The sequence below is a fragment of the Furipterus horrens genome, unplaced genomic scaffold (assembly GCF_987537825.1).
Source record: "Furipterus horrens unplaced genomic scaffold, mFurHor1.1.pri manual_scaffold_13, whole genome shotgun sequence".
NCBI classification, from domain to species: Eukaryota; Metazoa; Chordata; class Mammalia; order Chiroptera; family Furipteridae; genus Furipterus; species Furipterus horrens.
Window position 1 is genome coordinate 29,418,475 of NW_028327183.1, and position 70,064 is coordinate 29,488,538.

A 70,064-nucleotide genomic window follows, 5' to 3' on the forward strand; every position below is an offset into this window, starting at 1 on the left:
CCGATCTAGGCGTCACCCTCTAGCGGCAACCTAGGTTGCATCCAGAGCCCAGACCCTTCCTATACTCCCCTCTCCCTTGGAGCGCCCGAGCAGCAGCGGTGTCCCAGACTGGGCATTCCCTCCACAGTCCAAGGGGGGCGTCGGGCCCGAGGCGCGCGCGGACCTGGCTTCCAGAAGGCGCCCCTCCACGAGCGCGAGGCCCGGATGCCCCCAGGGGCCCCGAGGACCCCAGCCTCACTATTCAGACACGCGCGGGAGAAGGCTGGATCTGCTCCCACCAGGTGAGAAAAGGGCACTCACTCGCTGACCCCACCTCCCAAGACCTTTGCCCAGCCTGAGGGTTTTGGGATTAGCAGCCCCAGCGTCTGTCGACCGACGGCCGCCCAGGAGCGCACCTCCTTGCCAGGGATGGACGAGGTAAAATAAACGCCGCGTTCACGCAAGCAGAACCCGTCATTAGCCCAAACCGCGGTTTCAATAATCGATTGCTTCGTCGCAATTACGAGAGCAGCAGTAACCAGCCGGGTTTGCCCGGAACCCTCAAGCTGCCGCCGCCGCAGGGGCCTCCTCGGTGGACGCTGAGCCACATCACAGCCAGGGCGGAGTCGGGGCACCCAGAGCCCCCCGGGGGCCCGGCCTCTCGGAAAGAAACCCGTCCTGTGCTTCCTGCGAATGTCAGATGCACCGCCTCGGCCGAACGCCAGCCCCTCGCCAATTCTTTTCTGGGAGGCGACAGAAAGTGCTTGAGTCAGACTCGAAAAACTGGAGTAAGTCTCTCTCGGCTGCTCTTTGAGAGACGGAAGAGAGAAGTGAGGGGCAGGTAGAGGAGGTGAAGGGCAGCTGCCTTGAAGCGAAATCCCTCGGAAAAGGCTGTTTTGCAAAATCGCGGAGAAAAACGTGGGGGCGGTGGTGAAGGGAGTGTTGGGACACTTATTACTGGTCTCTTCAAAAAAGCGAATTTGATTCCTAATTGAGTTAGTTTTCATGGCGAATTAAATGGGTCTTAACCTTAATTGCGGGAGAGGGTGACCCCGTGGAAGCTTTCGCAGCTGCCATGTGCACCTAACTCCTTCTCAAACCTGAACAGCAAAAAGGAGGGTGGGAGGAGAAACAAGATAAAAGGATCGACTTTGACCTTGAGACTATAACAGAACTCTTGAAATATTTTGAGGTTTATGCTTCTTAAAATAGCAGGTATTCTACATCTTCCCGTGTCAGGGATAGAATTTTGCAGGTAATTCATTGCTAATTATTAAGAAAAATACCCAGGATAAGAATTAACAGGTACTGGGGTAGAGAAAGTGAAGTACATATATGAAAATGAAGTGTCCCAAGGAAACGACTTTTTAAAACGAACCCATGAAAAAAAAAATAAAACGAACCCATGCTAGGATCTGTGTGTAATCAACTTGTTAGAAGTTTTGGTGTATCTCTAGCATTGAGAAAGTATTTTTTGAAATAAAAGGACTAGATAGTTTGAGTGGCAGCTTTATGTTTTCACCTCTATTTGATTTTTAAATTCCTCAGGGCAGAAAGCTGTTTATTGGTAACAAGGTGAACATTGGGTAAGAGGCAAAAATAATCAAAGTAAAACGGGACAGAGTAGGAGTTTACTAAGCACGAGGTGCGAGGTGCGGAAGCTGGGTCAGGGGCTCTGTGACTGCCCCAGGTAGAGACTTAGTGCCTGGGCGGGCAGGCGCCCCACTCCAAAGAATCGCCATGGAGACCCGCTCCTGGGGGACAGTGACCTGCTCCAATGCCTGCATTGCTACTAGTCATCCTGCCCAAATTTCATGTCACAAAAAAAGCAGCAAAGATTTTCCCTCAACACCCTGGGTGGGGGACAGTCTAGGGATGGAATGAGATCCCACCCCACTTGGAAACCTGTTTCCAGAGTTCAGGCCACCACCCACCTTCCCTGGCATTTCTCAGAAACTTGTCAGTTGGGGAGTAGTGCCAGGAAGCAGGGGTGCAAGCTGGTGGGGCCTCCGCAGAGGCCTGGAATTCTGTCCACTCCACCCCCACCCCATGAGGTTATAGGGCAGGACTCATTACAGGTGGGAGGCTGTTATTGTCTTATTATTCGTGGTGGAAAGCTGGGGGGTGCATTAAGCATAGCCTCTGAGTTTGGGGGGTGACAGTCTCCCATCTTCTTCCTGGATTGTCAATGGCAGCCCAGAGCCAGAAACATATGTGTACCCTTGAGAGGAGAGGGGCAAGTGTCTTACAAAGGGTCCCGCATCTATGAGCCCTCACTGTGTGCCCTGCTCTCTTCTCTGTGAAACGGGCTCAGTAAGGGCTGCTCCTTAGCGCAGCTCTGGCACCTCGTCGGAGTTCGGTGGTTCTCTAACAAGAATGCTGTTCTTGGTTAGTCTTCACGCAGCCCCAGGGCAGAGGTGCCTATATTTTCACCGTCACGCAAAGGAGAAAGGGAGCTAAGAGGAGCTGCCCAGAGGTCACAGAGAAGATAGGGCAGGCGGAGGATTCTAACCCAGGTGTTTGACAGGTTGGGCTCTGTTGACGCAAGCACCAAGCCCAGCTGGTAGGGGCAGGCAGGGCGCACCTGAGACTTCATCACCCTTCCCTGCGTCAGAAAGTCCGCTGCGAGTCATCAGATGGCCCAAGGAGGCTCCCCTCCAACCCGACACTCCGATGCCTGAAGTCAGTGCCAGCCAGGTGTTTGAGCTGCTTTGGGGGGGGGGGGGGGGGAGATTCACTGATGGCAAAAAACAGAATCTACAGGGAATAGGACTTGTCCAAGTCCACAGGCTGGTCCCTACAGCTTTCCAGGACTGCTTGAAGGGCATGAGAAGGCTCATCCCCCAGCATCCCAAACTCCAGTGAGGAAACACCCCCAATTATAACAGCCAGGCCAACAATTGCTCATTTGTGTAATCCTCTTGCCTATCCAGAAGGAGATGCTGCCACTGTTCTTGCTCTGCCAGTGAGGCAACCAAGGCACAGAGGAAGGTAAGGCCACCAGGCCAGGCTCACACCGCAGGGGCTCCAAGTCTCAGTCAGGCGGGTCCCAGCCTCCTAACCACTCCTTGGTTTGTTCATTTGTTTTTTTATTTAACAATTCTGCCGTGGTCCACGTTAATGGTGCCCCCTCACCTAATCCCCCCCACCAGACCCTGCACAGATTACTCCTGACATTTCTCCTCTGGATGGGTACTGAATTTATCCATTCTCATTTTAAGATAAGGAAATTAAGGCACCTAGAAGTTAAATCACTTGCTCTTCTCGTTCCACCCTGCCCCTGGCCTGCTAGCGCTTTACTCCTAAGTACTGAGAGGTAATGGAGGAGGGCTGCCACCTTCCTGACTCTCCCGGGAAAGCCCCACACAGGGCTACATGGGAGCAGGTCTCGGACCCACACGCAGAGAAACTTCAGTGTCAGTGCAGCCCCTGTCTGCTCGGGTGCCTGGAGCCCAAAGAGGAGTGTGTCTCCGTCCTTTTTTCTCTTTTTATCCCTCTCTTCCTCTCTTTCTTTCTCTCTGTCTCTCACCCTGTCTCTCTGCCTCCTTCTCTTCCTCTCCTTCTCTCTGGGTCTCCCTTGCCCTCTCTCTCCATCCCTCTTGCACACACTCCTCACTCCAGTCTGAAGCTCCCTGCTGACCCCATCAACAACCGATAGTTTTCTAGGTGCCGTCCCCACCCCCAAGCAGCAGAGCAAGGGGCTAACTGTCTATCCCTGTGACATCTCTGTCTATCTCCAGCCCCCACCTCCGTCCCCAGCTTTCCTCTCCTTCAGTTCCTGTTTTTCTCACCTCAGCATGCAAACTTCAGACCCCTCATGGTCTGTGTGTGCCTGTCTCTCTCAAGGCCTCACTCTGTGTCTTTGACTCTAGTGTCTTGGGGTTCTGATGACCAAATATTGCATCTGTCTCTGGTGAGGGGGTAGGTGTCCTTGTCTCCCAGCCATCAGTACTCTCTGTTCTCTGCACAGGGCAGGCTGCTCAGCATCCCATCCAGCTCTGACTTCCCAGGAGCTGCATCGCCCTCACGCATGTCACATGCACACAACTGGCTCTCCAATAACTCGTGCAGGACACAGGTCCAACAAAGCTGTGCAAGGCCAGCATATCCAAGTGCAGATTCTTCCAGGGGCTTCTGGGGCAACCCGGTTGGGACAAAGCACCCAAACAAGACCTGAGGGGAGGCATGGGAGAGCATGTCACCTCCATTTTCTCAGCAAGCCCATGGGGGGGGGCACCTTTTGGCAGGCAAATCCCCTTCCTCCTTTCCTGAGTCCATCAGGGGCTGAGTGGACTTTGTTTTCTTGATTAAAAATATCACTTGCTTTCATCATTTCCAATGCTCTCTAAATGGGAATAGACAGAGCAGCACCAGCTCTAAAGGGAGGCTGACAGGCGGCCTTTGCGTGCACACACTGGCAGGTTTCTGGGGGCAAATTGCTGCTTTTGATTAGGAAACAAATCCGAGCGTGTCTCCCTTCACCTCCCTGCTTTGCGTGGCCCTCCTTTCATGATCTCACTCAGTTCTATCTCCCTCTCCCCACGGGTTGTGTGTGTGTGTGTCCATCTTTATTTTTCTCTCTCCCTCAAATCAGAGAAATAGAAAAGACCCGGCCCCTGAAGTTTCATCTATATTCTCCTTTTTTTTTTTTTGAAACTCAGGCAGAATTCATTTTCATCTTCTCTCTCTACACTGTTCTCCCCAGCCCACGCCCATCTTAGACGGAATTATTTCCATGGGGAGTCCCACCCCGGGGGGAAGCCTTGAGCAACCGTCTCATTCTCTCTGCTACAGCTTTTGGGCACCACTCTCTCAGAAACAAAACCTGGCACCCTCACACACTGGAAGGAACATCCTCTTGCCATCTTTCTGAGCACAGCCCTCCAGGCAGTGGGGATAAAAATATCGGAGCTTGTCGCTGTGGGAAGGAGGGCTGCAGACCGGCCAGACATCCAGAGTGGAATGGGAGTGCCAGGGCACTCCATGTCCCAAGCGGTCTATGTTTCTTAGAGCAGCGTGCATGGCTAATGCCAGAAAACTCCCAAAAATCTTGCAGGGGAAGAAGGCTGTAAATTCCTGGGCTGCAATGTTGTCAAATATTTCATTGAAGAACGTCATGGAAAATTCGTGCTTTGGGGTAAAGGGCCAAGTGAGGGGGCAAGCTCAGGGCTGCAGCAGCGCAAGAGCTTTTTTTTTTCCTTGACCAAAATATGAACCTCTCCCTAATGTACAGCTGACAGGGTGATGAACTGCCAGGGTCTGGTGCAAGGATAACCCCCTCCCCTGCTTCTCCCCAAATGTGGCCCCAGTGGTCCAAACAGGTGGGGTTTCTGAGCCCCACATGTGTCCAGGGATGTGTGGCAGGACTTTGCATGCCAGAGGATGATCCCTCTCTCTCCTTCTCACATTGGGGTACTCCCAATGAAGATTAGGGGGGCCTAGAGTCCAGCTTCCTACTGATAACAGGACTGCCTTGGTTTGGAGTTTAGTTGGACAGCAATGGGCACAAATGGGTACAGCACCCCAAAATGTAGGTGTGGGGATTGGATCAGGAGCTTTCCCTCTGGCCCCGGAACACCCAGGCATTAGGCTCCTCAGGACGCACAACTCTAGTCTTCATATCTTCTCTGTGCTGGCTGCACAGAGAGGGATACAGTGTCTCATGCTCACAGCCTCTCGAAGACCCACATTGAAGCACATTGTCTCTGCATGTCCCTAGCACGTGGATAGGTGCGCACTCTTCCCAGCATGACAGAGTGCTCCAGTGCTACAGAAGTCAAGCAGGAGAGTCACTTGGCTTCCCTGGGACCTGAGATCAAAACAGTACCTGCCTCACAGGGATTTGGTCAGCGTGGCATGAACTAGTGATTACCTTGAGGGGCCTTAGAAGAGCACACAGTCAAGGCCTCAATAACCATTAGCTGTGTGGTTTTTGCATTTGTATGATTGCACATTAGATTGCATGCAAACCTGACAGCCTTCCATACTCTGCTGTAAACACATTGCCTGAAGCAGAGCTTCCCAGTGTAGATCCCTCTCCTTGTGAAATGCTGTATTGTCAGCACAGTTCCCATGATGTTCTGTGACCATAGACATCAAACTGTACATATTTTACAATGTTCATATAAATCCAATACCTCATGTATGCTGTAACCTATTATATCATACATACATCCTACGATCATTTATATAATTCAATATTCTATGGTCCTCAGAGCCTACAATATTCTGTGTCTGGAATACATTACATTGTACATACCCTCAGATGATACCACGTGTGTAACTTGCTGTAAGAACACATATTATAAAGATCTGTGTGCAGAACACCTTATATTGCACTCAGATATTCTGCACACATAATATGTTATATTGTTCACATCTTAAAATATTAATTACACATGAAGACACCACACTACCTACATCCCGTAATGTTCAGTGTGGGAAACACATCATACTTGCACACCTCATGCTATTCTGTGCACAGCCCTTACACTGAACACCCACCTGACACTATCATGCCCGCCAGATGTTACTGGGCGCCTCTCTAGTTCCATAGTTCTTCTCCTCTGCAAATTGGCATATGTGATATGTGTGCATATTCAGAGTTTGCAGAGAAATGTCCCATTTCTTTTGTGCACAGATCATTTTATGATGGGGGGAGGAGGAATGCCCTCTCTCCCCCTGACCTTGACATTTCTCTCCACACTCCCCTGTCCCTAGGTTGCATTTTCATGTATAAATGTCCCAGCCCAGCCCCTCCAGCCTCCTCCCAGCCCCCAGGCCAGGCGGCTTCCCTTTCTGCTCCACGCCTGCCTCAGGTCTGGGAACCAGCACACACTACCTTGGGTCGCCGTTGGATGTCCTCTGGAAGGGGTTGGAGCGAGCAAGGCAAGGGAGGTGCTGGCCTGGCGCTAATGCAGAGCAGGGGTGGCTGCAGGCTAGGTGGCTGTCCTCACAGTGGGTGGTCGGCGGCTGCCTCTGCTGCTCCCCCCACCCCCCCAGGCCAGCCCGGGCACAATCCGAGCTGGATCTGGTTCCCTGCTCGGGTTACGGCGCGCTCTCTGCCCGGGCGGCTTCACTTAAGCAATTAGCCAGTAAAAATACCTTGGGCTTGGGGAGTGGGAGACAAGGCAGGCGTGTCTGTTTTTACACCCCAACCCCCATTTGGGGATTCCTGGGGCTGGCACTGGGGCACATATTTAATTTGGGATACGAGGGGAGTTCTTTATGGAACTTGAAGCTAAGAGCAAAAAGCCACCACATCCCAGTCTGCATTTTCTCCAACTGCCCCTCAAGCTGATTTTGTTTGTTTGCCTGTTTGGATAGCATAAGTCTTTCTCTGCACAGTCTTGTCCAATGTTCGCAACAGCCCTAAGAAAAAGGTGCAAATATTCATCCCACTTTTTAGACGAAGAAACTAATTTACAGTATAGTGGTTGTATCTAATAATACTGTATCACACCCTTGAATGTTGCTAACAGAGTAAACGTTAAATGTTCTCACCACATACACACACACACACACACACACGCAAAAGTTAACTATGTGGAGAAATGGAGGTGGCAACTAACTTTGTTGTGGTATTTTGCCATATATAAATGTATTATTAAATCAAGACATCATATACCTTAAACTTCAACAATGTTATCTTTCAATTCTATATTAATAAAACTGGGGGTGAGGGAATGAACCAACAACAACCCCACCACCACCACCAAATGAAACTGAGGCACAAACAGTTTCTGCAACACCCCTACATGGTAGAGGCTGGATTCAAACCCGGATAACACCAATTGCAAATCTGCAGGCAGAAAGTCTCTGCCCTGTCCAATGCTGAGCCCCCACCCTGTGGCAGGGGCTTAACCCCTGATCCTGTAGTCAGACCTGGGTTTGTATCCTGGCTCTGGTGAGCCCCATCTGTAAAAGGAGGGATAATATTGACCTGGTTGGGGCTTCTGTGAAGATTAAACAAGTATCTTTGGGGCATTTAACCAGGGTCTTAGGTTCATGGTGATGGTGGGTTCAAGGTGTTTGGTGAAACCTTGAAAATTACTCTAGAAATGTCGCAGGTACGTACCTTCTGTGTGTGTGTGTGGGGGGGGGGTACGATGTAGTTTTCAACGGTTTGTCAAAGGGATTCACAGCCCAGAAAACATCCAAGAGGGTGTTAATAAGGTGATGATCAGTACTTAGGCATGATCAGTAATTGATAACTCCTATTATCATTGCATTTGTGGTTGTTATTATTTTATCATTGTCAATTCTCCAACACATCTCTTGGTGCCCTTGGGAAGCCAGGGGCATGCCTGGAGGTAAAGCATTTCTAAATCTCACTCACCAGTTTGGCCTGCAAGGAGGCATCTAGGAGGGTAAAAATCAATGACAGTCTATCCTTGGGGATGGAGACGAATGATGAAAAGGTGTTCACTTATCAGCACTGGCTGACCCAGGCCAGGTCCTCACTGGGCCTCAGTTTCCCCACCTTAAAAAAGGCAAGGTCAGGCAGAACTTCTCAGGGGCATCTTAAGAGCCAAGAGCTTAGTTACTGGGCATGTGGAAAAGACCTCCTTGCTATGGCTGTAGGCTTTTTCCAGAACTGAGAGGTCTCGCCCCCAAAATTACAGAGCTGGGAGCTCATCCCCCCCTCCCATTCTTCTCATGCCCCCCTTTACCTCCCACCTGGGTGGAGATTAGGCGTTGGGGAGAGCCAGCATCTGCCACATTCTTGGGGCTCCAAGGCCACCGGGCCCTTCTCAGTGGGCATGGTAACTGCTGTCCTTTTTCTGAAAACCAGCTCTCAGAACCTAAGAGTAAGTGGGGGCCAGCTGGGGCCCTGACTCCTCACCTCTTGCTCAGTAAGGCATAAGCTCCCCACCCCAAAACACATAGGTGCCCCCAAAGCAAACCAGTGAGAGACAGGGATGTGCAGGAGGGAGGAAACCTGATGTGGGGTTAGCCAAAATAAAATCTGCAGCCCCTTCCAAATGCAGAGGGGCTCAGAGGTAAGGGGTACTGGAAAGGAGCCCCCCAACTTCATGCTTCATAGAGTCCCCTCACTTCAGAGGCGCCGGGTCAGAGGAGGAGGAGCGAGAAAAGGGGAGGCTTTCCTATCACTTTCTGGGAACCCTGGGGAGTGCTGCACCCCTGGCTGGCTTTCCAGCAGCAGCCTCCCCCGCTCGCTTTTCCTCTAAAGGCCAGATGTGCTCCCAGCAGCTGGTGGTAGCGACCCCTTCTCGGGAACTTCCCTCCCGCCTGGGCCTCCTTGCCTGCAGCTGCCGTTTGGCGGAGGGGGAAAAAGAGATGGAGGGAGAGAACGTGAGAATGCGGTTGTCGGTGGACGTGCGCGCGCGCGTGTGGAGCGGCGGTGTGTGCCACTGCGTGTGCATGTGCGGCTGGCTTTGCGCGGGAGAACGTGCCGCGCAGGAGTGTGTGCACTTAACCGCAAATGTGTCCTCATCGGTGGGCTGGTCTGTGCGTCTGTGAAAGGGTGGGAGGACCTGAGCTTGTGTGAGGTGTTCGCTTGGGGCGGAGGCGTATTGGAGGCGGGCAAGGTGCTGAGAGTGTCTGTGGTTTGTGGGTGCTGGCTGGGCTGTATTAAGTGGAGGTGGTTCTGTCACTGCGCGTGTACCTGCGCGAAGATACAACGACACACAATGCAATCATGTCCTACACTCACCCTTTCCCCAGGCCGGTGGGGCTGACTGCTCGCGGAGCCTAGGCGGAAAAGCCAGACTGAAGCGCAGACTAGGAAAGGTGACTCTCCTCTCTCCAAGAGCGCGGCTCCGCCCGATCACGGGGCGATCGTTAGCCAGACAACGCTGGCGAGCCCCTCAGTTCCTCGCTAGGATGTGCCAGGCGCCCCAATGGCGACGAGGTGTCTACCGCCGAGTGAACGAGGAGGGGGCATCGGCAGGCGACAAGCAGGCCAGAGAAACGCGAGAGACCGGTGGGCTTTGAAAAGTGCCGCGGGCCGCTCTCCGAGCCCGACGCACGCTTTTCACCCTAGTTCGAGCCAGGGCACTGCGTCTTGGCTCCTCGAAAGGGCCCGCGAAAACGCCCCGTGTCTCCCTCCACCCGACCCAAGGCCCTGGCAGGAGAGACCGGCCCTGCTGCCCCTCAGTCTTCGCTCAAAGAGCACTCACCTGGGTCTCTGAGTGCGGCGATGCGCTCGGCTCCTGCAACGTCCTGCAACTAGGCGCCACCGTCCCTCCACCCCCGTCCTAGCCCACACCCCAGTGCAACAGGGTTGGCGGGGGAAGGAGTGCGTGCGAGCCCCCTACTGAGGACAGCCAAGTGCTTGAGGGCCGTCTGAGGCGGCGCTCCCCGCCCGCGCAGACAGCTTTCCGGAACCTGGCCTGGCGCGCAGTGTCAGAGGCCCCGCTGCGGCGGCAGGCCAGCCCACAGGGGCATTAGGCCAACTCCCCCCGCGCACGCGGAATTCTCTATTATTATTATTAAAGAATCCCTCAGAACATGTTTACATTGAACCACATAAACTTCCTGCCAGGGCCTTTACCATTCCTGAGAAATCGGAACCTGCTCTTGGAAAGTGGGGACATCAGGACTGCGGGGCCAAATAATAGGCGGGTTTTCAGCGTGTGTATGTGTGGGGGAGGTGGGGGAGTCAACTGGGCTACGTGTGGGTTCAGATCCGAGCGTGGCTAATGTACACGTGAGTGGGAGTTAGTGCAAATTTAAGCTCCTATGGGCCTATTGTGTGTGCGTGAATGAGCGCATTAGTGGGCGCGCACAGGCAAAGCGCCGTGTGCCTGAGTGGAAACTCACAAATGGAAGTGAGTTTACACATCTGGATCTAGTCATTTACCCGGTTTGCTTGTGTATCAATGATACGAGTGCATGGGCGCCGGAGTACATGAGTCAGTGAATGAGCCGGGCCGCTTGTTCTGGGAGCCTGTGCAATTTTGGTCCCCAAAGACCAGAGGTCCTCACTCGCTCCCGCCGGGCCCCGCGGCTCCAGAGACAAAGTGGCAGCGACCCGCCCTGCGCTTTCGTTTTCTGCTTGCGCTCGGCTCCGGCGGCTGGGCTGCCCGCCTGCTCGCGAGCTGCTGGGCGAGTCCGAAAAGTCCCGGGCGCCGCGCAGTTCTTCCCGGGGCGGGGAGTGTGGGGAGGCGGTCCCTCGCGGGAACGTACGCCCGCTGGCCGGGAGGATCGTAGGCGAGCCGGCTGTGCCCGTGATGGCCACGACCTGGAGGCCGCTGCAGTTGCGATTTGCCACTGGTCCGTACGCGTCGGGGAAGGTCAGGGATCCGGGGTGCGTTTCCCGTCGCGCAGCCTGGGCAAGGAAGGCGGGGGCCTGCGCACAGCTGGGCTGAACCTCGGGCAGAGGGCGCATTAACACTTGCTCGCCAGGTTGGTGGAGGCGGGGCGGGTTCCGCGGGCAGACGCCAGGCGGTGAGGGCGGCGGCCCTTTAAGCGCCCACCAACGAGGGGGCCGGAGGGGGGCAGGGTGGGGAGGAAACTCCTGGAGGGTCTAACGCCGGCGCGGAGAGACGGTGCGGTGAGAGCGGCCTCGGCTGGAGTCGTGGAGCCGAGCGCTGCGGGTGGCGGGGACCAAGCGCTGCTCCCGGAGGGATTGCACAGCTGCAGGCCCTGGAGTTGATGCCTGCCCCCCAAAAACCTGTGGGGGGACTTACTCGCGGCCTCCGCCCTCGCTGCCAAGAGGCTGCCCTCGGCCTCCGCTCTGTTCCTTCCCTTGTGGGAGGGTGAGAGGGAAAGAGGGAGGAGATAGAGGTGGGGGAGGAGGGAGCTGGAGAAAGAGGGGGGCTCCGCGCCAACCGCCGGCCGCTCCAGCAGCTCCTCTCCGAGGACGGACGGGAGGGCGGGGGAGGGCGCGCCAGGCTCGCTCCCGAGAAGTGGCCGCCGATGACGGCAGAGGCGCAGCCTGCCCCGCGCGCGCAGCCCCCTCCCCCTCGCCCTCCTCCCCCCCCTCCTCCTCTTCCTCCTCCTCCTCCTCCTCCCGGCTCATCGGCAGCGCAGAGCAGCAGCGGCAGCAGCGGCGGCAGCAGCCACCCGATGTCTTCGGCGCCCGAGAAGCAGCAGCCACCGCACGGCGGCGGCGTTGGCGGCGGGGGAGGCGGCGCGGCCATGGACCCCGCGTCGTCCGGCCCGTCCAAGGCCAAGAAGACGAACGCCGGCATACGGCGCCCGGAGAAGCCGCCCTACTCGTACATCGCGCTCATCGTCATGGCCATCCAGAGCTCGCCCACCAAGCGCCTGACGCTCAGCGAGATCTACCAGTTCCTGCAGAGCCGCTTCCCTTTCTTCCGCGGCTCCTACCAGGGCTGGAAGAACTCGGTGCGCCACAACCTCTCGCTCAACGAGTGCTTCATCAAACTGCCCAAGGGCCTCGGGCGGCCAGGCAAGGGCCACTACTGGACCATCGACCCGGCCAGCGAGTTCATGTTCGAGGAGGGCTCGTTCCGCCGCCGGCCCCGCGGCTTCCGAAGGAAATGCCAGGCACTCAAGCCCATGTACAGCATGATGAACGGGCTGGGCTTCAACCACCTCCCGGACACCTACGGCTTCCAGAGCTCGGCCGGCGGCCTCTCGTGCCCGCCCAACAGCTTGGCGCTCGAGGGAGGCCTGGGCATGATGAATGGCCATTTGCCGGGAAACGTGGACGGCATGGCTTTGCCCAGCCACTCAGTGCCCCACCTGCCCGCCAACGGCGGCCACTCGTACATGGGCAGCTGCGGCGGCGCAGCGGCAGGCGAGTACCCTCACCACGACAGCTCGGTGCCCGCCTCCCCGCTGCTGCCCGCCGCCGGCGGGGTCATGGAGCCTCACGCCGTCTACTCGGGCTCCGCAGCCGCTTGGCCGCCCTCGGCCTCCGCAGCGCTCAACAGCGGCGCCTCCTACATCAAGCAGCAGCCCCTGTCCCCCTGCAACCCTGCGGCTAACCCCCTGTCCGGCAGTCTCTCCACGCACTCCCTGGACCAGCCCTATCTGCACCAGAACAGTCACAACGCCCCAGCTGAGCTGCAAGGTGAGTGGACAGTCTAGGCGGTCCTGGTCGCGGGGAAGTTGGACATCTGTGAGGGAACTGCGATCCCAGCACCCCAATTTGCTGACTTCCCTTGAGTGGGAGCCTGCAGCCACTTCTGTGAGGTGCCAACCCCAATACTGTGGTGTCTCTCAGGCCCACCTCTCTCCGTTTGAGGGTGTGGATGCAGCTTGGGTCCCCTATTTGGGTTAACATTAGTTTCTTTTTCTTTTACAACAGTAGGCTGCTGGCCTTTTCGGAGCATGGCCAGGTCTAACCAAAAAGACTCAGACCCAGATATTCTAAGTCACTTCTGGTCCCTTAGGCCCCCTCATGCCTCAGCTGGCTCACTCTCCCGGGTGGTCACTCAGAAAGCTGCCGGGAGAGTCGCCCTCTGCTCCTTGCCTGGACTGAACGAAAGAGTTAGGCCCAAAGCCTCCTGGGCCTGGTGCTCAGGGGCTCAGTGTCCTGGCCTTTCAGAGAACCAGGCCTGGCCTTAGGAACACTGAGTCGGAAGCATTTTGTGGTGACAGAGGCAGAGAGGGTCTGTGGCCAGGCCCAGAGCAAGGATCAGAGTTAGAGGCCCCACAGACTCTTTGTTTCTCAGGATCCAGGTTTTTGGGTCCCCGGTTATCCTCTCCCAATCAGAAAGGAGATGCAGAGCAATCTTCCCGCCGGAGTCCCCCTATCTCAGCACCCACCAGCAGCCTTAGGGGGCCAGTTCTGGAAAGAGCATGGAGTGAACTTAGCAGAGGCCTCTCAGAGGTCAGCTGTCAGCAGCTTTCGGGAGGCAGGAGCTGGGCGGTTGGTTGAAAGGCCACTTCTCGGAGGGGGGTCTGAGGTTGCCCTGCTAGCTCAGCATCAAACTACTGGGCTCTTAACTGCCCTGGGGGTGGGGGTGGGGTAGGGGCAGTTCTCCAAGGGGCACTTCCTTGTTCCCAGCGCCTGCCTGTGGCTGCACTGAGGCCTCCACAGCCTTTGGGGTTGGGAGGTGGCTGCCCGGGGTCCAGGCCACAGACTGCCGAGGAGGTAGAGGCTGCCAGGGCCCTCCCTGGTGTCTGAAGACCCATCGTGGTCCCCAGCTCCACCATTTCCTCTTTGGCCTCTGGAAGCCCCCAGCCCAGGCTTGGTGACCAAGTGGGGAGAGGCCCAGGTGGTGGTTGCTCCTGGGAGCAGGACGGTGGCTGGTGTTCCGGCATCTGCCTATCCCCAGAGCACACATTCCAGGGCGTGAGCAAGAGCCGGAACTCGGAAAGTCTGGGTGCTGGGGCAGAGGACGGGGAGGATAGGGCCCTGTGCCCCAGGGCAGTGGGCAGAGCTGCTTCTCCACCTTGAACTCTAGCCCCTGTCCCTCCCTCGCAGGCATCCCTCGGTATCACTCGCAGTCACCCAGCATGTGTGACCGAAAGGAGTTTGTCTTCTCTTTCAACACCATGGCGTCCTCCTCCATGCACTCCGCCGGCGGCGGCTCCTACTACCACCAGCAGGTCACCTACCAAGATATCAAGCCCTGTGTGATGTGAGCCGAAAGCCCACGGGCCCTCTGGGCACGAGCCGCCCGCACAGGGACCTGGGAACCCATCGCAAGAAACTGTTTTATTCTCGAGGTATAACCATCGGCAGAAGAAAAGGGTTTGACCCCTCCCCAATCGGATTATTTGGAAAGGAATTCCCAGGGCAAAGACACTGGCGCAGTGGTCGGCACCTCCTCCCCTATTCCCTCAAAAATTTTTAAAAATGGTGGTGGTAGGGCCTGATCTGACTGCAGCTGTTGGTAAATAAATATCTATTTTTGATCCGATTGAAACCGGCTGAGAAGGTGCTGTGTTGGGGGAAAACCCTCAACATCTAAACAAAAATTCTGCTGAGGTCTCTCCCCACCCTTCCCCTCCCGTGGAAAAAAGTGGAGGGGGGAGATTTTTTAGAAGAAAGGCAAACATGTGAGACCATCATTATCAAATACTTTTATTTTTGGTTGAGTATTTATCTTTTTTTTTTAACTTTTTTTTTTTTTTTTTTTTTGGAAAGAATGTCTTGGAATGCGCAAGTCTCTTTTTAGAGCCGTCTGTTGCAGGGAAGTGAGCAAAAAATTGCGTTCTCCCTCCCCACCTCGGAAGTCCTGGATCAACCACAGGTGGATATTTGTGGGGACAACTTACATTTCTGAAGCCACTGTTCGTCTTTAAAAAGAAACAAATGGAGCCCAGAAGCGGGCGGCTCTCCGGGCCTCTGCCATCCCCCTCCGCCTTCCTCTTCTTCCTTCTCTTCAGTCTTTTTGGTTTTGTTTTGATCTTGGACTTTTTTGGTGGGTGTTTTTCTCACGAGACCCGGCTGTCTCCTGACCTCTACTGTAAACTTTCTGGTGCAAGAGCGAGGCGAACACAGCGCGACGCGGATGGGGATGGCCCCGCTAGCCCACGAATTCAGGATTGCGGTGACGCGGAAAGGTTAAGGCACTTTTTTAAACTATAGCAAGGCTCATCCTGTTATTTATTCTTTCTTTCCCTAGTAATCGAAACACCACATAGGCTCCTCTGTTTATCAGTATTAATGGTGTAACTTTGTTGGCAATATTTGCCGCGTAGAATTTTTTTAGATATGCATTGTAAATTTGAAACAAAGTCCGATTTGTGTAAAAACAAATTCCCATATGTTTTATATAAATATATATATAAAATGAAGGACTACCCCCATTTTTCTAGTATTTTGGCTGCTGGGGTGCAGCGTTTGTGACACGTATTTTAAATTTCTTCTGCACTGTATAAAATGACAATTTGAGGATGTTTTGCCTTTTGTGTATTTTTTTCCTAAAAAAAGAACAAAAATAAAAATGTATAACATTTGTACATGGCTTTTAACATTGTATCAACTAGAAATAAAATCGCATGAGTATTTTATTGGGATTGTAGAATATATTCCAAACTCCAAAATAATAGACAAAAATCGGCTTGAGATAAACTCTTTTTTTTTGTACTTAAAATATGGGTGATTCTGAATACGTTTTTCTTTTTCTTTTCTTTCTTTTTTTTCTAATCTGCCTTTTTTTCACTCTTCATTTTACATTGCAGTGAAATCTGGACATAAGTAACTATTTTTCTTGGCTTCTGTTTTTAAAGAAGAGCCCTCTGCCCCTCTAAATGTCATTTCTCTTTTAAAAGAAACAATCAAACGTTTAAGGAAAAGCTTATAGTCCTCTTTCTCCCAGGGAAAACCACATATATTAAAATATATATAAATATATAAAAATTATATTTTTACTTTTTTCCTCACTTTAAAACCAGTGAGAATTTTACTCTGAGTTTCGGACTTTGCTGTTCCAATATTCCAGTAGTTATAAATGATGAAAGAACTCTAGAAGTTTTTTGTAGGGTTTTCTTGTGTACGTTTGTGCACGCCCTATACTCGTTTTACCCAAGTCAAGACGTGAGTACAATTTGTGCAAAAAAAAAAAAAGTGTTTTTGGTGGGAGACCAAGGTGATAGACATGTTTCCATTCCCGGAACATTTCCCCCTAATTCCTTAGGGGCAAAAAAACATCTTAAAAAGCTCGTGTCTCCTGCTGATCACCCTCTTTCTATTCCCATCCCGCTATTTGGGAAAACAAACACAATAAAGTCGCATTTTTGGTGCGGCCGTTCAAGACCCACCACAGTTTCTCTGAACCTGGTTCTTCTCAAATTTGACATTTTGGACGTGAGGGTAATTTCTCCGGTGCTCTGTTACATCAAAATTATCAATAAACTCTCCCGGGCAATTAATGTCCCAACCTAACAGCTGTCTATAAAACCGAGATAAAGGGGACAGGAAAAGACCGGTGACTCCGTGTCCCTCGGGGTCTCAGGCGGGCCAAAGCGTCGGGCTAGGGTCTCCTGGGCGAAGCCCGCTGTCGCCTGCATGCGTCTGGCCTTGCGCTCCTAGAGTAGGCACTGTCCTCCCCAAGCGAGGCCACCTCTCCGCCTCCCTGGCTTCCCACCGGTGCCCAGGAAAACGGCCAGAGAAAAGCCCCCAGGCCTCCAACGCGGGAACAGCGCGCTTTCACCCAGACAACCTCCGCAGGCAACAGCGAGCCTCCTCCTCCCTCCGTTGGAGACTGAGCCCCAATTAGGTTGGAGGCCCGGGGAAGTGAGGCTGATTAGGAGAAACTCAATGCCAGCCCAGCCGGCGCACTCCCCGGTCTCCTACAGCGTCTCCAGCCCCTCGCCCACTCGCTTGGACCCTTGGCGCGCCAGAGGCCTAGGTGCGTCCCGGTTGTGCAAGGCTTTGGCGCCGCTTCTGTGCCAGAGTCCAGCGCGGCAGCGAACCATGGCTTTCTGTTCATCTCCTGGTGGTGCCTGCATTTCAGCGGGATCTCCCAGCGCGCCCACGTCCAGGGCAGGAAAACCGCCCCGGGGAGCTCTGGGATGGGCCTGGCTGCTGTCTCCGAGCTTGACCTGGCCCCTGAGGATGACAGGAAACTCCAGCCTTCCCCGCGAGAAGATCTCGGCTCCAGGCAAACCTGAAAGGGCCAGATTCCGCACGCAAAATTACCTCCACACCCACGTCCGAGATTTCACACCGCCGCCTCCGCTGCCGCTGCTCGGAGACCGATCTCACTTAGGTTGTATCTTCCCTAGGGCCCATTTCGGCCCGGGCTCGCACCAGAGGCCTCAGGGCGAAGCTTCTACAGCCGTACGCGGTGATAAAAGCGTGCCCGTCACGTGAAAGTTGCAATCCTAAAATGTAAAGGCCCTTCTGAGTCTGGTGCAAAATCACTGGCCCTGCTATCAAAGGGAATCATGCTAGCATAGGGGCATCTTCAACAGGTTCAATTTAAAATCTCTGTGCCTGAGGGTTTATCTCGGAACAACGCAGTACATCACAGGACCTAAATGTACGTATTTCCCCTTCCCAATCATAAAAGGCCCAGAAGCAGGGAAATGGCAAGGATGTATGCAACAGGGTTTCTGTTCATGGAACACAAATCCCTCAGATTTCGCGGTTCTCCATGCGGAGCCCATGTTGTGGGCGCACCTGAGCCTTAGTAGCTCACCCATTGCACTCCTGGCAGCAGAAACACTTGGGTGCAGCCTCCGGGATCTCCAGTCCTAGGCTGGCGGGAACTTCGGCCTTGGCGGCCACCGCCAGGAGCTCTCCCCCAGGGCCTACGTTGGGCGGGTGGAAGCCGGGGCAGCTGGAAGGCGCTCAGGGTGTGCACTTCTGATGGGAAAGAGCCTGGCCCACAGAGGTCCAGGGCATCCCACTTTTTTTTCCCTATGGCAGTGCTGTCACACCAATGTCTGGCTCCCCACATGCGAGCCCCCCATTAGCAGGCAGTTCTCCCAAGGAAGTGAAACTATGGAGCTAAGTTCTCCTCTGGACTCTGCCACCCATTGATCACCACCAGTAATGTCACCTCTGAGCCTGTTTCGTCCTCTCTAATGATATTGTCCTCAAGGACCTTTAAGATGGTGGCAACCTACAGGAGTGGCCACATGACCCACACATGCCTTACCCTCCTTCCCGAGAGGTCTGGTGGTGTGTAGGTGTGAGCAGATGGGGTGGGTGGTGTACCAGGTGCAAGAATCCATATTTTACAAGGCCTTCTGCTCTGGGACTTCAAACAGCACTGAACTCCCCATTTTCTGGTACAACCCACTGGGATGCTCCCTCCCTTCTTCCCAGGGAGGAGGAGGACACCTGTAAGTCTCAAGAGATGGAATTTTGACAGCAGGGTTGGGTCTGGGCCTCCGACATGGACTCACCCCCAGGGTCTCCTGACCTCCAGGTCAGAAGGCCCCTGGGCCCCCACTGCTTCACTTCTGATGGTGGGTCTCAGAGTGCAGCCCCAAAACCACCCTCATCAGAAATACTTGGGTGGTCTGCTCCAACTGCAGGTTTCAGAGTGGGGCAGGGCTCTGAGAACCGCTGGATTAGAGTCCCTGGAGGGGGTGCCCCAGAATCCGCAGTCTTGACAGATTCCCAAGTGGTCCTGGTGAGTGCTAAAGTTAAAAGTCTCTCCTCCATCACCAGAGAAAGCAGCTCTGCATGGCCTCTGCTGCCCCCTCCTGCCTGCCCAGCAGCCCAGGGCGGCTTGTGCGTCTAAAAAGTAGCCGATTGAGAGAAGGTGGAGCCCAGCAAGCAGACACGCGAGCTCATGTTTGCCAGCGGGCCAGGACATCTGCTCTGAGTCCTTGGTGAGCCCTTTTCACACACACTCCCAGTTCGGCTCCACAGTCCTCAGGTGGCTCCTGGCACTGCTGCTCTTGCTGTCCCCATGCAGACAGGAAGCTGGGACAGGCTAGGGGACTTGCTCCAGACACTGCTGGTAAGAGGTGGAATTTAAACTCTGACCCAGGACTTTCTGACTCCAAGGCCCATGACCCTAACCATTGTGTTACATGGATTGTGGACACCCACCCACTTTCCGCCAGCCACGGGGTCTAGTGAAAAAGAAGGAAGCTGAAGTGTATGGTCCACAAACCAGCCATGCTCGTTGCCAGCTTCCACCGGGGAGATGGCAGAGGACAGGGGCCACACAGGGGCCTGGGCGGGTCTCTAAACACAATGCTTCTCACCCCCCTCCCTGTCATCAAGCTGCGTGGGGAGGGGAGGTTCATACAGATGGGTGAGGAGACTGGTGCAGCAGCCCCAGCTCAGACCCCCACCAGTCACCTTCTTTCTAGGGCAATGGACTTAACTTTCATCGATTTCCACCATGGCCCCTCATGAGAGCTCTCTTGACTTCCTTGGGCCCCTTAGTCCAGAAAAAACAGAAACTCAGTTGTTGAAGCTCATGGTGAAAGAGGCCAGCTGGGGTTGCGTGTGCATCTGCGCCTCCCTGCTCTGCTTCTGGGATCTCCTGGCATCAACATCTCTGGGCTCTGGGCTGCTTTAAGGCACATGGCCCTTGCTGGGCACCTCGCACAGGCTCATCCTGGGGCAGAACTCTGCTGGGCAGGCAGCATGGCCAATAGCCTGGACAGCTGGGGGGTGGGGGGAGGAGGCCATGTTCGTTCGCATTGGGACACTGACTTATTGTAGGACCAGGACAAATCATGAGCCCTTAACAATTATAGTATGTGCTTTGGGGATGGGCCAGGAAAGAAGAACAACTGATATTTGTAAGTATAAGATATTATTGGCATGAAGGAACAGAAAAACAGGAAAAACTGCCTCAGATTCACTCATTCAAGAGACCATGAGCACCAGGACACTGGGCTGAGGGTGGTGTTTATGTCCACATCCTGAAAAGACATTGTCACCAAGGTCAAGGCAACCCGAGCCAAAGCAGAAAGACCCTGGGGAGAGCATGGTCACCAAGGTGCCCACACCAACTCTTACAGCGTAGACTGGGGACGTGGACAAGAGTGAGCCTGTCCAGAGTGGACAGCGTTGAGGGCGCCAGGTGCAGGCCACACCCGTGGCTGATTTTCTACCATGCTTTGCATCAGCAGGGTGGCAGTGCAGGGAGAAACGTTGCCAGTGGGCAGTAGCCTGGGGGAGAAACAGAGGTGACAAGCCACTCTGAGCATCTTAGTAAGTTAGTGACATCACACCAGCCAGGAGGCATGGACCACACATCCTACTGTGTCCAGGGCTTACAGCCACCAGGCAGTGGGCTGAGTTCTCAGATGTTCCCAGGAAGAGGATAAAAACGTTTGTGTTCGGAAACTTCCCCCTGAAGCAAGACAGAGATCAGCACACTGTGTTTCTGCGTGGTCACAGCCGTGTGAAGCAGGGGGGCCTGGGCCATCTCTGTCTGAATGGTCAGAGGCTTGGGGAGGTGGTGTCAGACGTGGCCAGTGAGGACATGAGGGCAGTGAGTCCCAGTTAACTTTCCAGGGGGCTCCCCTGTTGCGCCCTTTCCGAGGAGAAAGCTCAGGGTCAGGGACAAGTCACCCGCTGGCTGTTTCTCTATGAGGCGGCAGCGCCACCTGCTGTCTGCTTCTCAGTTTGCGTTGGGGCAACAGCAGAGACTTAAAAATAAACCCCGCGAAAGAAAATTGATTTCACCAGAGCCTGGACAGCAAACCATGTGCACAGATGAACCTGGTTTTGGTGTTTCAGGCCCTTTGACCTTTGTTAAGGGGTAGCTGCCTTTTGGGGGGATAGGGTCAAACTAAATTAGTCCTTTCCTGATTACACAAATGATAGGGCTTATTTAAAATAAAATAAACCTCAGAAAAGTGAAAAGAAAGCAAGCATTGCTGCCCCCCCACACAAGACACCTGTGTGGGTCCCAGGAGAAGTAGATAAAAAACTCAGTAGTTGAAAGTGTGGGAGTTACAGGGCCTGAGTTCAAGTTCTGACTCCATCTCTTCCTAACTTTATGAGCTTGAGCAGATGCTTCTCCTCTCCCTGCCTCAGCTTTCCCATCTGTAAAATGGGAATAGTGGTAGGATTACTTAAGCATCGCTGTGAGGCTTAAATGCATTAAAATCTATGAAGGACTTATAGGTGAAACTGAGGCCCAGAAAGGCTAAGTAAGCACTCTGCCCAAAGACACACAGCTTGTACATGTCAGAGTTGAATTTACTGCAAACCCTGGTATGCACTGCTTCAACACCACATTCCTCAGTCATAAGTCATCTATCTGGTATTCCCCACAAGCCACTGTGGCTTTCAATTACCCCTGAGGCCCTGTTGGTGGTCAAGAGATGGCCAGGAGACAGACAGGCTTCTCCCTTGCTGACAGGGAGAGACCCTGGTGCTATGGCCAGCTCTGTTGTGTCACTTTAGCAAGTCATAGAATCTCTCTGAGCCACATCTTTCTCACCTGAAAAATGTAATAGTTCCTGCTTCGTGGAGTCATCCCAAGGGTTATGTGAGTTAACATACCCTCCCTTTGAGGCAGGGAAGGATGTTTAGTTTGCTCACAACTCAGCACTCAGGGCCTGAGTTTATTACTTCTAAACCATCCAAAGTACAAAATGTCCACATTACATGGTCACATATCAGCTTCCATTTTAACCTTTGTGATTTATGGACATTGACAATAAAGGGGTCCATACACAGGGAGAATTCCTGTCTTGTTAAGGGAACAAAAGTGTGGGTTCCACTATTTAGGAGTCTCTGCTGGTTTGAAAGCTCCCCCGAGTGGTCTCAGGTGAAAACCCAGGATGAAGACAGGGACTAGCAAAGTGATGAGGACTCATGGGGGAGTGTGGGGCAGTGGGGCTCTGCCATGCACCAGGGAATAAGCCACCACAACTTGGTGCCTCGGTTTCTGCATCTACAGATGAGGCAAGGCTGGCCCAGGGCCCACCATGCAGTGGGCTGTCAACAGCGGTAGGAGATGTGCAGATCGGAACTGAAGGGAGTGGGACAGGCGAAACCCAGTGTAGACAAAACCTGCTGCCCACTCCAGGAGACTCCTGCAGGCTTCAGAACTGAGCAGACTGGGCTCCCAGGGCACCCCTGCCATGGGCATGGCATGTGCCCTAGGAAATCACCCCACTCCTGCACTACTCTTTGAGGAAGTGCCCCTGGGTTGTCTGCCTCCTTCTCCCTTAGGAGGCAAAGTGAAGACAACCCACTGTGAAGAAAGACATGTGGATAATTCTGGCTCAGTCTATGACCTTCTACAATGTGAATCTTGGCTTCACTACCAACTGGCAGGGGGACTGTGGGCAAGTCGATTTCTCTCTCTGTACCTCTGTTTTGTCCATGAAATAGGGAGGTTCCCCAAAAGTGATTGTAAGGACTAATGAAGTTATGTGCTTGTGTTTCTGTGTGTACAATTTATATTTATATCTCCAATAATGTATGTTTATACTTAAATGTGTCATATGATCTACATATGAATATCATTACCTATAATATAAATGAAACCATGCAACTGATTATTAACAAGGAACAAATCATCTTCCGATCTTAAAGCAGCAGTGATAATTCATTTCTCTCCTGACTGCAGTGTGGCAGGGCTCAGTGGGAGCAGCCTGCCTCTGCTCCAGCTGGGCTGGAGGACCCACTTCCATGATGGTGCACCTGCATGGCTGACGTGCACCCACATAGCTGGTGAGATGGTTCCTCTTCACGTGAGCCTCTCCATGGCAGTTAACGCTTTCTCACAGCACGGTGGCTATGTTCTAAGAGTGTTCCTTGAATACAAAATAGAAGCTGACCCCTTCTTGGGCTCCTCATGCAAGCTCACATTCTTGCTTCTGCAGCCTATCGACCCAGAGCCCAGGTTCAATGAGATGGGGCCCAGACCCCTTCTCTAGAGGAAAGGAATGCAAAAGAACTTAGCAGCCAACTTTTACTACTTCCACTGCATTTCAAACAGCTTGATAATTTTGAGCTATTGCTATAAGAAGGGAAGCATCAGCAGGCGACAGAAGCCAATCCAGCTGAGGATGTGTCTCCTCCCTCAGCTGCAGGGGAAGAGGGGCGGGGCGTTCACACCGCGCCCATTAACAAATACTGTCGGAAGCGATCATAGTTCACCTGCACACTAACCTCTTCCTCCAGCTTGTATGTGTGGGATTCTGGGTGAGGCTTATTTTAAAGAAACCCAGGAACCCCTGCCCGCAAAGAAAAAACATTTAAAAAGTGAGTGGAGTCCATGGTCCTTAAGTTTTAGGAGTATCTGTTCTATTTGGAACATTGGTTACATTAGATTCAGACAAAGGGGAAGTGAGCTCAGCAACCCCCATTTTGTTATTTGTGCTAGGGGAAGCGGGTGTGAAAATCAGAATCAAAATTTTGAGCCCTGGCAGGGTGGCTCGTTGGTTGGAGCATCGTCCCATAGACCAAAAAGGTTGTGGGTTTGATCCCCAGTTAGGGAGCTCATGAAAGGCAACTGATTGATGTTTCTTTTTCTCATCAATGTTTGTTTTTCTCTCTCTCTCTCCCTTCCTCTATATCAAAAATCAATAAATATACACTCAGGTGAGGATTAAAAAAAAGATTTAAAAGTTTTTGGAAGAGCCATCTGCAGGCCAGGTGCTTCCTTGGGGCCTGTGTGGGCAGGCAGGTGGCAGATGTGGCAATGCTCCCAGTAAGATTAGAAGAGGTGAAGGGAAGGAATCCTCATTTTTGCTCCTTTAATAAAAATCTTTATTATCTCACAGCAAATAAGCTCACCAGACCCTGGCACATAAAAATGCAGTGTGAAGGTTTCTCGGGCTCAGCCAGCAGGCCTGCAGGGATGACTGCTGTCTGCTGCTGGTGCGGACAGAGAGAAGTACTTACACTACATTTACCATCCCTAGGCCTGGCTGTTTCTCTTCTTAAATATTCCCATCTGACATCGTACTCTTCTCTTTAATCGCTTTGCCAAATGTGAGCTCTTTTGCAACTTTAGCTGCACGGACTCTTTTCCTGGGTAATTTGGTTCTCAGCCTCTCATTTGCCATCTGTGTCCTCACCAGCTTCTTCCTACTTACATGGTCTCTGGAATGAGGGATGCATGGTTCGCTGGATGAGGATGAGGGAGGCCAAATGATACCCAAAGGACAATGGGAGGGGAGAGCTCCAGAAGTGGTGCACAGGATGCCTTCCCTGGAAGGGGACGCTGGGATGGCAGATGCTGTTCAGAGGCTGAGAGGCTGCTGGCTGGGTTTGGGAGGATGGGTGTAAACAGTGCTATCCTTGCTCAGCTGCTGGTGGAGAAAGTAATGGAGGGAAGCAAGCATGGCTCCTGGGGGCAGACCAGGGTCCAAATACCAGCTTTCCCTCTGCCTGGGTTTGGAACCTTGAACAAGTCCCTTAAGTCTTTGAAGCCAACATTGTTTGTCTGCAGGAAAGGAATTCTTACAAGGCTGAGCTCTCACCCACTGGGTCGTGCAGCCCTGGCCTCCGAGACCCTTCAGCCCAGGAGCCCCAGGTGGGAGAAGTGGGGTGCAGACATGGAAAGAGGACTGGCTTTACAGCAATGACCTCTATCAGCCTCAGCTCGGCTCTGCCAGAATTGGCTGTGGGACCAAGTGGGGAATCGCTTCCTCATGACCGGCTCAGTCTTCTAATCTGCAAAAGTGGGGAGAGCATCATCTCCCACTTCACGGGGCTGAGGCAGTGTGCACCAGGGTCTGGCCCACAGGGGACAAGTGATGCAGTTGCTTGTCCACATTGGGAGTCAGACTCCAAGAGCCAAGGTGGACACACTCACCTGTGTGCCAATGCAACCAAGTACTGCCCTGAGCGTTCCAGAGACTGATGTGAGAAGTGGAGGACAAATATGGTAAAGAATATTTATCCTGGCTCTGACAGGTGTGGCTCAGTTGACTGGACCTCATCCCATGAAATGGAAGGTCACTGGCTCAATTCCCAGTCAGAGGACATGTCTGGGTTGTGGGTTCAGTTCCTGACTGGGGGCACATGTGAGAGGCAACTAATCGATGTTTCTCTCCCTCTCTTTCTCCCTCCCTTACACCTCTCTAAAAATAAAATCTTTTTTTTTTAAGAAGAATATTTATTCTGGCTGTCATTCCACAAACGATTTCAGTAATACTAGATAAAATCATCAATGGACACAGAAATCACAATGGTTCTTTAAGGTGATGAGTTTACTCTCTTTCTTGATATTTTCTAAACATTCTATAATGCTTATTTTTAAGAGTTCTTTTGCACCTTTCTATTTTAATCACTTTACAGCATGGTGGGAATCCTATGCAAATATTCTTTTCAACAAACAGCAGGACTGGGTCAATCCAATACTTAGACAGGTTTAGAAGTGCTTATGCTAACCAACCCCTGCCCTTCATCTTACTGAGAAAACAGTTGTGAACCACTTATATCACTCAGATGGCTTCTCTGAAACCCCCCTGCAGAATGTCAACACAGACCGCTGGCACTTCAGTGCCTGTGTCGCAGGCTGCTGCTCAGCCAGGTGGGGCTGAGGCATTGGCAAACAGATGCCTGTGTTCGGCCAGCCGGCGGTGCACCCCACCCACTTTCTTGAGTGGTGTGATGGAGTTTAGGGAAAATTATGAAAGGAAGAGAAGGTGGAAGATACTGGACACCAAGAAGTCTGGGTTTCCTCCTGAAGATGAAAATTCTTTTCCAGATGTTAAAACTGAATGGTCCTATCAATTTCCCTCCCCCTTTATAGAAGTCTGACATGAATTGATGCCTGCTCCCAAATTTCCACAAGGAGGCAAAGAATCCTCCATGCTGATGGCTTTATCAACTCCAGTTAGGGGGCAGCTGGGTTTACTAGCCACATTTTTATATATAGCTAAGCTTTGTTGCCTTAGTTGGCATTGAAGAGGACACTACTAAATAAGTGCATGAAATGCACTGGTCAATTTTCCTACCTGAAGCTTCTTCAAATAGTTCATCTTGGGGTTACTTGGATTCTACGCCCATCAAAATCTGACATCCAGAGGGAAGAAAGGAATCAAGTCCTCCTTAAATTCAGGGTCTTGCTTATGCAGCCCTTCTGTATCCCAATGTTATAAAACATTCCCTTGTATAAACTCCAAATTCTTTTGTATTTCTTTTTATGTCTATTGAATTAGCCTGGTATTTATTTTTATGGGAGGTATCAAATCCAAGTTGCTCTCCGTCGGCGGCGGCCGTCCGTCTCGAGAGACGATGGTGTAGCTTCTTAAGAGTCTATCTGCACCGCCGAGAATGGCTGTGCAGTCCGACTCGGGAGTGACACGGTATCTGTCTCCTCCCGTGTTGAATCGACATCTTACGATGACGCTGGAGTGTCCTCTCCAGTGAAGCTGAAGCTACAGAGCCTGGGCAGGGTGATATGGAGGGTCTGCTGTTGCCCATGCAGCAGACCCCCCTCTCTTCGCAGCTGAAGGGTCCAAGGGAAAGACGGAGTCAATACAGCTTGGCTTCAGGTGCGCCGCAGGAGTTGCCGGTGTTGACTACAACGTCAAACCGCCTTAGGGACTCCGGCTCCGGATTTTCTGTCGGGGTTTACTCCCTTAGCCTTTCCCCTGAAGAGGTATGCCGCAAGGCAGCGGAGGTTTTTTGGAGTCAGAGTTTTCCTTCTCTGATGTGCCCTGACTGGAAAAGTTGCTCTAATCATCCTGCAAAACAACACCCCCAACCCCACCCCCGCCTTTTGAAAGTACTCTTATGTTCTGGAATCCTACCTGTTCCGTTCCCCTGATGTGCTGATTTGCCGGGACCGAACCGCCTGACGGGCCGAGGCTGGGAGGCTTGGATCTCCACAAGGCAAATCCCTGCTCCTTGCTCTTGACTCCTCCTGAGCATTTCCTATTCACCTCATTGAGTTCCATGAAAACATCCTTTGGGATTTTGATTTTCATGTATAGAATGTCTTAATATAGGGAGAAATAATAACTTTATAACATTGAACTGTCAGAACAGTGGTCCCGTTGGCACGACTAGTGGGAGTGAGTGCGGCTTCTGCCAGGGCTTCTACTGAGGCTGCGCAAGCTCTGCGCAGGCTGACTCGCCTCGTCCCAAAAGCTCCTCCCTCCAGCCCAGTTCCTTCTGGGCATCTGTGCTGCCTACAGTTTCCATTCTTTCATTGTCAAAACATGGCGGTGGATCGCCCACGCGGGCTTTTGATGTATGCAAATGAACCATATGCAAATTAACTGGTCCCAGCTTCTCCCATAAGAAATAAAAATGGACTTTGCTCGTTCCCAGAAGAAATGTTCATGGACCTAGCACAACATATTGACTGGGGAAAGCAGGGAGATGTAAATAACCTGTTGAACGTGTTGACGGGTAAACTCACCCTAACCGAAATGTATGTTCAGAAAGAAGTGGAGATGGCATTTGCAGGCACAAGGTGGGAGACCCCATCTGGTCCTTGAGGTGGATCAGGAGTATCTCTTTCCCCATTCCCTTACTCCTGTGGGCTCCTGAGTTGGAATGGGAGTTTTCCTCTTACCTATAACCTTTTTCCCTCCTTTTTCTCAATAAACCAGGTGTAAAATCCTAGACTACTCTCTGGGTGATTTTTCAGAGCAAAAGCAGCCTGACATGAACCTTTCTACCTAGCATACAATACAGTATTCCCTCACTTATCCCAAGTATTACGTTCTAGATGCCCCCCACCCATGATAGGTGAAAATCCATGAAGTAGGAACTTTACATTTATTTTAGTATTTACACTTATAAACCGTTCCCAGTCCCTAATTAACCTTTCCCACTCCCTTATTAACCTTTTCCGCACTTTTATAAACACTACTTATGTTCTTAAAGATATTCTACACTTAAACCTACGTAACCTTAACAGCATGTGTATACAGTACCACAAAATCCCGCGATATATCGAAAAATCTGTGATAAATAATTAAATATTTTAAAATCCCGCGATATAGTGAGGCCCCAATAAATGAACCGCGATATAGAGGGATTACTGTGTGTCTCTTCATTCCAATCATGCATCCTTTTCAGGAAAAGGTCATAATTTTAGCTATATGAGCCCTGGGCTAGTCATTAGGTGCATTACCAAGTTATTAATAGTTTTTGTTGCTGTTGCATTAAAAACAAAATTTTCAGTGAGTTACTGATACTCTATAGGAAAGTCACTGACTGGTCTGAATGCTCCCCTTGTTTTAGATTTTGAGGACTTTTCAATATGAAGTCAAATCTTCTTTAGCTGGAGAAAGTTTTGTTTACTTCCCCAGCGTTGCACACTCTTCATCTCTATCTCCTTTGAACTGGTTCCAGGAAGAATCATGTCGCTTCATCTTCCACATAATTGTATCTGTGTCTATTCTGCCTTCGGTGTGACTATGCAAGTTTATTTCACATTTTTAATTTCTAAGAATTGCTTTTTTCTTTACCAATTTATTCTCCTTTTAATGAATATCATGGCCTTCTAATCACCTCCTGACTCCTGTCTTGACATTTCCACAAGGGTTCAATACTGTTTCAAGATGCTGGTTTTCCTCAATGATTGGAGATTCCTTATTGTCTGCTCATACCTGTAGATGAGGGCCCGGGGGGCGGTGCCGGTGTAACTCCTCTCTGCGGCCAGGAATCCTGCTATGGGGTTCTCATACACGCACACATTGGAATAGCAGTCTGTGCTCTGGCACTGCCTGCTGCAGCCATGGGGGGGGTCCCTCCGTGTTTTGAACTTGGTGCGGTCCTGCCTTCCATGTATCAGCAGCAGCCTGCTCTCTCCAGTTCTTCCCCCTCTAGCTGACTTTCTTCTCTTCTCCACACATCTTCTAATAGAAATGTCAATACTAAAATCACACATTTTTATTTAAAAAAATATCTCTACCTATCCTGCCTAACTCCCTTCCTTTCTGCCTACTTTCAGCAAGCTGTCTTCTGAGTATAGTGATCTGCACCAGAGGGCTTTTAATTTTAGAGCTCAGGGTTTCCTGTGTACTCTGAGATCAGAGCAGAAAAGGCAAAACACTGACACAAATCTTTCATAGAAAAATGGAAACTACTTTCTCAAATTTTTCAGAAGTACAAAGCAGATGTTGCCTGAAAATTTACCTGTTCCCTGAGGTAGGTGAATCTTTTTCTTAAATGCTCTTTCTTCTCTCATGTGTCAGATCCTTTTACTTTGAGATAGTCTTTGAAAGGTCCTGTGTTAATCTGTTTTCTTTTTATTCAACTGTCTTCAGATTGTGTATTTCCTAGAAACTGGCCAGGTGGTTTCTCCTTGGGTGCAGGCCTTCCTCTGCCTTGGGTAAACTCCATAGCCTGGGGTCCCTCCAGAGCAGAAATGGTTGCTTCTTGTCTTCATAAATATGCTCTCCAGCAAGCTCAGTGCTGCAGTCACTCCTGCCCACTTTCACCAGGTCTCAGCAACTGTGACAACTTTTGTCACCTGGAAAATGGCCATCAACACAAGCACTGATAGTCGTAAGGCCCGGGACCAGCTGCTGATGCTGCCTCAGACCTGCTGTAAGTGCAAGGGCGTTAGGCGAGACCCCTGGGTCAGTCCTGAGCTCTGCCCACTCAGCTCCTCTGCCTGAGAGGCAATCAGTGGGGTCTCCAGGCAGTTGGGCCACACGGCCCTCCACAGAGAGTACACAGTCATGAGCTTCTGCCTCATGCAGACCACACACTTTGGTGCATTATTTCATCTAACCTTCTCAAGTCTTGGGGGTTACTGTTTTACTCTGACCACTTGAGTTTGGAGATAAGTAACTGCCATGGCACACTGTACCTAACACTGGCAGAACTAATGCTCCCGCCAAATGTTTGTTTCGAAAGCTTATGTTGCTAATGCTATTTTAAAACCACACAGAACAAAGACTGAAAATAAATAAAGGGTGATGTCCATCAAAGCTACTTAAATGATGGGGTGATGGGTGATACCCTTTTATACCTCTGATATTCCAACACTTCCACATGGCTATCTTTACTTTCATAGACAGAAAAAAATCTAAGTGATGGTGACTGGTGAAGCTCAGGAGAAACACAGAATGTCAGAGCTGGCCAGGCCTTAGGAATCAACATGTTTGACCCTTTTGTTCTAGAGTGAGGAAGGTAAAACCTGGACAAGCCACAGGCCTTGCCACAGCACAGGAACTGTGAGCAGAGACCTCAGCGGAACCTACGCTCTGGGCTCGCAGAGTCCAGCATTCATTGTGAGTTTTTGGAAACTGTGCAGCTGCAGATTTGGCATGAGTCAAATCCACTGGCAAAGCTCACCACCATTTAGGAAAATACAGGGCAGGACCCACATATCAAGACAGCTCCACTTAAAAGATGTCTCCATTTCTCAGCACCTTGTCAAGTGGTCATTTTCCACTATTTTAGCTTATTACCATTATGTAAATTATACACTTATGATCCTGACAAGTACTCAAGAGTCTTGGGAAACAAAAGCCGGGTCACGAGGCACTTGTCCTGTAATCTGAGTGCTCTTCCTGGCGGCTCTGAGACAGATGACCCAAGGCCTGCCTGAGGTAGGACGGAGGAATAAAAGGTGGGCACAGGCTGACATCTCGGGTGCTTTTATTTTAGGCATGTGATCTTTAGCTTTCTTTATACTCATTTTTCACAAATATAAAAATGATCGAGTCAATATATCAATAAATCTGGATTATTCTGGCTGCAAGTGACAATAAAACCCAAGCAGCCCAGCTTAACCAAGAGGGATCATTACGGATGTGTGACTCAGCAGCCTGAGGCAGGCTGGTGTCACGCACAACTGGACACAGGGCTCCAGGTGGTGTGATCAGGCCCCAGTTCCTCCCTCTTGGCTTGGATGGATCCACTCACATACCACGTTTTTCCTGAGTTTCGATGTGTTTGCCAGGAGTTGTTCTTGCGGCTGGGGTACAGCGGAAAGCGAAAAGGCTAGGCAGAGAAACATTTCCTGTTCTCCTGGAGAGCCATTCTAATGGTGGCAAAGCAACAATAAAAATGTCAACAAAAACTAAACAAGAACATGCCAAATACAGGACGTATTCTGGACAAAGAGAAAATCTAAAACAAAAGGGAACAGACCAAGGAGTTAAGATGACCAGGTTGCTGCTCCGGATTGGGTGGTCAGAGTCGGCCTCTGAAACCAGCCGTGCAGAAGCGGGTGGACAGTTCAAGGCAAGAGGAAGGAAGCCTAGGGGTCCCAAGGCAAGGAAGGTCCTGGTCCGCTTTAAGAGATTTCTCCACGCTCATTTATTGATGACAACTTGGAAAAGGAGCATGCATTTGATGAGCAAATCTAAGGACAGCGAAAATTAATAAATAGGAACTTCTTTGAAAGTGGAGCCGGGAGGCTAGAAGGGAGATCTCTCATATGTGTCACTTGACCCACACTACTGACCCCAACAGGAAGAGACCTGCCCTGCATCTCTGACAGCATGTGACTCTGCTTGACTGCCTGGGCAGGAGGAAGATTCCTCCTGGCCCAGAAGCAGCTCAGCCAAAGGGAGGCTGCCATAGCTCAGCCAATGAAAGAAGTCACTACAGCCCTGGCCAGGCGGCCCAGTGGGTTGGAGCATCGTCCCAGACACCAAAAGGCGGTGGGTTCAGGCCCAGTCAGGGCACATACCTGGGTTGTGGTTCGTTCCCCAGCTGGGGCGCGTATGGGAGGCAACCAGTCTATGTTTCTCGCACTCTCTCTCCCTCTTCCTTTCTAAAATCAACAAAAACTTACCCTCGCGTGAGGGAAGGGAAGGGGAAGGAAGGGAGAGGAAAGGAGAGGAAGAGAGAGGAAGGGAAGGGAAAAGAAAAGTCTAGACTTTGAATTTCCAGTGTCCTTCAATGGACTCTTCATTTACAACAGCTCCTCCCAAATCCATAAAAGAACATTCTTCTCCTTTGTTTCTCAAGACTTTTATGGTTTGCCATTAGAATGCATATCCCAAATTGCAATTGTTGTTCCTGAGTAAACCCATTTAGTTGGAGAAATATGTTTAAGGCCAACAGGATAGGTTTTCTTTCTGAAGTCTCCATGGTATTTTCATTGTAAAATCAATAAGAAAATGCTTTTTCTAAGGGAGACTGAGTACCTTGAAAAGATTTTCTTAAAAGTTCATGCAAGACCTGGCCTCTTGAGGCATCATAATGTACTTAAAATAGACTCAGTAAGACCCTCTGATGAAAAAAATAAAACTTCCAATGCATGTATATTTGAAAAAATAAAATCTCTCCTTAAATGCTTATTTTGACATTTTGCCCAGGATCAACTGCAAAAGCGCTTCTGTTTAAAAGCACAGTTCAGCCAAAATCCAGCTTGTTTTTTAGGAACAAGAAACTGGAAGAAAAAACTCAGAAAGCGCAAGGAGCCAATGTGAGTGTGTGAGCATTTTCGGGACTTTGTCTGAGATACAGGCCTGGATGACTCTCTCTCCAAGGCCACGACCTCCCACGGAACAGCGTTTCCTGCTGCGAGCAGGGGCAGCTGGCCCAGAGTGCAGAGAAGCCCAGAGGGAGGAGAAAGGCTAGGAAGGTCAGGAGGAGACAGAGGTGAGACCACTCACAGAGGGTCTGTGTTGGTCAGCTCTGTATTTCGGACACCAGGACTGAGTTGAGGCAGGAGGTTTGTACCCAGGAGGCTGAAGCACAACACTTGGCTTCCGCGACTTGAGTACAGCTGCCCCCCTCTAGCAGTACCAGGCCACGGGTCCGGGCGCACAGGTGCGGTTTCTCGTTTGCCCCACTGTGATCCTGTATTTGGTCCCTGCCAGGTCCTCTCCTGGCAGGGTCCTCCGTCCTACTGCCCTCAAATCCAGATGCAGACTCTCCTAAATCACTGTCACCATTTACTCCCGCTTGTTCATTGCTCACTCGAGCCCCTAAACACTCTCAACTGCTTCTCTACAGAGAAACCAGCATGGCCGTAACATCCGCCAGGCTGAAGGCCCCTGATAAACCAGAACCGAATACACCCAGTTTTCAGGTCCCTAAAGAAAGCAAGTGTATTATGGGTTAATTTCCCCTTCTCCACAGGAGACCACCAGGCAGGCACTGAAGGCTGTAACTTCCTAGAAAGGACCAAACTTTGTCAAAGCAGCTCATGTGGCAATAGCTCCACCACACCTGACTATGCAAGTCTCTGAAGTTCCACGAGTCACAGGTCAGATGGTTGGATAACGGTCAGGGTGTGGCTCTCCGGCATGGCTGCCTGTCAGGTCACAGGCCCTCTGCTGCCTGGCCAGTGCCACCCTCAAGGTGTTGGTGCCCAGATGTAAGCCCTGCAGGCAGGAGACAGCCCGCTGGGCCGAGGCTGGGTCCTTGTAGTGGAGGAAGGCCCTGCGCTGCGGCCCCTGCCAGCTGAGCCGCAGTGGCGCCACACCGCGCTCTCTGAGGGCTCTCCTTAGTTCGCTCACTCGGATGTCCCCAGGGAGGTTCCCCACGAAAACAGTATTGGAAGGCACATCTTCCCCATGCACGGAACCTGCCTCAGGCTGGGATGGGTCATGGGGTCTTCTGACAGCGCTTGGGGGAGCTGTGTGCTTGTTGTAGACTTCTAGCAGGTGCTGGTGCTCATCCTGAAGGGTGACATCTTTCCCAGCTTGCTTCTCTCGGGAGCGGAGGCTTCTGAGTATTGGGATTTTCCTCATCATCTCACAGCTGATCTGAAAAAGTAAAACAGTTCCAGCTATTCTCAGGGTATCCAAAGGGACCACCACTTGGTCTAAAGGAAGGAGAAATGAAAATCTCATGGGGCCTCAGCTCACAATGTTCTTGGCAGCATCTCTATGTGTACATGCTAAGCCACGTGCACCCATAGACTAGATGCAAATGGTCCCACCTGGCCTCTGTGATGTGGGTCCCCCACTGTTCATCAGTAGCTTTGAACCCCCCTAACCCCAGCTTAAGATATGTCATGGCAGCTGGCAAGAACAGGCAGCTTTCTCTATTCTCCTAGAGACCCAGAAAACAGAAAACCGAAGGCCTCCTACACAGAGGAGCAGCAGCTGAGATCATTAGTATGAGGGTCACAGGGCCATAAATGGCAACTCCCCTGGTGACTCCCCACGATAGTTTTTATTTTGCTTTTTGTTTTGCCTCCATCCCTATCCCGTCCCCCTGATCTATGCCATCGGGCAGGATGAGACCTTTAACAGGCCACAGGGATCGCCTCCTCCTCTCCACCCCTCCACTGAAGGAAAATTTCTCAGAGAAATGTGTCACTGAAAACATGGAAACAAGGCAAATCTGAAACGGAACACCCCACCTTTCAAAACAGTTCTAGCAATGAGTCTAAAATAACATATACTACATAAAATGTTAAGTCTCAACAAATAGGACTTCCATACAAAGGACATCTTTGGCTTTTTGGCCTAATCAATCAACAAATATTTCCTGACACCTGCAACGAAAGATGCAGCAGGTGTCCCAGTAAATGAGGCTCAACCATGGAGGCTGCCTGAACAGGCTGGGACCACCTCCACCTGCCTGCAGGGTGGAACCCGCTGGCTCCGTCCTGGGGTGGTGACACAGGGGCTGCCCGGGGGGTCGGGCTGAGCCTGGACCACTGAGCCTGGGGCAGGATTGCTCTCATGTTATCAGAGGACAGGAGGCAGAAAAACACTTTTTAGTCCCTTTTGATGCTCTTCATTCTTTAACGATGCTTTCTGTCTTTATTTTTGGCAAATGATCAGTCACAAAGAGGCAAGCAATGGTCCAGACACAGGCTTCCCGCAGACGTGGGCATGTTAGAGTACAGAGCGGCCCACAAAGAGATAGGTGCACTTTCCGTACAAAAATAAATAGTCTGACTGGCATCAAGGTTCTCGTTATATGTATTCAGAAGCACATGTAACTTAGAGCAACAGTTCTGACTTTTGGCAGGGTGTCAGGGACCTTTGAGAGAAGTTGTGGTTCCCTCCCTAGGACTCCCCCACAATTCTGTGCACAACTTCCCAATGTCTGTTCAAGGACTTCCAAACCACAAGAAGTGCACAGGCCCCAGGTTAAAAGTCAATAAATTAGAGTAAGATTTAAAGAAATGCAAACCCTGAGAAAAGTCAAGTGCTTCTTGCAAACTGCACGGAGCACCTGGTCCCTCTGCCAGTGCTCAGCACACAACACTCTGTCTCGGCAAAGCCTTTCTGTGGGTCAGGGCCCTCGCCAGCAGGACACTGCCCCTGCTCCCTGGCTTGGCTGTGTTTGAGGCCTCTGCAAGTGGTACTCGTCCACTCGGGTCTTTAGAGCGGCACCCAGATGCTCAGCTGCCAGGGAATGATTGTGCACAGAAAGACTGGCTCTGTCCAACACTGCCCATGGTTGAGACACACATATAAAAATCATGTCTATGCCATGGATATCATAAGACATGATCTTTTCTAATCAAAAGGATTTTCTCACTACTTATCCCTCTGCAATTTTTTTGAAATGATTCATTAAAAGGTGATTCAACTTACAGACCAGTACCCTAGAGGTTCTGGGTCCCATAAAATCCCTAAGATGACCTAAGTCCAGCCAACCCAACTCCTTCCCATGCCTCTGCTCTACCTTCCCAAAGAGTTCAGATTCTTGTGTTCTTGCAGAATATTTAAAAACTATTTAAATTGGTCATAATTAGATTCTGAAGTTATTAGATCTAGCATTTAAAAAGGATGATCAAATTAAAAACTGCAACTACAATCAGGGGAAAAGTGTGACTACACCTACATGGAAGAACCACATGTTATTCCACTCCAAGTGGCAGCAGCGGGCACCAACATGCCTCAGCCCCGGACAAATACTGTACTTCTGCTGGTGCCGCTCCAGAGCCATCTCGGCCAGGTGGCCGCCCCGTGTGTTTGTGCCCAGTGAAACCATAAAGCTCCCTCAGGCAGAAGTGAGTGTTCTCAGGAAACCTGACCCACGGGGAAAGGCTCTACACTCAAGCAGCAGAAATCCATTTTATTTTATTTATTTAGTATTTTAACTTTTTAGAGAGAGGGGAAGGAAGGGAGAAAAAAGTATTGACGTGTAAGGGAAACATCAGTCTGTTGCCTCTTCCACACACCCCGACCGGGGACCCAATCTGCAACCCAGGCCTGTGCCCTGACCGGGAATCCAACCTGCGACCTCTCACTTTGCAGAACGATGACCAACCCACTGAGCCACAGCAGTCAGGGCAGAAATTCACTTTAAAACATGTCAAGTGAAGCAAAAATATGTCCTTCTGTGCACATCACAGAGCTGGCACACGGACCAGTTATAATCAGCTGAAGGATAATGGAACTGTTTTAACCACACATTATAAACTAAGTGAGGGCCAATGGCACTGCCACGCTGGCACGCACACAAATGCATGGCTTTTCCATAAAACTATCTGTTTCAAGAGCAATATGTTTACTGGGTAAAAGGAACGACAAAGCTAACGTCAGCGTGCTTTCCATGCTGCCCCACTCCACACGCCCCCATCTCCTAAATGGAAAAGTCTCCCGGCTGCACGGTGGCTTTAGAGCTGCCTGCCGTTTCTCTGTGGAATGGCTGAGGCTGCCTGCTGTGAACCAAATGCACAGGCTGGACGTCACACTCGGGGCAGGTCCACGGCAGTGCTACTTTTTCCCTGGCTGGCAATTAGGAACAATTGTTACATTTTGTCAACCTGCCATGTGAAATGAAAGATTTTGCTTGTTAATCAAACATAAAAAAAGATTTCCACCATTCTATAACTAAAAAATTAGTATAAAGAACATCTGATTTGCTCTTATATGCTACAATCACGCTTCACTGAAGCATACAGATATGAGTCTCTTATAAATATATATCCTCTTTAATGATTAAATTAACGAACCTGTCCCCTACAAATACTGTTAAGTACAACCTAAGTCAGAAATCTCACTCTCAAGGCATCTGCTTCCAACCCAAAAAGAAGAGACTTGGGTTCTAATCTAACCTCAGCCACACACTGGTTTGATGATTTTGGATGAGCTGCTTTCTTTCTGGCTCTCACTTGACTTGACCAGAGATAAGGAGACTGAGATGGGTGACCTTTAAAATCCCTGTCATTCTAAAATGCTAGGGTGTGTTTGGGCAGCTCCTGGCAAAGACAAACAGAAACACCAGAAGTATTTCTAATGTGAGATACAATTCACCAAAATGATTAGTTCTCTTGCATGAAACTAAAGCTTAGTCACTGATGAAATGCTTTGAGGTCCCTCCAAATGCCCAAAGTGAAAAAATTCTAAAGTAAGCACACTCAGAAGAGTATGAAGCCAGAAAATGTGTCGTCTTCCACAGAGGTCATTCATGCCTTGAAGGGTCTGTTAGCTTTCCAATTATAATATCTCAAGTTTTTAAGTTAAATTCAAGTCATTAGCTCTCCTAGTGGATTTGGTCATTTCTTCTGTCTATAGCTAGATGTCTTGTAGAAAAAGCCCTTGAACCTGGCTGCTTATCAGAATCCCACAGGTTTACAAAGTAGATTCTTAGGCCCATGCCTGGAGATAGTGATTCAAAAGCTGAATTATTCAAAAGCTCACAGTAACTCCAATGTATAGCCACCCCAGGCCTGGGGACAGCTGCTATGCCAGATGGAGAACACAGCAGAAGAGGAGATGCCTCCAAGCTACGGCCCAGAGCCAGCCACGAGATGCTATGGCTGCCCTCGATGCCACATGGTGACCCACCTTAGACCACATGATTCCTGTTGGCTTTGGGCGCTCACACCCCGTGGTGATGACTCTCGTTGGAGTGAGAATATAGTCTACTGTGAGGTCATGATCCTCAAGAAGCGCTTCAGGTATGTCGATGACCTGGTCAAATAGAAGCGGGTAAAGCAGCTGATGGAGAATATGGCTCTAATTGTGTTCACTGCACCGCTCAGTAGAAGCACGATGCTCCCAGACCTGCTGGGGATGAGGCCTAGCTGCTGGATCACTGAGCAAGTCCCACCCCAGCTGATCAACACCACTCACAAGACAGCGCAGAGCGAAGGCAGAGACTAGCCTGTCTCTGCCTATCTCTCTCTCTCCCCACCCTTCTCTCTCTCTCTCCCCCCCTCCCCCCATCCCCACTCTCAGAGGAGCATGGCAGTGGCTCTGCTTGGCCACAGGAAGTACCTGGCAGTCGTGGACGATGGTGACCACTGGCACCCCCTGGCTGACTGCTCCCATCGACACCATCATGGCATATTCAAGATCAGCATAACCTTCTCCCTTCCCAATCCTCCAGCCTACAAGACAACAGCGAGTACAGTCTCTCTGTAGAGTCTGGCGAATCATTCGGGAGTAAATTTTCCATTATGTCACAATGAGAGGAGAAACTTGGGAGCAATGTCCCCGGCCCTTCCATAGAAAGTTCCACAGTAACCCCATGAGCAGTCCACCTAAAAGGAGCCCACTTACAGGACTCGAAGAGGAATAACAATGCTTAATATATACAGTGGTTAACACACAATGACGTGAACTTTAAACCTTTTAAACATGCTACAAAAGGAAACTGAGCTTGCATTTATGTGAGCTTTTGTTAGCAGCACTACTTATAAATAATGAAAGAGTAGTTTTTAACTGATGAATAGAACAGAAACAGAGGCATGGATACATGGAACAGACTGACAGCTGTCAGAGGGGAGGAGGGGCGGGGACTGGATGAAAGAAGGTAAAGAGATTAGCCAAAGAGCACTTATGCATGACCCGTGGACATCCACAACAGTGTGGTGATGGCCAGAGGGAAGCGAGCGTGGGGGCTGGGAGGACATCTGCAATAGTGTCAACAATAAAAATAATCTTTTTCGTCTCTTTCCCTTGAAGGAAAAATAAAACTCTAAAATCAGGGATATGCGATTTAAGATGGCATAGCCTTATCTTGTAAAAAGCACTGAATAGCTACCCAATCCAACCCTACAGTTCTTGAAGGAGGATGGTTTAAGCAGTATTAGTGCTATTTTTGCAAATTTGTAAATAGTTGGCACAACAAAGGGATTGTTATCTGAAGCTGAGCAGGAGGAAAGGGTGCAGCAGGACAGTAAACATTAAAATGCCTCTGGCTCCCCAAATGGGCCTCTTGGTAGGAAGCCCAGGCCAGTGCAGAAATTTCAACTTCTATTTAACAGCAGCAACAGCATCACCACCAGGAGTTTAAGCATCGTTGCTCGTGCATCATTCTAAGATTCAGATCTAATCATACTACTTTTTACAATTAAACGCCTTCAACTGTGCATGCAAAGAAAAAGAGAAAGACAATTCAACAGAAAAGTAGCAAAGGATATGAACAGTCCACAGAAAGAAAAAGGCAGATGAGTAGCATACATATGAGAATGTTTAACTTTACTTGTAACTAAACGGAAATCAAAGATAAGTGAAATACCAGTGTTCACTATAAGATGGGTAAAAAATTAAAGTTGGATAATTCTAGTTATTAATAAGGGAGTAGGGAGAGAGGCAAGGCACACAGTGCTGGGGATGTGAGGGGGGCAACCTCTCTGGTAGGTAATCTGACAACATCCATCAGGATTTAAAATCCACGCTTTGGTTCAGTAGTTCCTCCCCAATGAGTGCCCCCAAAGGGCCACCCACTAGGCTATATGACCAGACAGCACCTCATTCTGATGCTATGTGAAAGGGGAAAAACCAAACACAACCCTGAAGATAACTAACTGTCCCTCAGCCAGGGCCACCTAACAGAGGAGATTGACCCGTCTGCGCTGATGGGCAAAGACCCTGGAGCGACAGCATCGGCAGGACCCAGAGAGCTCCAAGTGCTGCTGTCCCTCTTGTGAAAACAGACACAGGATGTACACACAACCCACAGAGTACACACAACACCTGTAGGATCTCACATGGTTGGGTATCACGAATATACTGACACAGGAACTGCCGACAGTGAGGACGGGGAACAGGAAGAAGGGAAGGACGAGGCGATGCTTTCTGTGCCATTCAAATTTTACACACACAGGCACGGGGGTTTTGTTGTTTTAATTAGGCAGTTATCTGGACGATGACATTTACAAAACATCATTTTCTTCTTTATAACACCCCTAGCTAAAAAAGAAAACTCCTGATGATCTTTTGAAATAAGAAATCTTTGCTAATTTCCCACTGCCAGGACAGAATAGCTGAAGCCTCTTCGCCTGGCCTCAAGGCTTGGGGACAGCTGGCACCCACCAGCAAAGGGACCTGCTAAGTAACATACCCCTCCATCTCCCTCTCCTGTTGTACCTGCCTCAAAAACAACTGGCACACAGAGCTTGCCCTGATGTCACCTCTGGGATGATGCCCTGCTTGAGGTTCATGGGTCCCTCCTCTGACCCCACTGATGTCCGTCCTAACTTCCATTTCTGACACCGAGCACATCATACAGCAGTTCAGCAAGTGTCTGCTCTTCCCGCTCACTGTGGGCCCGAAGCAGAGACCAGCCTGCTGGCCTGGCTCCCTGGCCTGGGGTAGGCATGCGGAACGGTGCGCGCATGCGCACCCACCCCTGATGGCACAGATAAAGTACCTGTGACTGTGCATAGGTAAAGGAAAGAATAAAGAATTACAACATCTCACACCCTAGCCCAGAGAGCTGGGAAAAAACAGTCAATTTAAAGTGAAGATATTAATGCCAGTATTTAAAAACACCAAGCTCAATGACTGACTTAGAGCATCTCTCACCAACTATTTACTGGGAACCTCTCCTGAAGAAAGAACCTGACTTGGGCGAATTGATTTTCAAATAGAGAGCTTCAAGGATCAGTGTCTTAGGACAGTATCTCTTTTTATGTCTTGCAAGGATGGGAGGAGAGAGAACGCTTTCCTAGTGGGGGCCCCAAATCACCCTGTATAAACGCAGGTCTGAGGTGGGCTCATCCCACCTAGAAACACTAATCCTATCACAGAATAAGAAGATTGTTTTCAAAGAGCATCAAGCTGGGCCTGGGGAAAAGCAGGGCAGAGGGGGAAGAGGTAGTTCGGGGACCACAGTGGCCCTAGTCCTGAGGGTGGCTTGGTAGAGCACAGGTCCCAAGCTGTTCACCTGCCTGCATGGCCAAGCACCAGGCCTCACGGGCAGGCGCGGGGCACCCCGTCTTGTCTAGGAGGCTGCTGCTTCATAACAAAAACAAGGTTTAGTACTTAATGTTTTTCCATTTACTGGAGGCTCTCCAAAACCAACTATTTACTGACATACTGCAAATAAATTCAGCTCCAGTTCCAGTTAACTTAAGAACAGAGGGAAAATCTTTCACCACCTAAAGAGAGATTATCTCACTTTATTTTTCCTGTTGAAAAGAGTGAAAATACTGTAAAGGTGTTGAGTGGGGCCAGGAGTGGGAGGGACAGAGTTAACTCTTCAAAATGAATGGTAGATGCACTTGGTTTGGAAGCCAGGCACACGTCCAGAAAGCTGAAATTACTTACCATCAAGGTCTAAGAGGCGAACAGAGAGCTGGTGGAACAGCCAGCTGCAGGGGAAGGGGCTGCATCCGTGAGTTTCTATTTTCAATCTTACCTTTTTCAGAAACGGCAACAGACCCCACCACAACTAGGTCCACGAGGACCCTGGAGTCCAAGCCCACGGGAACGCTGTAGTCCCTCACACCCTGTGGACAGAGACACGAACCTGAAAGTTTCCCCGGCAGCAGGCGGCTGCCCCACCTCATAACTCACAGGCCGGGAGCAGTCAGTCTGAAGCAACCCCTTGTGGGAGGCAAATACATGCACAGCCCTACAACAAACACGTGGCATCGCAGAAATGGCATTTCGGGAAATCCATTTTAGGATAACTTCCGACATTACCACCCCCACCCCCGAAAGATGCCAGGAGGAACTGACAGCACAAATGGATAGGATATTAATTTCATAACACTTGGCAAATCATTTCTTTCCATGACACAGAAGAGCACAGGAATTAGACTAGCACAGGCTCAGGAGTCATGCAGAATTGGGTCCAGATGCCTCTTTGCCCCATGACCTCAGCAGGAGGAAGTGCTCTGAGCTCCAGTTTCTTCATCTATAAGACAAGGACACCACCCCAAGACTTACCGAACTGATGTTAGAATGAAATGCTGTCACAGGAGGTCAGACTTGGCACACAAGGCACGGTTAGTAAACGCGGGTGCCATATTAACTCAGTATGAAATGCTGACTTCTGAAATACTGCTTATTCAACCAAAACGCACCAAAAGTACACCCATGTGTACTAACTAATGGAGGCCGATATTTAACGAATAGCGATGCTGATATGGTCATGATGCTGACAACAAGGGCTGCAGGTAAGCCCAGGAAGTCAGATTGGGACAGTGTATGAAGCAGTACCTGGCAGAAGCGTGTCACTGGGTTTGGTAGTGGCCCGTCTACAGTACATGACCAGCCACTTACAGGATCAGTACATGTGATTAGTTTGGGCGACTCCTGAGAGTCAACACCATCAAATGTGCACATGGCTCCCAATGGGGGAAAGCCTGTCTTCTTAATCTCACAGTGGCCACTGAGACAGGCATCTCTTATCCAGGGCCCTTTTCCCCCACTCTGTTTGAAGGGGGTCACTGTCTGGCAGCCTTGGCGAGCAGACAGCTATGTGTTATAACCGTCTGCCACACCTCCTCTTCCCTCATATGGTCAGCCTCACCTGCTAAATCTAGACAGACAGAGCATGAGCAACCAGGAGTCTCCTCATTTTCCAAGGTCATGTGCAAATCAACAAAGTCACTGATGGATAGAAAGACTTATCATGCGATTAACACACTTTTCAGTCTGCCTGCAGGGTGGTTACCAGAACACTCCTATGTCACAGTAAATACAAAGACAACAATAACAGACACAGGTGGCTGGGGCATAACAGTGGTGGGAGGCTGAGGTGGTGAGGGACAAACTCAGAGATGTATCTGCCGAGAAATAAGGCTCTATCAGAGTGTCCTAGAGTAGATAGGCATTGTGGCAATACTTCTGCCACTAAGCTTTGGTAAGCAAAATAATGATCACACTAAAATTTGCATGTGCATGCAGATGTGGCCTTAAATGTCTCTCCACTTGACCATTTTCCCTATGCCATAAAGTAGATGAAAGTCTTTTGAGGTTCCTGACTCTGGATTTCTGATTCAATCCAGTATCTCACATTATTAAAAAGCCCAAACTCTGCTGTGCAGCCTCATAAAGTTCAGGCACGAGAACTGGTCTGGCTTCCTCCTGGGCCCGGCTGCACTTTCAGGAGCGCATGTGTGGGACTGGTCAGTGCCAGTGCTCCATGGGCAACTCCTGGCAATCAATGGAGTGGTGGTCAACTTCCAGAGAGGAAAGGAACCCTGTTACGAGGGACACAGACCACTATACTAGCACCAAAGCTATATCTGGCCTGGACCTCGATCTCAGGAAAAGTCTGCTGTTATGGTCATGAACCTACGACTTACAACTGAACCCATTCCCTGTCAGCTCCAAGAAACATCGGCCAAATCTGTGGCCCCATTGCCAACTGCTAACGATCAAAGGGTTTGCATTTTTGAGCAGCGACCAGAACAATTGCTGTCTTTTATTCTTCCTTCCTATTTTTCCTTTTGCTTCTTTTTCCACACATATTTTATTATTTTACTTTATAAGTACTATTAAGCCACATCAAATTCTATTTTTGGAATAAAACAGGTTATCAATAAATAAAGCATTCAACTTTTATATATTAGACAAGTGGAAAATCCCTTAAAAAAGGGATATCTTGATGCCCTATTTTTTATTCCAGTAAATTAAGAAATCATGAGACTTGGATCTACTCTAGGAGTCTGAAAAGCCACAAAATTCTATTTCTTTATCTGTAAACTATAAGACAAATTCCATTACAATGCACCCTAATGTAATACTTACACACTTTGGTTTTACTACATTGTGAGACACACAGGAAAATCTTATATACATATAAAATATATATTTATGTATATAAATAATTCTATATTCTTATATATGATTCATATCTCTCTCCCCATATATGTGTATATACATACACAATCATTAATTTAGAACTGTGAGGCAATTGAACATATTTTGGAAATGTTAGCCTGTGCCCCAATTGCTCTGGAGACATTTGATAAAACACTATGGAGTGCTAGACAATGTCACAGATTAACACTAGAAAGCGCCAGAGTACCAGGTAACTTGTTTTTCCCTTTCTTTCTGAACAGAATTTATAATTTGCCAGCTTGGTGCAAAATAGAAACCAAGCTACAAAAATGGAATCCATGTATTCATAGCTTCTCTACTTGGCTCCCTTAATGACAGGATTGCTGAATACTTTTAACATCTCTGTTCACTTGACTTTGTTAAAAATAAATTTAAAACTTTGTGGTGTATTTTACGCTTTCCTGACTCACCATAAGTTGCAGCTGAGTGGCTTGCTTCTGCACTTACCTGAGATGTGGCGCATTTTCTCAGGATATCTTTAGTTGCCCCAGGGGGTGGTGTGATCCTATTAAATAACCCCGTTCTCAGTCGCGGTGTTGGAACCAACAATGTTTTTTTGCTCTTTTAAAAGAAAGACAATCAATAAATTACAAAATGAAATAGAAACTTTCTTGAGTATGTTTTTAACATTTCAGCAATGGAAACCAGTTACTATTACCTGCAATTTTCTGGTGTGTGCCAAGGAAACCACTGGTTTGCAAACAAGTAAATTACGCATGGGGGTCACTACATCACCGGCCTTAGGATAAAAAGCAGGGCATTTGTTGCACTTGCTAATTCTTTGCTTGCCGATGAAAACTGTTACAGGTAAAAAATGACAACACAAGTCCAAACAAAGGTCTGTTCTTATAAAGCTTCCAGCTACAACTTTCTGTGTCTCCTGTTCTCAGCATTAAGTACTATACAGTTACTGCTTTAATCTGAAACTGGAAGCTGTAGCTGCATTAATAGTTATTCAATCAAGCACTTATATATAGTTTGTGTTCAATTTGCAGTCTAAGAGGTCAGCACTTGATATAATCAGTATTTTGCATTGATCTCTGTCAACAGCTCTTCCATTTAGTTCTCAGATTGTCGCTGCCAGAGGACACAGAGCTTCTCCAAGCGGGGGCCCTGAGCGGCAGCCACAGAAACCCCTGGGCACTTGTGAGACATAATCAGATGATCCGGGGCAGGCCCAGCAATCTGCTTGAACACATCTACTACGACAGTCAGTCGGGAGAACCACTGCCCAAGGGTATCTCTGTAGATCATGCAGGGGTCGGCTATAAGGCAATCATAGAATTTATAAAGTTTTTTGCGTAAAAAAATAGTATATTTTAATTTCTGTGCAGGAGATGACAGCCTAAGACCAATAAAAGACCTATAATAACACAGTTTGGCTTACTTAAATATTTTTCAACCACAAGGGAAGAGTGTTTTCAATACAAATAATGACTATTTTCCCTTTGAGTGTTAAATAATTTGGGTTCATTTCATTTGCAGTCTCTAGATGATTCTGGTATACTGCAGACTGATTCTGGTTACTCTCTCTTTTCTGGCAGCTGCTCATCCTGTAGCTCAGTGGATCTCAGCCCTAGCTGTACATTAGCACTGTCTGCAGATCTTTAAGACTTACCGAGGTCCAGACCCACTCAGAGTCTCTGATTCAGAGCCTGACATCAGCAACAGATTATCTCCAAAGCTCTCCGGAGGGTACTAACGTGTAGCTAGGGTTGGCAAATGTAGCTAAGGCCAGTGGCTCTCAAGCACCAACAGGTGTTCATTAAAAACGGACTCCAGCCCTGGCTGGTGTGGCTCAGTGGATTGACTGCCGGCCTGCGAACCAAAGGGTCACCGGTTCAATTCCCAGTCAGAGCACGTGCCTGGGTTGCAGGCCAGGTCCCTACTTGGGAGTAAGCAAAAGGCAACCACACATCAGTGTTTCTCCCCCTCTCTTTCTCCTTCCCTTCCCCTCTCTCTAAAAAAGAAATAAAATCTTTAAAAAGAAAAAAAACCCAACAGACTCTAATTCAAGGCCTGGGGTTGAGCCTCGGAGGCTGTGCATCCCCAGGCACAGGCCACTATGTCCCCAGGTGTGGTCTGTGGCCGTGTGCAGCACCATCCTTGCCTGCACTCAGGTGGGCCTGGGGAGCTTCCTAGGCAATTCTTAAGCCACTGAACTTTCCAGAAACCACTGTTGCGCCTGTAGCCCTAGAGCACGGGGACCACAGGTGTCATTGAGCATTTTTCCACTACGTCCCTGGGCTTAGCTCAGGGCCTGAGACACAGCTTGGCTACTTATTTCCCTAAAGAAACAGACAGTGAGGACTCAGCTGTGCCATCCAGTCACCTGGCTGCATGCCTCTCACAGGTCACCCTAGCTAACTCTAAAATCTCCAGCACATTCGAGGCCTCTGATTTTGTGCTGAGGGGCTGATATGTAAGAACACCCTAAGGCTCTGATCACATGGCGGGTCACAATCCTGGCTCCACAATTCCTGACATAGGACTTAACGAAGACACTTGACCTCTGTGTGTCTGGTTTCTTCAGTGTCATATGGGAGTAGAGATCGCTCCTACAGGGTTGTCAGTAGGATTAATGAATACAGGAAAATGTTTCGATAGAAATGTGCCTCACATAGAGCTGTCCACTGTGGGTCCTTTGCTGCTGCTGCTGCTATTACCTCTAGTTCATTACAGTGATTTTATTGACCAGGAAAATAAGACTGGCAAGAAAGAGTGCTTCCTCAGAGCCTAAACCAGAGGCCCCTCCTGGGGTTACGTCGCAAACAGAAGACAAGGATTTCCTACACGAAACAGGTGAAAGAACCAGAGCAGGATGCCTACGTCACTCCTCATTCCCTGCAGAACCACTCGCTGGTATTCATTTCGCCATGTGGGACAAAAGGTGCCCCGCACAACCAAGGCTTCTGAGGAGTCGCGGGGGACCAAGTATACACAGAGTTCCCAAGGCCCTGCCCTGCGGCACTCAGCGCCGCATGCGCATTATCAGCAGTGATTTGGTTCAGCTACACAAAATCGCCCATTACATAAAATTAGTGCTTACTTGAATCTTTCTGCTTTTATAGTTTACTTTGCACTTAATTTATATGCTTATTTTCATTTTATTGTTGTATAAGAGCTATGAGCATTAAAATTTATACCAAATTTTATGTTTATACTTACTGAATTATAATAAATTAATTTAAAGCAACCCTGAAGAAACTTTTTTTCTTGAAAGAGGCTATATAGTTAAAAAACACTGTTCTAATTTATGTATTTTAGGGACTCACTTATCAGATTCCTTACTCACATGTTATCAAGTTTTTCAAAGAACTGTAATATTACAAATGTAGCAGAAGGAAATAAACCTATTGTAATCTTTCCCTTCTGATGAAGCACATCAGAATTAAGAAGGCCTTAATGCCATAATTTTGAATGTCCTTTATCTCTGAATTTAGAAACACTCAGGACTTCCAACTGACTGACTGTTAAACAAGTGAAAGACTTCTGCACTGTTCCTGGAAAAAACAACTCCAGGGCACGTTCTGCATGGGAGGGAGTTAGGAGAACAAGCTTTCTAAACAAAGGACTGCATGCATTTACCAGCCACCGGTGGGGAGACGGCCTTCCCGCCAGGAGCAGGAAAATGGGATTACCTGCAGTGCCAACAGCCGAACGCCTTCCAGCGGTTTATCGGGGTCCACTTTAACTTCCTGCGTTCTGGCAAAAACTTCTAGGTCTTTGATGTTTTGGCAAGCCAGATAAGAGCCCTGGTTAGGCAAACAGACAGAGCTGCACTTACGTCGAGGACGAAGAAGCGGGCATTTTTCTGGGGAGCATCGGGGTTGACTTTAATGGTTCTGGCCATTTTGAACGCCTGCAAGCATGGAAAATGCTCAGCGGCACGAGAAGCACCCTGTTGTTAAATGCAATTGCACATTACTGAGAGGACAACCGCACCTGAGCAGTCTGCTCCAGCATCCCACCCAGACAGGCGGAAGCACTAATTGTGAAACAAAATTTAAGAGTCACCCAAAGAAACATCTAAGAAAGCAGTCAGGGTAGAAAGGGGTTGATAAAGCTAGTCTAGCCCTAATTTATTACTGAAATAAAACATACACCCCACCCACCCAAAGTGTAAAATCATGTATGAGCTTAATTAATTTTCACAAAAAGAACACACCTGTGCAACCACCACCTAAATCAAGACAGAATATAAATCAAGGTTACAGCACTAACTGGGAACCTCCATCCCTCTCCTAGTTCATTTACTCTTTAAAGGTTATTATTAATTCTATTCATCTTTCCTGTACTTCACCTGCATTTCTCTTCCTGGAGTATCAAGCACATTTTAAAATAAAACAAAGTAGCAACAAAAACCACCCAAAAGGACAGTTTTTCAGGATAGGATGGCCTTAGCTCAGCTGAGGACCAGAGAAGGTCTGGGGCTTGCTTCTTGGAAGCCAAGCTGGAGAAAGTCCAGCCACAATGGGGGTGATGGCAAGCAAACGGGCCACGTTCTTCAGGCCTGACAGAGCACTCTATTTTCAAAGAGCACTTTCTTTTTCTCTTGGAAAACGCGTATGACAAAGATTACGAGCTGTGTATGCTGCCTCTTTCAAGCAAACTTTTTCCTATTAATACTATCATAAAGAGACATCTTTGATTGTCTTCCATTCGGAACAGTTGGGAAACTGAGGCCCCACGTCATCAGGACTGGTGAGGGCTTTCTCGTTCCAGAGGTGCTGGCAGCAGGGCTTCGGTCTCAGAGTGCATCACCCTTACTATCCTTAGGGAGCCAATTTTGTGAAAAGGCACCACAATAGCATGTCCCAGCCGGAAGAAACATTTCACTCTGCATCAAATGGTGAACAGTAGACTGAGCCCCACCTCACAACAAGGGACAACCAACCTACCCACACTGCAGAGAGTGAAGGTCAAGTAACACAAGGGATTTCTCGAGACACAAAAACACCCCAGCCTGGTGGTTTGGATTTCAAGCCACCTTTCTGTTGGCCAAATTTGAATCCACCCTGAAAGAGGATGGTAACTGTATTACTAATGTTATTCATGTAGGAATATCCTGTTTCCCTTTTGAATGCTCCAGGAATGTTTCAGTACCTTGAAGTTGGGAATCCTGTGATGAACAGGTCGGGGAAAGTCAGCCAAATTTTGTGATTCCATGTAGTTCCAGATCTGCTCACGGATGTCCTGTTTGGAAACACCTATCGCAACAAGGGTGTGACTGGTTAAAACAGTGGAAAGGAACTCCATGGCACGTGCACCCCAGGTCCTCCCACATGCCTGCTCCAGCCGTACCCTCCACTCTCTGCCAGGCCAGACCAGGCTCTAGGGCTTCTGATCTCTACATCATCAAATCAGGGTTAGTGGTAAGTTCTACACTCATGACAAATCACTCAAGTCCAAAAACAGAGTAAATTCAATATAATCCAAATGTTCAACCCAGTTCAACTACCCTATAGCAAGAGAACAAAATGCAACCCAAACCACGTAACCCAGCATTCCCAGAGATGCAAGCACTGCTCAGTCAAGGCATGGTCATTTAACACTATTTAGTCTTGAAATAGCTATGATTAGTTTACTCTTGCTGTAAACCCAGTAAGCTTGCCTTAACCCGAGGTGATTTGTAAACCAGCTTTTATTTGGGATTACCAATTGCAACTCCTTTGTTAGTGTGGGAATATTTTCTTCTATATCCAACTTTGGAAATCCAATTTTAGGCAACAAATATACTTTGACTGGGGCAGTCCTAATAAAAATTGTATTAACTATGGGTTCCTACTGGAGTGAATATAAAAAAAAGTTCCCAGTTAAGAAGAAAAAACGAAACCAGCACTTTCATATAGACATGTTAAAATATTCACTGAATTTTTGTTTTTGTTGTCCAAATGGATAACCTTTACAGAAGTTTGTTTCAAATCACTTTGCTATCTACTACTTGGTTTATTTTCATAACAATGTATTATACGGCCAGTGTTGTGTATTATGTGGTAATCTCACTCACTCATATATTCTTACTACCAACCTAGAAGTAGATTCAGTACCCGAATATAACTTACAATGAAATTACATCCTTCTACCCTATGCCACCCAAAGGTCTCTGCGGGGATATATCAAAATTGTACGTGATGTGTATCTCCAACACTGGCAGCGAAAAGGTGACCTATTCTTTTCAGAGAATCATAACGAAACACACCCAGACTGTGAACCTGAGGTTCTACACAGTGTGTGTGGCTGGGGGATCTCCCATTGGTCAGCAGGAAGGAGGGGCAGGTTTGACCTCTCAGGTCCTCAGTCTCCCTTAAGTGAGTGGAGGCTGCTCAAAAGTAACAGCAGAGCAGCCCCACAGCCAGAGACAGTTGGGAGTCGCCTGGCTGGGCAGTGGGATGGGGCTGGCAGTGGGCTCTCACCACAAACATTTCTTAATTTTTGTGGCTTTGAATCATTTGAATAAATTACATTCTAACAGCTCAATATTTTGTAAATAGATTTTAAAAACATACAAAAGGATCTAAAATGAGAAGCCTCCTTCCTCACTGTATGCCAGGCACCAGGTCCCTCCCCCAAGGCACTTAGTGCACCTGTTTCTTTTAGTGACTTCTTCCCCAGGTATCTCAGGCTTCACGCAGGAGACACTTCTGTTCTCACCCTCGTTTTGTTTTCCTCAGATTGCACTATCCATATGGCTACACACACTGCTTTGCACTTTTTTGTTTTAACCTAATATCTTGCAGATTAGTCCATATGGCATATAAAATGCACTCTCCTGTTTTTCAGTTGCATAGCATTCCACTACATGAACAGGTCAAATTTATTCAAGCAGTCCCCTGATGGGCAGTAAGTGGTTTCCAACCTTTTGTTACTGATATACGCATTTACATCCCTCTGCCGATTTTGTATCAATCTGTTAACCTTCGATGTATAGTTCGAAGGTGGAAGGGCCACAGCCAAAGGCTTCCACTGCTTATGCCCTCAAACTAGACCTAGATCCCCTTGGCATAGTGTGCATCCAAGACCCTTCCCAGCCAGACCCCAGAAACTCCTGGAGCCTACTCCAAACTTTGCTGGTGCCTCTTACCCCTAGCTGTGCTTCTGAACCACTCCAGAAATAAAATATGCCGACTCGGGTATGCTTGAGGAACACATACATTTCTAAAGATGCAAGCCGAGATTACACTGCTGTCAGCCTGGGAGGGCTAGGGGGGCAGCTTCCAGCACTCAGTTGTTCTTTCCTTCTGGAAGCGCTGCACCTCCTGGTCTCTGCTAAAAAGTCTGCTCAGCTCCCTGTCCCTCTGGCAAACCCTCTCTTCAAGGCTCAGCTTTGGCACCACCTACAGAAGTCTCCCCTCCATTCTGCGGATCCCTCTGCTGTAGGGTGTGGAATGAGCTGCAAAACCCTGCTGGCCATTTCATCTTCATCTCGTCGTTCCTCACTTCAAATTCAAAAAGTGGCTCAACTACTGTTGGTCCCTGGCCCCACACACCTGCCACCTCTCTCTCTTAGTACTTCTTCGCCTCTCCTCCTCCTCTCCTCCCCTCTCTCCTACTCCCAGGTCCAGCCCCTTTCTCCCTTCAGAACTATTTGACATGCCCCCAAAAGCATCTCTGAGTACTCAATCACAAACAGGTGTCTTTCCTTTAAGAACCCAGTGCCCTCACCATTTGCATGTTGTTTTCAAACAGAAACAATTATATTAACACAGCTATCATAAAGCTATTACATTACCACCTCTACTAACAACCCAGAGGTCCTACAATATTCCCAACACTGTACAGGATACTGTGTAGGACACAAGAAATGTAGAAATTGGGACCCTTGCTCTGGAGGGTCAATTAGTCACAAACATTTGAGTGACTGCCATTTAGAAAGCCACGGACTAGTTGGGAAGAGAGGGAGAGAATAAAAGGGCACATCCTTGCCCTCAGGAAGCTGTGAAAACATAGGAAATTGTTAGGATAATAAAAGGCGACATACATTCATGTGTGAAATGCCTGAACCCTGCTCTGTAGTTGACAGTCAGGTCAGCTTGGGTTTCACTCTTCCTTCTACCTCTAGTTCTGAGCTCAGTCCTGGCACTTGGCAGGCATCTCCAAAGGTCTTTTATTCTCATCCCATTGTATTATCAGCAACGGTGAACTGTGCAGTTCACATGCCGCACGTGTAGTAAGGGCAGGAGTGACCCTGGCGCGCTGTGAGCTCTAGGATGATCTTTGCCAGGCACCCCATCACCAAAGCCCAGGGAATCTGGGCGCGAGCCTTCCCTGTGCCTGGTACATCCGAGGCCTCAGAAAGCATTTGTTAAGAGGGCAGTGATTAAGTGCCCCGGCGTTTCAGTTAAATTGCCGTCCAGTCCTGCCCCTGCCAGCAGCTGTGAACCTCAGTTTCCCGTTCTGTAAAGTGAAAATGATATGGGAGGCAGATCTCACGGGAGAAGTTATGATGACTGGAACGGAGCCAGCAGACACCACCACCTACCCAGCAGGTAACACTCCTTCCTTTCATCCCTTGTCTTGGTAGCCCCCCGGGGGTTCGACTCCGAGCCCCGCCCTCCGCGCCCCACTCCGTTCTCCCCTGCGATCCCTTTACTCTATCCCTTGTGGTCCCTCACGGCCCCATTCGGCCCCCAGTGGCTCCTCCGCAGCCCCGGCTCTCTCTCCCGCTGCCCCACACCCGCCGGCCTCTTCCGCGAAACCTCACCCGCCCTGGGCTCCATATCGACGCTATCGGTGCGCGACACCTCCCCGGGCGGAGTCGGCCCAGAATGACGTCACCCGCGTGAGCTCGTCCCACGCCTGCGCACTGGCTGCGATGGGGGCTGGTGGCGTTGCCGCGGAGGCCGGGGGGTGGAGGGACGGGCCAGGACGGAGTTCCGTGGGGGAGACTCGCGCGTCCGCATGCCTCTGGTTTGCTCGTGGAGGACGCCCGCATTGAGCACCTGCTGCGACGTGCGTTTTATGGGCGCTGGGGCTACGGAAGCGAACAAGCCCCTGGCCTCTCGGAGCCCATTGCCAATTCCAACACACTCTGCCTTTTCTTTTAATCCCCAGAGGCTGCCTCCTGCGGGAAGCCGCCTTGATTGCTCCTTCAGAATGAGATTCCTCTCCTCTGAGACCTACAGACTGTTGCTGCCAGGCTACTGGAGTGGAAATCACTGGGTCTGGGGTCAGATCCAGGGGTGAGTCGTAAGCGGGCTCTGAGGCCGCACTTTGAGCCCACACCCCTTAGATTTTACTGTGGCCTCTGGATCTCCTGGAGACCGAAGAAACATGGCTTCCTGCGTTTGCTCGTCTACATCATTCACTCATTTGTTCACAGGATGAAGGGGCGTTGGGAGAGACAGGGCTGAATGGACAGCCAAGGCCATGGCCCTCACTGCCTGCAATCTAACTGAAGAGCTAAGGAGGAAGGTCAGTTTGGCCGTGCATTCACATATTAGGAAGATAACCCCTTCCCCTCAAACAAAAGTGCAGGGAAACCAGGCCACTAGAACCCACTCCCTATGAGAGAGTTCATACCCTTAGCAACATGCGTAGCTCATCATAAGCACTCAAGAAGTGGTACCTACTTTTCAAAATTATATATCCAATACATCATACAATCCACACAACAAACTTGTGAAATAGACAAAGCATTTTAAACGATTTTATTGATTTATTTTTAGAGAGAGGAAGGGAAGGAGAAAGAGATGGAGAGAAACATTGATGTGCGAGAGTACATCGATGGGTTGCCTCTCGCACACCCCCAACTGGGGACCTGGCCCATAACCCAGGCATGTGCCCTGACTGGGAATCGAACCTGCAACCTTTCAGTTCATAGGCCCGTGCTCAATCCACTGAGCCCCACCAGCCAGGGTGACAAAGCATTTTAATACTTACTTTACAGATATGGAAAATGAGTTTCTGGGTGTTCCAGTGACTTATTATTCACGGTCTCACAGAACTGATCCCATGCCATTTGCTTTCATCAACTAGAACATAATTAAAACAGTAATAAACGATGCTACTAATGCTCTGGACTAGCCATGGAGGTCATATCTAAATAGAATCCCCATGATAACCCTAGGCGACAAATATGACTGGCATTCTAGAGAGGAGGAAACAGAGACTCAAGATGTTGGAGAATCTTGCCCAAAGTCGCTCAAATGGGAAGGGACAGAGCACGATGTACCCCACTATGGTTATTGCAAACCTGTGGCTCCCAATCACAACTCTGCGTGCCTAGGTGGTATCCATAGCATTAATATGTAAAGACATTAACAGGCCTTAATGCAACATGCAAGTGGCCATATCTTCTACCAGGCTTGCAAAAGGCGTACAATAGAAGGTTACAAAATGAAACTTCTAGAAGAGGTAGGGTGTCCTTTCCCACTTTCAGGAAAACACAGTAGATCCTTGGGAAATATTTTATGCAAGATGATCTGGCCCCAGCAGCAGAAATGTGCAAGACTCAATGTTAGCCAGCTGTGATCAGAGCAGAGACCAGGCTGATAGCCAACAGCCCAAGTCCCTCAGGTGACCAGGCTGGTACGTTCCCCCTGATGATAATGAAACACTGAGACCAATCTCCCCAAGTGGCAATTTTAGAAAGCAAGGTGCCAGAGGAAAGGACATTCCATTTAGCTCTTTTACAACAGATTTGTTACAAGTGCCCCCAAAAGTCTGGTACTTAAAGAATTACTATAAAAGAGATGCCTTACAAGAAATGAGCTGGCTCTCTTGTAAAACTTTAATCCATATGCTTCAAACTTGATCATATGTGTCAACTTGCATTTGGTCACTTGAGAATTTTTAAAAATAGACTATTGTTTAGAGAAGTTTTAGATTCATAGCAAAATTTAGAAGAAGGTACAGAGAGTTCCCATACACCCTTGTTCCCACAAACACATTACCTCCCCCACTACCAGCATCCCCTAGTACAGTGGTACCTTTGCTGAAACGGATGAACCTACATCGACACATCGGTATCACCATGGACTGAAGGCTTGTGTCCCCCCCCAAATTTATATGTTGAAACCTAGCCCCCAATGTGATGGTGTTAGGTGGCGGGGCCTGTGGGAGGTGATTAGGTCATGACACAAAGCCTGTATTAAAGGGCCTCCACAGAGCTTCCGAGCCCCCATCAGCTTTGAGGACACAGTGAGAAGGCTGATTATGATCTAGGAAGAGGGCCCTCACATTGATCTTGAATGTCTATGCCTCAAAAACTGTGAGAAATAAATGTTTGTTGTTTAAGCCGCACAGTCTATGGTAGTTTTGTTATGCCAGCCCCAGCTCAGACACAACCAAAGTCCACAGTTCACGTGAGAGTTTATTCTTGGTGGTGTACATTGTATGGATTTGGACAAACATATAATGGCACATCCATCATTATAGTATCATACAGAGTAGTTTCACTGCCCTGAAAATCCTCTGTGCTTCATCTGTTCATCCCTCCATCCCTCTAACCCCTGGAAACCACTGATCTTATTGTCTCCATAGTGTTGCCTTTTCCAGAATGTCACTGGAATCATAACCGCACGCAGCCTTTTCACACTGGCTTCTTTTTTTTTTTTTTTTATCACTGTGTGGTTGCCTCTCACTCACGCCCCCAACTGGGGACCTGACATGCAACCTAGTTATGTGCCCCGACTGGGAATCGAACCAGCGACACTTGACTCGCAGGCCGACACTCAATCCACTGAGCCACAGCAGCCAGGGACACACTGGCTTCTTTCACTTTGTAATAGGCCTTTACGGTTCCTCATGTGTTTTCATGGGTTGATAGCTCATGTCTTTTCAGAACTGAATACCGTTCCATTGTCTGGATGTGTCACAGTTAATTTATCTGTCCACCTACTGCAGGACATCTTGGCTATGTCCAAGTTTTGGCAATTATGAATAAAGCTGCTATAAACATTCATGTGCAAGTTCACTGGAGGATTTTGAAGCTTGTCATAGGCATTTCCTTTGAATTCTCACAAGTCCTTTAGAACCTGGCTAGAAGAAATATAGTGAAAAAGGTAAGCGGGAGAAAAGCTTGGCCATAGAGTACTGTGTGACTTTGGATAATTAACGCCACCTCTCTGAGTTTCAGCTCTCTCTTCTGCAAAATGTGGAGGATGGGGCAGGCTGGGACACTGGGGGTCCAGGCACGGTGCCTGCCCAGCCCTCAGTGAGGACGCTAGAGATGCTAGCTTTCATTGTTCCATAACAATTGGGTTAGATTGACAGGAGAAGGGAGAGGTTGAGATGAGGTCCAGTGATTCACCCAAGGTGATGGGGCACTGAGCACTAAATGTCTCCCCAGTATGCTTCTGAAATGCCAGCCCTTCCAGTCCCCTCCATGTCACAAGTATGGGCTTAACACATTAAATGTCACATTCAACTTTGAGCTCTTTGACTTCTCCCTGCATCATATTCACATGCACACACAAATCCTCAAGTGCTAAAAAGAAAAAATAAGTGAATAATTCTAGTAACAACAAAAGCTGGCTCCTGAGAATCTAGAAGTTTCTTTTCCACCTTCAGGCGTTCTCTGCTCTGAGCTGTGTGCACGCTCCCATGCTGGGTTCAGGTGAGGCCTGTCCATCAGCACCTAAAATTTCATGGGAGATAGTACTTTGGCAAGACAAGGATGCCTGAAGTGTCACAATGAGGTTTTGCCATTCCCACTGCCACCACCCAGGCCAAAGATGTCACTCACCATGCCTCAGACTACAACAGCCTCCTGCCTCCCCACTCTGTCCCCTCCCTGAGTGTGCTTTGCCCTCCCCTTCCTTCTCCTCCTCATCTTCCTCTCCCTCCTGTTTTTCTCCTTTCCTGCTCTTCATCCTCCTGCTCTTCCTCCTCCTCCTCTTCCTCTTCTTCTGCTTTCCCTTTCTTGCCCTCTGTCCACCTGAATTCCACCTGTACCTCCAGCTGTGACCTTGTAACTCCCCCCTGCCTCCACCTGGTAAAACACAAACTTCTCCCCTGGACAGTCCAAGCCTCACTAACTGCCATCTTGCATGCAAACCTCATCTCTCAGCCAAACTACAGTACCCTATAAACTCAACCCTGCCCTTCTCCTGCCAGATTTTGGTCATGTTTTTCCCATCCCAGAAATGCCCTCTCCTTCACCCACAATTTCCCTGGGTCAGAAATCCCACCCCAAATTGGCCTGGGGAGTATCAGTAGGGAAGGGTGAGGAACCAACAAACTCCTCTAACAAAGCAGAGAATCAACAAACGTGAAAGTTGATGGAAGGAGCAGTGAAAGCGAAGAGGCATTACTTAAAGGCATAAAGGAACCTGCCGAGGAACTGAAAAAAATAAAATCTGCATGGGAAGCTGTGCAGGGGCGGAGGGAGGGTTCTGGCATCCTCAGGTGAACCCAAATGCTAATTTAAAATATACACACTTTGCAGCAGGGATAACCAGGACCCATGTGGGTCATGTTTTCAATTGCCACCCCACCCCTTACACAGGAACCAGCCAATTTCTTCTAAGTAAACTTATTACCATCTTTAAACACAGAGCGGGGAGGCAGGGGATCACAGAGATCATCACCAAGAAAAGAAATAGCAACAAAGTCTATTTTTTCCAGAAACATTGGTAACTGCCAAAGGAAACAGTGAAAGAAGTTAATGGTCTCTGAGTCGGGGGAGAGGGATAGCTAGAAGATGCTCTTTTCATTTTAACTCTTTGGTACTGTCGGATTTTTAACCATGTAATTAATGTATGACACTCATGCTCATTTACAATCAGTATAGGCCTGACTGGTGTGGCTCAGTGGGTTGGACATCATCCCACGGACGCAAGGGTTGCGATTCGGTTCCCAGTCAGGACACATGCCTGGATTGTGGGCCAGGTCCCCGGTTGGGAATAGACAAGAGGTGGTCAATTGATGTTTCTCTCTCACATTGGTGTTTCTCCCCCTCTTTCTCCCTCCCTTCCCCTGTCCCTAAAGCTAACTAAATAAAATCAGTATAGTTTCTTCCATATTTCAAGCTGCAAGCAATCATTGATATCTCCTGTATCTGCCCCTGCTCAGTGGCAGAGTGGCATGAAGACTTCCTCCTGTAGGCCCCCTTTACTGTGAACTGGAATACTGTGTAGTTGTTGGGAGCTGCATCTAATACTTAATAAATGTAGAATGTCAAAAAAGCTCATAACCAAAAAGGTCTTTGAAGAACTTTTACTCCAAATTAAGGTTTGCTAGATTAAATACAGAATCCCCATTAAATCTGGATTTCAGATAAACAATGAACAGGTTTTTTTGCAGTATACTTATGTCCCATGCACAGTGTGGGCATCTGTATTTTTATTCGCTAAGTCTGACAACTTCCAGTGTCAAGGAAAAAGCCGTCCTTTTGAGTGTGAAGTTTTCCTTACCCAGGTCTCAAGGCCCAGCTTGACTGCCCACTTCTCTAAGGAGCGCTCCTTAATCCTCTTTTTCCCCTTTCAGAATCTTAGTTTGCTCAGCCCTGCCCCTCCCTCGGAGCAGGGGGGGCCACAGAAGGGACAGCAGGACCGGCTCCCAGATCTGCCGCCAGCGCTGCGTCTGGGCCGGTGACTGGAGAGCTCTGTGCTCTGCCTCCTTCATCTGTAGGACCCGGTAACAGCCTGCCGGCATCTGCCACTCACTGCCCGTGAGGACTCCTGCGCGTTATGAGAACAGCGCCAGCAGCGTGGTGGTGAGGGCTCTCGGTGCGTTTGCTAAAATTAAAGTTTCAGCCTGTGAGTCCCTTCAAGGACAATCCTGCGCCGGCCACGGTGTGGGAGCCAGGGAGCAACGGACAATACACCCCCAGTCCTCAGGCAGCCTCTTCCTAAAATAAGTGCCAGTACGTGTTTGGATTGAATTCTGGGTTTGAAATGCTAAATGGCAGACTATGCCTGCGGTTATGGCAGGAGGGAGGGGGTGTCTCTGAAGCCCTCAGGTGACATCTGTTTGTTCGGTTTATAATTTCAGAGCATCGGGTCCATGCTGAGCAGAGTACTGGTTGCTGGGTGCAGTGGGGTGCACAGGGCAGACCACGTCCTAGTCTGCCTTCCTGCTGCTTATGTCCTGGTGGGGGGATGAAGGGGAGAAGGCAGACGACAAACAGAGAAGCAGACAAGACCATATCAGACAGGGCAAAAATGAACAGGACGAGGGCTGGGTAAGGGGGAGGAGGAAGTACATGGGTGGTTGGGGGGGGGGGCTTGGAGGCAGTGGCAATGCAGTCAGGAACTGAGGAACGCAGGCGAAGGGCAGGGCATGCACAGAGGCCCTGCAGAGGGCCCAGGCTGTGGGGTGAACACGTGCAACAGGAATTTGTTCCTGGCTTTCCTGGGATTGATTCCTAAAGGGGAAGAGCAGCCAGTGCCAGCAGGGTCTGATCCCAGCGGGGAGCCATTCTGCGCTGCTGACTTCATTCTGTGCTTGAAAGGTCCCTCTAGAGCCTCCCTTGGTTATTGCCACCCTGAGACCCAGAAGTCACTTTGAGGCACCAGCCAAAGCTGTCCCCTAATTGCAATTCCAAGCCTAGTATTCCCTGTGGCTTGGAGCACCCACCCCACAGGCTGCAGAGCTGTCGAAAAACAAGTCACCTCCTCACCTCTCTCTCCCTGCCCTTGTCCCACAATCTAAGCCCTGTCTGTCTGCACCTCCCAAGGAGAAGCCTACTTCACAGGCTCTGATAATGAGTCACGGACCCTACAGGGTTAATTACAGGGTTTAAAGTTGGTGTTTCATAAGCACCGAGTCATGTGTGTTCAGAAGTCATGCCTTCATACATACACTACTGACTGTGTATATATAGTTAGAAAATTATATGTAGGTATGTTTTTATTTATATAGAAGTTTCTATATTTAACTTTTTAAGTTTCCTCTAATTTCCAAGGCCCTAACACTAATTTCAAAGAGACAGCAAAGTAATGGATTAAAAGATCCTGATTCCATCACTTGGTAGCTGCAAGGCTTGAGTTAGTTATTTCAGATCTCTGAATCTCAGTTTCCTCACCATTAAACAGTGATATTCACAGTACATATCCCAAAAGAAGGTTAAATAAGCCGTCATGGACAGAACATCTATCACAGGGCTTGGCACACAGTATGCACACGTTACATTTTCTCATATATTAGGGAACAAATCTTGAAAAAGTCATACATTCATTCACTACATATTTCTTGTGCACCTATTATGTGCTACAGTGTCATGCAAGGCACTGGGACTGCAGAGGGAACCAAGGCAGAGTCACTGCCTGTCTAGGGCATATGTGGCAGACATAAGGCTGCTAAACAAATGTCAGCCAACCCCATGTGCCTGGGCATGGGGAGACTGAACTTCCTGTCCCTGGGTGTATTGGGCCCATATGACCAGCTCTGGTCAATGAGCTGTGAATGGAAGTGACACGTCACTTCCAGGCTAGAACACAATTCCCAGGGCAGAATCTCCCTCTCTTGTTCCTGTCGAGATAACAGAGAGACAAACTTTGAACACTGTCAGGCTCCTGAATGATTTTGTTGAGCAGAGCCCCCTCTGAGCTGGGGTTAGCTCAAGATTAAGTCACTGAGACTTGGGGTGTTTGTTACTGTGCTTATGCCAGCCTTAACTGACTGACTGATACACCACGTAAACAAATCAATTACATAGCAATATGGCTAAGGGCAACTATATAGGACTTGCATGAAATGGGCAGCACAGAGAAGCTTGTCATTAACTCTCTTTAAGAAGCATGGATATCATTAGTATTCTGTTTTGAAAACACCTATAGTACTCCTGGATTTCTTGCATCTTTGATTTTATTAATTGTGGCAATGCTTGAATTATAAGGCAGATAGGCTTTTAAGAGAATCAGCTTCTTTTTCCTTTACCAACCACAGCTTAACGTAATAAAGTCCATGGTTGTTTTCCAGAATACAAGGAGAGGGGAACACCAGGGCCAAGTTGGGTCCCCATATTAGGGTTTACAACTCCTTCCATAGAAAGATGTTTGGTTTGTGTCAGATCCCTTTTTTAAATTTTCATAGTAGCAAAGGTGTTTTTCTCAAAAAAAAAAAAAACAACTTATTTTAATTAAAAAAAATTTAACTTAGAGAAAAATTGCAAGAACAGTACCCAGTGAATACCCACATAGCATATTCTGCACTTGTCCTCATTCTACTATATTTTTTATCCCTTTCTCCTCCTCCCTTCAGTTCCCTTCCCCCCACTTTTGGTTGAATCTTTTTAAAGTGGCAGAGATGATGACTATCAGCCCTAAATATTTTGACATATACTTTTTAAAAACAAGAACTTGTTCTTACTTGACCACATGTAGTCATCACACTCAAGAATTTTAACCATGATACAAAATTATGATCTAATATGTACTCCATTGTCAAATTTCCCCAGGTACTCTCAAACCTGCCCTTTATTAGCTTTTTATAATGCTCTCCATCTGCAGAGGGAGGCAAGGAACTGAATGAAAGGAGGTGAAGGGATTAGCCAAAGAACATATACATATGAATGAGCCAGGGACACCGACAAAGAGTTGAGGATTGCCTGGTGGGAGGAGGGGTGGTGGAGCTGGGTGGAGGTGGGCAAAGGGAGAAAAAGCAGGGACAATAACATAAACAATAAAATACAATAAAAATAAAATAAAATGTTCTCCATCTAGGACCACATATTGTATTTAGTTGTCAAGGTTCTTTAATCTTTTAACTAAGAATTGTCCTAACCCCTGTTATTTTCTAGTTCATGACACTGCCCTTTGTGAGAGGTGCCATATCACGGTAACTCCTTGGGATGGTCATGCTCAGGAAAAGGGGCTCAGATAGTTTTCAGCAGGAACACACTTTTGTCCCGGAAAAAGATCATTGCTGGGAGCTGGATTACAATGGATGTTTAAGAAGAAGCATTGATTCTGTGTAACCCAAGGGCTCATCAGACCTCAGGTAGCTTGTGGAAGCCTGGGACTGCTCTTACTCCTGGTCCTTTCCCCTAAAACCTAAGGCATCTCATGAGTCCAGAAGAGAAATGTTTGAAGGATATTGAGGCAAAAGTATTGAAAATAGAGAAGACATGAATCTCCTTTCACTTGGCCCCTCTTTCAGTTCTGTTGTGCCTCAAAAGCAGACACAGCTGCAGACACATTTAAAAATCTCCCTCTAGTTGAAGCCAATGCCACATATACACCTAGTACAGTTTTTCTGATGAATTCCCCGAAACCCATGCCACACATAGGGCAGAAAGACAGATGCCCTGGGAAGACATGGAGGAGCAATTTGTTCAACAACCCTGTAGTAGTAGTAGTAGTAGTAATAAATAATAATAACAACAACAACAACAACAATAATGATACCCAGACTTCTAGCCACCTAAGAGGCACAGATTTTATTTGCTCAAAATCCGAGAGAATCTCCCTCAAGAGAATTTCTTGCTCCGCTAGAAGTTTCAAAGACATTTCTGTTTTCCAACAGATCATGTTCTTGACACATTGCAAAGCTATGGAGAATGTTTTGGTTTTTTTTTTAAACGACACACCGCACCACACAGAGTTTATTTACTTTCACAGATTTTGAAGGCTTTATTCTTGCCCTGCAATGCTAAGTTGCATCCATAAGATGTCAGCACCTTCATTAACCTGCATGATGTGGATTTTTCTCTTTAAAGAGTAGTATCTCTGTTGGCCTTAAGGTGGTGCCAACACCTCAGGTCCACCGGAGGCACCTCCAGGTGAAGGAGCTGGTGGCACCCAGGAGAAGATGCAATGCTGTGGTGGTGGTGGAAGGGGTGAGTGTGAGTGTGTCACTTGAATATCTTTTACCTTTATCATCGCTTATTATTCTAGGAGCACCGATTCCGCTTTCGGCTCACTGACAATGAGTTCAGGAAAGGAAGAAATCAGGAAGAAATTAGCAGCCCCAAATCCAAAATACCCGGACAAGTTAAAGAAAAGATTGGAAATATGGTTTTTGCAAAGTCCAGGTGCGTGAAAGGTGTTGTTGTAATAACCTGAACAAACATTTCTCCTGGAGTTCTACTGAGCAGAAAAGAAACCTAATTCCAGGGGCAAAGGAAAATGTCTCTCTCACCTTTTCTGTCTTGATTATAAGATTTCTTTCCTCCAACCCCCACATTTTTGAGGAGTAAAAATGTTGGCAACTCAACCTAGTTCTTTTCAGATGACATTGGTTTAAACCTGGACACCCTTGTAAATGCCAACCCAGGCAGAAACTGATCTGTTAAAATTTATTTTTCATGGTTCTTAGCTATTTTGGGTTTTAGCCTGGTCTGTGATAAAGCTTTTTTTTTTTTTTTAAACACCTCGTAAAATCAAAGTAAATAATATTCCTTCAGGAAGCCTACAGACCCGGGAGTGTTTCTTGATCAATAGTCTGCATTTCCAGTAAAATTGTGAGCAGAACTACAGGAGAAAGGCAGTTTTTGCCAGAGGATTTTTGTTTGTTTGTTTGTTTTTTGTTTTGTTTTTGTTTTTAAAGATGGAGTGACTGTACTAGAGGTATTAAAAAAATAATAAAGTCATAGTGGGAGTTGAGTGGGGGGCGGCTTGAGAGAATGCTCAAACCATTCACCTGTGAGCTAAGGTAGCTTTATTTTACTTCGTTGCAAAAAAAAAAAAAAAAAAAAATCAAGTTAGAAAAAGAACTCAGAACAGCCATAAAAAATATAGGGTTTCAAAAGTAGAATACTCAAGGTAATAGGAACCTGTTTTGTACTTTCTCTCTGATTCTTAATTTATCATGAGATAATATCATTCGTAGATAATGTCTATAATTTTTTCTTTTGTTCTTTTATTGAAAATGAATGAGATGCCCCCCCATGCCTTTTCTTCACCTCCCAAAAGCTAAGAGTGACGGTAGATTTTCTCACCCTTTTCCTGGGAATCTAACAAGTGTTAGGAGGGGAAAAGGAAACCCGAAACAAAAGTTTTATCTGGTCTTCTTTCCTACCCAACCGGATGGACAGCTTCCAGAAGAATTCTGACCAGCATTTAGTCCTTCTTAGGGGGGTCCCGCCCCTTCAAGGGAAGCGGGCAAAGAGGGGTTCGATTATTCGAGGTATTGAAGGGATAAATACTCATTCCACAAATAAACAAACTTTCCGGGATTCCTAGAGAGAAGAACGCTTAGAAGCACGAGGACCCTCCGTTGCTCCAAGTCCATATCCCGAATGATAGCATCTCTGGGAGTGTCTTAACCGTTTGCAGTGACTTACCGCGTCCTACCACGGAGCCCTGGTGCCCAAATCACCTATCACACATCAACCGAGCAAACACAACTGAAATATAAGAAGTCAGCTTGGAGAACGCCAAGGGGGCTTTGCCTGCTGTGCTAAGAGAAGCTGCACCCGGGTGGGTGTTCCAGGCGCCGGCCGTGGTCGGGAGCCTGCGCTAGGGACGCGCGCGGTGGGGCCAAGTCCCGCGGAAAGCCGCTGGGTTTCTCCTCTCGGGCCGGGGCTTACTGCATTGTTCCCGGCTTTCAGGAGCGCGGGAGTCAGCTTGTTAAAGGAAATTTCTCTCCCGGGGGGAAAAAGGAGCCGCTGCGAAACTGGAGTCGATGGGTTGCAGGCGTCTACGCAGGAAGGGAAAGGGGAAACTGAGTACAGTTACTTAATGGTCTCTCCCAAATTCCACAAAACTGTCCACAATGATGCGGGTGATTTACCGAATCCACGGAGAATTTAAAGGACTAAATTCTCAAGACATTGCTACTTTCCGCCGTTCCGTCTTTCCCCTGTAGACATTGCGGCCCGCCTCCTCAGGTAGGGGTGAGGGGCATTCCATTTCTGTAATTTACCCCTAAAACCTTATAGGTTATTCTTGACGGCCGTGAACCTGAAAATTCCCTGTTGATTATTAATTATTTGCTTAAATAATAACAACATCCAGGGGAGGCACCTTCCATTGCCAACCCAGCACGTTTGCTTTGAATCCATTACACCTGGGCCCCGACAATTAAGAAATCTAATTATTTGCCTCATCACTCATTAATAAGAAAAATAGTCCCAGGGTCTTTGCTACTTACAAGGTCTTTGGGGAGAGAGATATTTGACTACGTTAATTAATTCGCTTTTATATTTCAAACTAACTTTTTTTGCAAAGGAGAGTGGTTATTTTTTTTCCTCTGGACACATGGGCCCACTAAGCAAAATGAGATAATAAAATAAAATTTAATAAGATATAACTATTTTCTTGAAAAATCTTTTCAAGTTAAGACTGGGATGCGTTAAAGTCTGGCTCTCAGCGGCTGGGTCTTAGAGCCGACGGATTCGGCGCTCCTCGTCCTGATTGGGTGCCAACTCCCCATAGCTGCCGAGTTATTGGTCCAAAGTTCCCGGAGGGGGTGTGGCCGGTGGAAAGTAAAAACTCGCTTTCAGCAAGACGACTTTTGAAACTTTTCCCAATCCCTAAAAGGGACTTGCTTCTTTTTCCGGGCTCGGCAGGGCAGCCAGTCTGGACCCCGGCTCGCTGGCCCTCAGGGCTACCGATTTGCTGGGAAGCTTGGAAAGCCGCCTTCCCCCTCCTGGAACGGACCAGGGGGCCAGCCTTGGTGCACCGCGCGCGTGGCGTCTCCGCGGCGTCCCCAGCCGCCCGCCCGGGCTGCCACCATCCGGCTCCCGAGAGCGAGAGAGCGAGCAGGGGCCGGCGCTGCGCTCGCCCGGGTCACGCCCTCCAGGATGCTGATCCGCCCGGTTCGCTGAAAACGAGCGCCCCTTCTCCATCCGAAGGCGGGCGGCGGGCGCCGAGCGCCGGCGCCTCCTCCACCTCGCCCCCGAAACTTTCAGGCACCCGGGGCTCCCCCCGCCGACTGCCTCTCTCCCTCTCTCTCTCTCTCTCTCTCTCTCTCTCTCTCTCTCTCTCTCTCTCTCTCCTTCTCCCTCTCTCCATCTCCCTCTCCCTCTCTCTTTCCCTCTTCTCTCATTTCTCTCTCCCTTCTCTCGCTCTCTCAGGGCCTTCCTCACGGTCCGTGCTAACAGGCAGTGGCGAGCCGTCTCGGACGCAGCATGCAGGCGCGCTACTCCGTGTCCGACCCCAATGCCCTGGGAGTGGTGCCCTACTTGAGCGAGCAGAATTACTACCGGGCGGCAGGCAGCTACGGCGGCATGGCCAGCCCCATGGGCGTCTACTCGGGCCACCCGGAGCAGTACGGCACGGGCATGGGCCGCTCCTATGCGCCCTACCACCACCACCAGCCCGCGGCGCCCAAAGACCTGGTAAAGCCGCCCTACAGCTACATAGCGCTCATAACCATGGCGATTCAGAACGCGCCCGAAAAGAAGATCACGCTGAACGGCATTTACCAGTTCATCATGGACCGCTTCCCTTTCTACCGGGAGAACAAGCAGGGCTGGCAAAACAGCATCCGCCACAACCTCTCGCTCAACGAGTGCTTCGTCAAGGTGCCCCGAGACGACAAGAAACCTGGCAAGGGTAGTTACTGGACCCTGGACCCGGACTCCTATAACATGTTCGAGAACGGCAGCTTCCTGCGGCGCCGGCGGCGCTTCAAGAAGAAGGACGTGCCCAAGGAGAAGGAGGAGCGGGCCCACCTCAAGGAGCCGCCCCCGGCAGCGTCCAAGGGCGCCCCGGCTGGGCCCCCCCTAGCGGACGCCCCCAAGGAGGCCGAGAAGAAGGTGGTGATCAAGAGCGAGGCGGCGTCGCCGGCGCTGCCGGTCATCACCAAGGTGGAGACGCTGAGCCCCGAGAGCGCGCTGCAGGGTAGCCCGCGCAGCGCGGCCTCCACTCCCGCCGGCTCCCCCGACGGCTCGCTGCCCGAACACCACGCAGGCGCACCCAACGGGCTGCCCGGCTTCAGCGTGGAGAATATCATGACGCTGCGAACGTCGCCGCCGGGCGGCGAGCTGAGCCCAGCGGCTGGGCGTGCGGGCCTGGTGGTGCCGCCGCTGGCGCTGCCTTACGCCGCCGCGCCGCCCGCCGCCTACGGTCAGCCGTGCGCGCAGGGCCTGGAGGCCGGGGCGGCCGGGGGCTACCAATGCAGCATGCGCGCCATGAGCCTGTACACCGGCGCCGAGCGGCCGGCACACATGTGCGTCCCAACGGCGCTGGACGAGGCCCTCTCGGACCACCCGAGTGGCCCCACGTCGCCCCTGAGCGCCCTCAACCTCGCTGCGGGCCAGGAGGGCGCGCTCGCCGCCGCGGGACACCATCATCAACATCACAGCCACCACCACCCGCAGGCGCCGCCACCTCCGCCGGCTCCCCAGCCCCAGCCGGCCCCGCAGCCCGGGGCCGCCGCGGCCCAGGCGGCCTCCTGGTATCTCAACCACAGCGGAGACCTGAACCACCTCCCCGGCCACACGTTTGCGGCCCAGCAGCAGACCTTTCCCAACGTGCGGGAGATGTTCAACTCCCACCGCCTGGGAATTGAGAACTCAACCCTTGGGGAACCCCAGGTGAGCGGCAACGCAAGCTGTCAGCTGCCTTACAGATCCACGCCATCCCTCTACCGCCATGCCGCCCCCTATTCCTACGACTGCACGAAATACTGACCGGCCCTGGACGCACTGGCTTTGTCTCCCAGACGCGATCCTCTCGGACAGTTCAGGCTTGCAGAGCCGCAAAGAACCAAAACACGTCCACCAGCTTTTTCTCAGACCCGGGAGCAGAGCGCGCGCGCGCCAGCTTCAGTCCTCTGGGAAGCTGCAGGTAATTAATCCGCCGCCCCGTTTCTGAGATTCTCAAGAGGCCCCCCGTGAAGGGACGCAGCCCAACGAAATGAATATTGATTTTAAAAATCCCTTTCCCCTACCAGGATGGCTGTGCTCTCTGCCCCACTCGGGGGTTCCAAAATTAAGTTATGGACCAAATATCATAGCGACGCAGTAATGACTCTCTGTAGAGACCTCCATAAGTTTATGGGGATCTCTATAGATTTTGTATGTGCTGTGTGTAATTTTAAATTTCTCTAACCGTGCTGTACAAATGTGTGAATTTGTAATCAGGCTATTTTTTGTTGTTGTTCAGAGCCATTAATATAATATTTAAAGTTGAGTTCACTGGATAGTTTTCATCTTGCCCAACCATTTCTAACTGTCAAATTGAAAATTCAGAAAACCTATGTGGGGTTTTCCTCCTGTACAATTACGAGATATAATTCTTTTCCCAGTTGTAGGTCTTTTACAGAACAAGAAGATAATTTATTTTTTGTTGTTGTTGGCTGACAAAGAAGTCAAGTATCTGATACTTTTTATTTACAAAGTATGATGGTTTTGTATAGTAGATTTCTCCCTGAGCATTCCTAAAAGAAAAAAAAAACTTCAAAAATTTTAACTTCACCTGTGTTTGTCTTATGTGGCCTTAATTGTTGTACTTACCTTAAAATAAACCCATGTTGTTTTTCTGCCCAAAACAGTGTGTTTGTGTACTCGCATTAAAAAAAAAAAAAAGGTGAGTTTGCAAATCCACCTGTTTTGATTATTTTTTTATACAGGTGGGTAAATGTGTATACAGACAGATATATATCACAGAGGAATGGGGGCACTTCCCTATTGTCTTGTTCGTGACAAAAGGCTTTCGATTAATTCAGAATTTCACCCTGTTAGAAGGCAATCCAGATACTGTCCTGGTTGGATGCGGCTGCCAGAAGGACTGCATGCTGTGATGTCATTTGCTGTAATGCATTTTGCTAAATGCAGAAAAAACATGCCAATTGTCAAAACAAACAGTGCCCTTCCATCTGAATGTCCAGCCATCCCCAATTTAGGAGAGGAAGGAAAAATATTTTCTGTTAGCTAACTACAAACCAGGGAGTCCTCACTTCCCTGGATTTCCTAAAATGCGGACTTCCTTACTCACTTTGATGGTTTTATAGAGAAGAATTAGAACTGGGCCAATGAAGGTCCCAAAGAGACTGAGTATGTAGCATTAAATGACCATCCTGGTAATGGCCAGATCAGAGGTGGATTTCAGATCTCTTTACTTCGTGATTTGATTTCTAAATCTTTACCCTATTGCAGTGAAAAGTCGTAAAGCTTCATTGCCCTTCAAAAATAATTTCCAATGCTTTGAGTACTAAATTTATCAAACTTTTCAGACTTCAAATAATAGGGAGATTATTTTTCTTTTCAATTATGATATCTCATCTTTCTTATTTTACTAGCAACACAGTGTTTGTGAGACGTGGCCAAGGGGAAGTGGCTTTGTTATTTATTTAACTGGCCAAAACCTACAACTCTCCTGCTGGCCCTTGTGTCTAAATTTTGGGGCCAGAGCTCCAAATTGGGGAATGTTTCCCACCCCAGCAGGTGAGCTGTGCCTCATCAAGGGACAAGCGCCTTGTGACCCTAACATTTCAGGCCAGGATGACTTCCCAAAAGGTGATTTTCTTTGACGTAGTGGCATGGAACGTAGCCTGGGTGTTGCATTGTTTTAAACATGGCATTTTGTCTCTTATGTTATGCTGAGATCAAATTGGGGAAGTTGAGTATAATAAATTTCCCCATATGTGTGACACAGATTCTTTCAATCTGTGGCCCCGGAGGTGGCATGTGGTTAAAAAGCTGCATTTTATTCCTTTTCCTCATGCGCAGGAACGGGGAGCCCCGAGGCCGGTGCTTGATTTCAGCAGGCCTCCAGGCCAAAGTGCTTTGGTTGAGTGAGCTGGACCAGCCAGCCAGAGAGAGACAGGAGGACAGAGAGAAACTCCTCTCTGAGCTGCAGAAAGAGGCAGCCCAGCTCTGTGCCCAGCTCAGGCACACTGGTTTCATTTTGCTCCCGTTACATTTATGCTGTTTGCTGCAGAAGGGCAGAGTGCTCTAACTGCCTTTCTCCTTCCTCGGGTATCTCAGAAAGGCCTCCCAGGAAGAGGGCCCTCATCTTAGTTTTTGGCACTCAGACCAGCTCTAAGAGACACATGGAGAGTAGAGGAGAGAGGAATGGGATGGAGTGCGGACCGACACCATACCACCTCTGGAAACTGCCCTGGCCTTCTCCCTTCTGGAAGGCTTCTTAAAGAAGTGCCTG

General features: G+C 49.1%; 3 protein-coding genes, 1 long non-coding RNA gene and 1 pseudogene across 8 annotated transcripts; 3 read left to right on the forward strand and 2 right to left on the reverse strand.

Moving 5' to 3' along the window:
* Positions 1–9,019: 9,019 nt before the first annotated feature.
* Positions 9,020–9,913, reverse strand: LOC149994330 (uncharacterized; annotated as a pseudogene).
* A 1,934-nt stretch (positions 9,914–11,847) lies between these two features.
* On the forward strand, positions 11,848–14,991 carry FOXF1 (forkhead box F1). Its single transcript, XM_090260745.1, has 2 exons — positions 11,848–12,985; positions 14,345–14,991. The coding sequence occupies exons 1-2, from the start codon at positions 11,863–11,865 to the stop codon at positions 14,503–14,505; spliced, it is 1,284 nt and encodes a 427-aa protein (XP_090116871.1). The 5' UTR covers positions 11,848–11,862; the 3' UTR covers positions 14,506–14,991.
* Positions 14,992–33,069: 18,078 nt separating this feature from the next.
* On the reverse strand, positions 33,070–52,879 carry MTHFSD (methenyltetrahydrofolate synthetase domain containing). 5 transcript variants are annotated; one of them, XM_090260464.1, is made up of 8 exons: positions 52,832–52,879; positions 49,234–49,337; positions 47,769–47,882; positions 44,575–44,688; positions 41,693–41,783; positions 38,323–38,435; positions 37,891–38,016; positions 33,070–33,897 (listed from the first exon to the last, which is right to left on the reverse strand). In XM_090260464.1, exons 1-8 carry the CDS (start codon positions 52,845–52,847, stop codon positions 33,397–33,399), a joined length of 1,179 nt encoding a protein of 392 aa, XP_090116590.1. In that variant the 5' UTR covers positions 52,848–52,879; the 3' UTR covers positions 33,070–33,396. The 5 variants fall into 5 exon arrangements, with proteins under 5 accessions (XP_090116590.1, XP_090116592.1, XP_090116591.1 ...); XM_090260466.1 differs by lacking the exon at positions 47,769–47,882 and adding an exon at positions 47,915–47,989; XM_090260465.1 differs by lacking the exon at positions 47,769–47,882 and adding an exon at positions 47,915–48,028.
* Positions 52,880–52,985: 106 nt separating this feature from the next.
* Positions 52,986–55,362, forward strand: LOC149994333 (uncharacterized). Its single transcript, XR_016507717.1, has 4 exons — positions 52,986–53,079; positions 53,182–53,309; positions 53,450–53,541; positions 55,226–55,362. It is a non-coding gene; the product is annotated as an uncharacterized LOC149994333 (long non-coding RNA).
* Positions 55,363–65,974: 10,612 nt separating this feature from the next.
* Positions 65,975–68,411, forward strand: FOXC2 (forkhead box C2). Its single transcript, XM_090260035.1, has one exon. It carries the CDS (start codon positions 66,086–66,088, stop codon positions 67,589–67,591), a length of 1,506 nt encoding a protein of 501 aa, XP_090116161.1. The 5' UTR covers positions 65,975–66,085; the 3' UTR covers positions 67,592–68,411.
* Positions 68,412–70,064: the final 1,653 nt, after the last annotated feature.

Excerpts from the sequence above, each read along its gene's own strand:
- FOXF1 (XM_090260745.1), top strand. The coding sequence starts at position 11,863 with ATGACGGCAGAGGCGCAGCCTGCCCCGCGCGCGCAGCCCCCTCCCCCT. Across the intron at positions 12,986-14,344 it reads CGCCCCAGCTGAGCTGCAAG|GCATCCCTCGGTATCACTCG; the intron begins GTGAGTGGACAG and ends CCTCCCTCGCAG.
- MTHFSD (XM_090260464.1), bottom strand. Across the intron at positions 38,436-41,692 it reads TGTTGCCGTTTCTGAAAAAG|GCTGGAGGATTGGGAAGGGA; the intron begins GTAAGATTGAAA and ends GTTGTCTTGTAG. Across the intron at positions 38,017-38,322 it reads CCATCGTCCACGACTGCCAG|GTCATCGACATACCTGAAGC; the intron begins GTACTTCCTGTG and ends CTATTTGACCAG.
- FOXC2 (XM_090260035.1), top strand. The coding sequence starts at position 66,086 with ATGCAGGCGCGCTACTCCGTGTCCGACCCCAATGCCCTGGGAGTGGTG.